The 72,089-nt window shown below is 32.2% G+C and overlaps 4 protein-coding genes across 8 annotated transcripts; 3 read left to right on the top strand and 1 right to left on the bottom strand.

Annotated features, from left to right (window-relative positions):
- Positions 1–15,279: 15,279 nt before the first annotated feature.
- Positions 15,280–16,953, bottom strand: LOC108193249 (probable transcription factor At1g11510). The gene has a single exon (XM_017359828.2). The coding sequence runs from the start codon at positions 16,893–16,895 to the stop codon at positions 15,726–15,728; it is 1,170 nt and encodes a 389-aa protein (XP_017215317.1). The 5' UTR covers positions 16,896–16,953; the 3' UTR covers positions 15,280–15,725.
- A 1,737-nt stretch (positions 16,954–18,690) lies between these two features.
- Positions 18,691–53,194, top strand: LOC108196246 (tRNA ligase 1). 5 transcript variants are annotated; one of them, XM_017363440.2, is made up of 28 exons: positions 18,691–18,861; positions 23,837–24,052; positions 25,215–25,728; positions 27,926–27,976; positions 28,082–28,164; positions 28,851–28,950; positions 29,794–29,872; positions 30,505–30,628; positions 32,670–32,776; positions 34,208–34,336; positions 35,549–35,613; positions 35,732–35,896; positions 36,580–36,740; positions 36,900–36,931; positions 37,994–38,169; positions 39,185–39,264; positions 39,720–39,785; positions 39,875–40,143; positions 42,669–42,776; positions 44,975–45,072; positions 45,936–45,996; positions 48,902–48,978; positions 49,057–49,128; positions 49,206–49,282; positions 50,506–50,586; positions 51,347–51,449; positions 51,952–52,116; positions 52,560–53,194. In XM_017363440.2, exons 1-28 carry the CDS (start codon positions 18,821–18,823, stop codon positions 52,950–52,952), a joined length of 3,693 nt encoding a protein of 1,230 aa, XP_017218929.1. In that variant the 5' UTR covers positions 18,691–18,820; the 3' UTR covers positions 52,953–53,194. The 5 variants fall into 5 exon arrangements, with proteins under 5 accessions (XP_017218929.1, XP_063937149.1, XP_017218930.1 ...); XM_064081079.1 differs by having other exon boundaries at positions 38,105–38,169; XM_017363441.2 differs by lacking the exon at positions 23,837–24,052.
- Positions 53,195–54,132: 938 nt separating this feature from the next.
- Positions 54,133–57,296, top strand: LOC108196696 (uncharacterized). The gene has a single exon (XM_017364099.2). It carries the CDS (start codon positions 54,312–54,314, stop codon positions 57,078–57,080), a length of 2,769 nt encoding a protein of 922 aa, XP_017219588.1. The 5' UTR covers positions 54,133–54,311; the 3' UTR covers positions 57,081–57,296.
- Positions 57,297–65,198: 7,902 nt separating this feature from the next.
- Positions 65,199–68,738, top strand: LOC108194787 (uncharacterized). The gene is made up of 8 exons (XM_017361725.1): positions 65,199–65,420; positions 66,765–66,950; positions 67,023–67,115; positions 67,198–67,380; positions 67,483–67,585; positions 67,695–67,880; positions 68,085–68,351; positions 68,437–68,738. The coding sequence occupies exons 1-8, from the start codon at positions 65,199–65,201 to the stop codon at positions 68,736–68,738; spliced, it is 1,542 nt and encodes a 513-aa protein (XP_017217214.1).
- The last annotated feature ends 3,351 nt before the right edge of the window (positions 68,739–72,089 follow it).

The following is a 72,089-nucleotide window of genomic DNA, read 5'->3' on the forward strand; positions in this document are numbered from 1 at the left end:
CATTGTGTTGAATATATGTATAGAGACGCTTAAACTATACCTCTGAGTTTGGGTAGGGTCTAGAAAGATAAATATTGGTTATATAATACGTTTAACATAGTTCTTACATTGAAAAATTAGTTTATGTACCTCTCCAACACAGTTTTAATCGATGTTCAACAAAATATCTTAAAAAAATGTTGAACTCAACTTATATATGAACAGAAAAAATTTGTAAGTTTGTAAGTTTGTACCAGAACCCACCCCTATCTATATACATATATATATATACATATACATATACATGTACATATATATATATATATATATAATAAGATAAAAATATTATAAATTACCATAAAAGTTTATAAGCTATTGTATATTTTTTAGGAGTTTCATTCTTTAGTTGTGACCTAACTTACAACCTCCGAGGGACAGTTGAATGAGCGACTCATGAATACTGCCGCGGGTCGGATGAGCTAATAACTCGAACGTGTTCGGTCTTGTTTTTAGCGCCAACCTAAGTTATATTTAAATACTTTATTTTATAATAATGTATGATTATTTTGTTTTTATATTCTGACGATATTAAAATAGAATAGAATATAATTATTACTATTCATATTTATAAAATTAATATTATAAATATCAATCTTAATGTATTATTATTCAGAATCAAATATGAAAATTTTATATTATATTTAACAATGAAGTTAAGAACATCACATATATGCGAATCTCACACAAACCCGACCAAATTTTTTATTACATTACATGTTTAATTAGTTGTAAGAAGTCTAATAATGGAAAAATTAGAATAGATATCAGTGTATAGATATCGGTCGACTTAGATCGTGATATAAAAATTACTAATTTTTATGTTCATAAAACAAATTATTGTATTTTTTTTTGTCAGGAAAATTATTGTATTTGTAATATATAAAACTAGTGAATTAGTTTGTGGTTTGTGAAATAGGTGATGGAATGATTGTTGTATCTGCACATTTGAGTTGGTTCCGTGTAATACAAATTTCTTTGTAGTCTTTTAATTGAATAAACTAATTAATTTTAAATTAATTAGAAGAATTATATACGGATTTGCAAGACGCAACTACTATCCTGTATAACCCGTATACATCACTATCCCATACATCTCTCCTCAAAATCTTCAATTATCAAAACATCTCTCTCCACCGTTAGTAGACTTGTAGCACCCTCGCGATTTCCATCCGTGTTCCATCTTTATTTTTAATTTTACAATTAGTTTTTTTAATTTATATCAAATAAATAATAGATAATAAATAAATTTTTTAAAATCTAAATAAATTATCATAAATACTAGAATTTATAGCCATTTGATTATACTAACAGTCAAGAAAAATGTGTAGAAATCAATGAAAAATAAAGTTTACTTCTCGAAAAGATACTATAGGTATCTATTTGATACTTTTTATACTTTAATGATTCAAATAAGATCAAAAATAATAATTCACATTTTCTAGTATAAAAAATGACCTAGTTGATAATTAACCCTTTTTTAGATTGTGATATAAAAATTACTAATTTTTATGTTCATAAAACAAATTATTGTATTTTTTTTTTGTCAGGCAAATTATTGTATTTGTAATATATAAAACTAGTGAATTAGTTTGTGGTTTGTGAAATAGGTGATGGAATGATTGTTGTATCTGCACATTTGAGTTGGTTCCGTGTAATACAAATTTCTTTGTAGTCTTTTAATTGAATAAACTAATTAATTTTAAATTAATTAGAAGAATTATATACGGATTTGCAAGACGCAACTGTTATCCTGTATAACCCGTATACATCACTATCCCATACATCTCTCCTCAAAATCTTCAATTATTAAAACATCTCTCTCCACCGTTAGTAGACTTGTAGCACCGTCGCGATTTCCATCCGTGTTCCATCTTTATTTTTAACTAGTTTTTCTTGCCCGCGCTCTGCGCACTGGTGTCTTGATATTGTAGTTGGTTTTTTGTGGCGTAGTAAAATAATTTTTGTGATTAAGAATAGAAAATTAAATTATCAAATAATCCCAAATGAAGAATAAAATTTTAAAAAAAATATAATTCAAAAAAAAATAGTCCGGATGATAACCTCATAGTCTATAAAGAATTTGAGCATAATCTCAAATACTTATTACATATTATTATTTCATTAAAATCTAAATATTGTAGTACGATTATTCAGCATTCTTGGAGATGTTATAATCACAGATCTAGAAGCTATACATATCCATCACGATCAAGCCTGGAACAATATAAAAAATTTATAAATTATTCATCACGATTCTGTGTGAATAAATGAGCAAATCAAATAAATAACTATGTCATATGCTATATACCGCACATTAATTTAAATTAACATCGACTTTTGATATCGGTGTGTTGATAAAGCTGATATTTCTTGTAGTTGTATAGATTGTCACCAAACATGTTTGAGAAGTAAATGTATTTAGATGTGTATATGATTGTGACGAATGAAAATTATGATCCAACTTTCACACATTTGAACCTTCATACTTGCTAGAACCATGATCACCGCCGTTTCTAAATCGTCTTGATAAATATGAATCAAATATTCTGCGAGTTCTCCACTCAAGTCAACAATGATCTACATACCTGTACATGCATGTAATAAGTTAAAGTATGAAATATTTCTCAATTAATATTTTATAGTATATCTATTTATCATTTTACCTCCCATTACAATACATTACTATACCAAAAAAGTGTAACTGTAAATTTATATATTTCTTCAACGTAGCGGCAAAAATCTTTGTATATATGTTGTTACTGTAGCATATGCAATTTTATAGTTAGAATTGACGTAGGTATTTTATAATTGTAGATGTGCAGTTTTTTTTTTGTGAGAATAGAGATCTGCAATATATACAAAAACAACATTTCAATAAAAAGGAAACTAAATAAATAAGAGTTTTTGATTTATGTAGTTTATGTTAGTGGCAGATTTAATTTAGCGAGTAAAATAGTGAATGAGATTTTGTATTATAATATTTGAATGAGTATTCAAATTCAAAATCTATAATAGATAGAATTTATTTTTCAGAATTATCAATGACTAAAATGCATTTAAAATAGATATTTTTTCTGTTACAGTTTTTTGGTATAGTAATGTATTTAAATTATGTAATATTTTTTGGCATTGTACTGAATTAAGACATTGATTTTTTATAAAAAATTTAACTAAAAAATTTAACTATATTATAATATTTTTATAATGAATTACTTAACTAAACTATGATATTTTGGCATACTAATGAATTGTATCGTTTTGGGAATAGTAATGAATTATTTAACTAAATTTAAATATTTTGAAAGTGATATATATATATATATATATATATATATATATATATATATATATATATATATTATTTTTATACACTTTATTTTATCACAAATTAATAAATTGATAAAAAAATACGTTAGCAAGCTAGCAATTCAGGTCCTTCCGATCGAGTATCATCCATGAAATTTAGGTCTGATGTTCCATGTATTAGTCAGAATACAGGGTTTGTATTTCATCAAGCATTCAGAGATGACAATCAAATAACACCAATTAGTTATGTCAATTAAATACAAATGCTATAATGTATACAGAAATTCAGGGATAGTCAACCTACATATATAATTGATTCACTTCACTTGACATAAATACAATCTTTCTAAAAAAATATATAATATATATGTCTTTTATAAAAAATATAAATAGATTTCGTTTCCACACTTCATTTGATTAACAATTAAATAAAATAAAGACGTCTTTAATATAGAAGTAAACTAATTATATTGTTGCTACTTATATATGTTACCTAAATGGATAAGAGATCAAATTAATAAATTAAAATTATGGATTATAATTTACATACTGATATTTTAAACCGCATTGAAATTTAAAATTTGCAACGACTGCCATGTACTTAATTGAATCTGAATGTTTCCTAAATCTAGGGGATACGCTATACCTAAATTTACATGGTACATCTTAGTTGTTTAGCATTGAATGAGTAACTATATATTTTAATATTATCAAAAGAAATTGATTAATCATACTTGTGAATTATTCCATCTAACTTAAAAATCGAATAAATTAAAGAAGCATAATAGTAGATGCGAATTTTTTTTATGATATTATGATTTACAGTGAGATTAGAGATTTGCAACATATACAAAGACAATATTTTAACAAAAAAAAAAGTAAATAAATAAGAGTTTTTGATTTATGTAGTTAATGTTAGTAACAGATTTAATTTAGCGAGTAAAATTGAGAATGAGATTTTGTATTATGATGTTTGATGAGTATTGAAATTAAAATTTTGTAACCGATAGAATTTATTTTACATAATTATCAATGTCTAAAATGTATTTGTAATAGATATTTTTTGTTACAACCTTTTGACATAGTAATGTATTGTAATCTATGTGATATATTTTGGCAGAGTAATGCATTAAGACATCGAATTTTTAGAAAATATTTAACTAAAAAATTTAACTAAATTATAATATTTTTAAAATGAATTATTTAACTAAATTATAATATTTTGACATACGAATGAATTATATCGTTTTGGGAATATTAATTAATTATTTAACTAAATTTAAATATTTTAAAAATGAATTTTTTTTAAATATATATTATTTTTATACACTTTATTTTATTACAAATAAATAAATAAATAATACATAAAGAAGCCAGCAATTCAGATCCTTCAGATTGATTATCAACCATGGAATTTAGGTCTGTTGTTCCATGTATTAGTCAGAATACAGGGTTTGTATTTCATCAAGCATTGGGAGATGACAATTAAATAACACCAGTTAGAGTATGTCAATTAAATATAAATGTTATAATGTATGCATAAATTAAGGGATAGTCAACATAGATATATAATTGATTCACTTCACTTGACTTAAATATAATCTTTCTAAGAAAATATATAATATATATGTCTTTTATTATAAATATATCTAGATTTAGTTTATACACTTCATTTGATTAAGAGTTAAATAAAATAAAGACGTCTTTAACAGAGAAGTAAACTAATTACATCATTGTTACTTATATATTATACCTTAATGAATAAGAGATTAAATCAATAAATTAAAATCACGGATTATAATGATATTTCCATCCGCATTGAAATTTGAAATTTGCAACGGATACACTATACTTATAATGTTTCCTAAATCTAAGGGATACTGTAACATCTGGGATTATCCGTGTAACTATTTTGATGATTAGTGAATATTATATGAATTTCTGTGAATTAATTGTTTCCTGTCCTATTAATTTGGTTACGTATTTTTGATTAAATGTGAGGAATATCAATTTTTATATGCTCAGAACAAAATATAGTTTATTCATATATTTTCATATCGATTTATGTATTGTTATATGATTTTATGATCGATTTATGGATTTAATGGCGTATATTACATTTAATTATTAATTATTTTAATTTTTCGAAAACCGTCAACCCGTAACGGTACCGCGATTTTTCTTCCCGAAAATTTCGACAAAATTCACCTCTAGCCTAATTTGAGTATTCCGGACACTTTTCATGTTTTGACTTTTTCGATCCGGAGTACGGTTTGTTCCGGAGCCGGTCCGGCGGAGCTTATCGGTATTTTAATTATCGATAATTATCAGGTTGTCTCGATATACGTAAAAACCAGATATTTTGATTATTATATTATTTCTTTTATCGTAATACGTGCAAACGGGACCCGCATGCTAATGATCGATTAAAAAGCCCCGTTTTAATAATTATCTCGAAAACCAGTACCGATTGGACCCGCTTTATTAATATAAAGCTATTAAACATCGTATTTTCGTGTCATATATAATCCAGAGGGGTATTAATTATTCGTAAATATAAATAGTCTTAACCGTACTTTATTTCATTCGGGAAATCATAATACCAGTTAAATACGGGTTTATCGAGAGAGCGTTCTTCGTGTTCTTGGATTTAAACGAAGATTTGAAGGCGTTATCGGACTCGGATTTTGACGTTCAAGTACTCGAATCGAAGGTTTCGAGGCGTAGAATCATAATCTAGCATCAGTTTTAGTGCAGAAACATCAGGTAGGTTCGGATTTGAGGATTTAAATTCGAATTAAATAAGCTTAATTTAGGGCTTTTTGATTTTGATGTCTTTTATGTGTTTTGATGCTTGCATATGGTAGATAATCTCCTCCTGATCATTTTCATATATCATATGCATGATTTGGAGGTCGGTAACACTTTTAATTTTAGGTTTAATTATCGAATATAGAAATTAGGGTTTATAATCGCGATGAATGTTCTTAATTGGAATTGGGAACTTTTGATTTGTTGATTCTGGCCATAAATTGAGGTGTGCAATTGGTAGAGCACGTCGAGAGGAGTCGAATGGTACCTCGAATGCAGGTGTTGGAGGCTGGAATCGTCCCCGCCGGAGTTTGGAAGCTCAACGGCGGCGACGGAAGTTTGGACGGAATTGCCGGCCAAACCGCCGACCTCCTGCGTGATTGAAGGCCAGGGACGGACTCCTGGTGAGGTGGGGAAGCGATCTGCACCTTTTGGTGCAGAACGGAGGTGACCACCGCCGTCTCCGGCGGTCAGGGTCGTCGCCGGTGGTAAATTACCACCTGGTCCCCTGACTTTTGGAGATGGTGACTTTTGACCCCTGAAGTTTCCAAAGTTTGCAAATCAAACCCTGGACTTTTTAAAAGTTTTAAAAATGATTTATTTATTTAAATTAATTTCGGAAATTCTTTTTAATTATTTATTTTAATTTCAAAAATCTGTTTTAAATATTTACTAATTCAAAAATAATTCTGATTTAATTTATTAATTAATTTTAATTAGTAATTAATTATTATAATTAGTCAATTAATTTAAATATTAATTGATTAATTGTTTAATTAATTATTAATTGATTTTAATTGATTTATTAATTAGATTTAATTATTTTAAATGATTTTAAAATTCCAAAAAATAGTTTCGAGCTTTGGAATATTTTTCTAAAATATGTTTGAAGCTCGTTAATTGATTTCAAATGATTTCGGACTCGATTTTGAGTATTCAAAATTGATTATTTATTTATAAAATGATTCTTTGACCCGTTTTAATTCCGAAAAATGTTTTAAAATTCATATCAAATGCCAGAAAACTCCTTTTGACTTCAAACCTTCTTTGAAAGATAAATTTCATTGAATATCTTATGTGATATGTGTTATGTGATATCTGATTGATGTGTTACGTGTCTACATGAACATTATAAGATTGTTTTTGATATATCTTTTAATCCGTAAATCGGATTTGGGTAAAACGAAGGGTAGATAGAAGCTCGTTTCGAATGTGTGATGATGAGAATAGTATGAGATCACATATTAATAGATAATTGTTGTGATTAGCAGAAGAAGCGAGACGTAGAAAGGGAAAGCAAGTGGTGATAGAGTAGTATATCGAGCAAGTGCAATCGAAATTTGAGATCAACTATATAAGGCAAGTTCCCTGAAACTTTCCTTCAATTATACATTATATCTGTTGTGATTATTCAGTGAGCTTTCTGATTAAGCCCTGTGACCTATTGAAGTATAGCATGGATTGTTTATCCTATTGATTCTTGAACCCTCATCCAGATTCTTTGAGTTATAATATGGATTATTACCTTATTGATTCTTGAACCTTTGACCAGATTCATTGATACTTGCTATGAAACCTATTTTAATTGTAAACCTTCAATTCTTGAAACTTCTAAATGATTACCATTTGAACCTCATTTCATTTCAATGACATACCCTCTATACCTAAACCAGTTGATTTGAAAACCAATAATCTCTGCTATGACATATACCCTACAATTAGTTATTTCCTTCCAGTAACCTAAATTTCTTTGATCTTGAAGATATTCATTCATACTTGAATCGTTCTGTAAAACTAGAACCTTGTTTCATGCAAACAATGACCTTTGACATACTCTACAATCCAATCATGCTATATCCAATTCCTTGATAACTCATGAAGTTACTCCTCATTCTCATTATGAAATATCTTGAAGATACTCCTGAATTGCATTCTACTTCTGCTTCAAAGTTAAATCATGATATTAATGATTCTGCTTTATTGAGTTATATTGTTGATCATCTTGAATAATAATAGAATTGGATAGTTTTCTTAAATAGACCAAATGAATGGTCAGACCAGATGAGTGGTCGCATTAGGCCAACGTGTGCCTTGGATCCAGTAATCGAGCATGGCGGGGCCTGCTCGGGGTTTGTGTCTGACTGATCAGCAGCCTAACCTTTTATTTTTTTTAAAATAAAATTAAATATCCAATTCTAATTGATATCTTAGAATGAAGTTGATACCTTGGCTTGGTCCTATTAAACCCTGGTTATCACCAGTTTATCATTCATGTTTAAATTGATATTGTTATACTTGCTGAGCTTGTTAGCTCACTCTTGCGATACTTTATGTTCTTTCCAGTGAAGGCAGAGAAAGTTGGTAACGATGATCCTCAGGCTAGTGGTAAGGTCAGGATTCCAGGCTGAGAGACGGAGGGAGCTATTAGCAGCACTTGGCTTTTTATATATGTACTAGTTTGAGTAACGAGACACAAGTGATGTGTAAGCTTGTAAGAATTAAGTTTATATTTTGGGATTTGGGTTTGTAATAATTAAAGTTATGTTATGGCTTGTTTTATACTTTAACTTGTTGTGATCCATGGACAATTAAGGGTCACTGCTTATATTATATTAATTACAGGTTTATGTTATGTTGTGGACCCCAAACTTCTGACCCGGGTTTGGAGGGCGCCACAGATACGTTATACTTAAATTTACATGGAAACACATATTCTTTTCATTATTGTCATTGTATTTGTACTCAAGTCCTTTATGTTCTTATAAGTTTTTATAAAAATATTATAAAATACAAATTATGAAAATTTTATTATCTCTTTCAAAAACAATAGATAAAAAATCTAAAAACCCGTCAATGGTTAATTTAAATAGATCATGTGATCAAAACTATAACTTACTCCCTAGACAATACATGAGCCAAATGAGAACTTGCAATATAAAATTTATGACTAAAACAACTACTTCTCAATGAACTTGAGTGACTAAAAGTACCAACTTGCGAAATTATATATTCTCAAGATAATAAACAAAGACTACCCCCAATGTAAATAGGGAGACAATTACATTGACATCATTTCGTCAGACTTCTCCATCTCACGTGATGCTTCCTCAATGTTAACTGCATTGCTAGCCTCATCGTCTACATTCCTCACTCCCGTCTGACCATTTCAGATTTCTTTACTACTTCTTTTGTATTGAGAATCTGGCTGATGAGCTTTACCAAAGTTTCACACACCAAATAGTCTCCGCGTCAACTCTTTTGAATACCTGCTGCTCAAATCAATAATTAGTTGTTTGAAAATACTTTGAGATTGTTAAAAGAGCACCCAAACTTCCGTCATTCCTTTCGAGATGCTTGTTGACAACTGACAACTATCTAAGCAATTGTATCATACATACACATAAGTTATACATACATATGTAAATTCTAAAGATTGATATTAAATTCCAATAAATGATTTCATTTGTTATATAATCAATCTAAATAAGTATTAATAAAATTTTACACAAACTTGCACAGAAAAGGCTGAGATTCAATTTACCAAGTTAGACAACAAGATATCATTCTCCTTTTATTGACAACTCTAAAATTTGTATCAGATGAATCTGTATAGCCAGATTTGTGTGTTGCTAATATGATAACACCAAAAATCAGTTGAATGTAGTAGGAAATACGATGCCTTTAGGTTATTTGAGTCTCACGACTTGTCTCAGCCATGCTTTCTTCATTGTAATGTAGTTTCCTCGGTCTTTGATAGCTACAAATTGTAAAAAGAGATTCCATTAACATTCACATCCACATATCTTGTAAATTAAAAACATGTTTGAAATTTTAAAAGAATTGCTTACAGATATAGAAAAAAGAATGAAAATCTCAAACTATAAAGTCAAAAAAGAAAAAGAAAAAGGAAAACAAAGATGAATACAAACAATCAAAGATATGAGCATGAGGTCTTGATAACGGTTATATATATACCCACTCTCTACCAAATATATAGATATATAGACATATACATATAAATAGATATGAAATCAATCAAACAAATTACCATAAATAAAATCATTGTTTTAAATCTTGTCATACTATTGTTCAACGAAAGCTATAATCAAGGAAATTTGTATATCAAATTGAAGAGAGACAACCAATATGTGGACTTCTTGACGTGGCATTTTACGAATTATGTGGACTTCTTGACGTGGCATCATTCAGGAATTATGATATATATAGAAAATAGATAGATTTTACAATTTTTTTTAATTTATATCAAATAAATAATAAATAAATAAATTTTTTTAAATCTAAATATATTATCATAAATACTAGAATTCATAGCCATTTGATTATACTAACAGTCAAGAAAAATGTGTGGAACTCAATGAAAAATAAAGTTTACTTCTCGAAAAGATACTAGAGGTATCTATTTGATACTTTTTATACTTTAATGATTCAAATGAGATCAAAAATTTCCGAATAATTCACATTTTCTAGTATAAAAAATGACCTAGTTGATAATTAACCCTCTCTTAGATCGTGATATAAAAATTACTAATTTTTATGTTCATAAAACAAATTATTGTATTTTTTTTGTCAGACAAATTATTGTATTTGTAATATATAAAACTAGTGAATTAGTTTGTGGTTTGTGAAATAGGTGATGGAATGATTGTTGTATCTGCACATTTGAGTTGGTTCCATGTAATACAAATTTCTTTGTAGTCTTTTAATTGAATAAACTAATTAATATAAAATTAATTAGAAGAATTATATACGGATTTGCAAGACGCAACTGTTATCCTGTATAACCCGTATACATCACTATCCCATACATCTTTCCTCAACATCTTCAATTATCAAAACATCTCTCTCCACCGTTAGTAGACTTGTAGCACCCTCGCGATTTCCATCGGTGTTCCATCTTTATTTTTAATTTTACAATTATTTTTTTTAATTTATATCAAATAAATAATAAATAAATTTTTTAAAATCTAAATATATTATCATAAATACTAGAATTCATAGCCATTTGATTATACTAACAGTCAAGAAAAATGTGTGGAACTCAATGAAAAATAAAGTTTACTTCTCGAAAAGATACTAGAGGTATCTATTTGATACTTTTTATACTTTAATGATTCAAATAAGATCAAAATTTTCCGAATAATTCACATTTTCTAGTATAAAAAATGACCTAGTTGATAATTAACCCTTTCTTAGATTGTGATATAAAAATTACTAATTTTTATGTTCATAAAACAAATTATTGTATTTTTTTTTTGTCAGGCAAATTATTGTATTTGTAATATATAAAACTAGTGAATTAGTTTGTGGTTTGTGAAATATGTGATGGAATGATTGTTGTATCTGCACATTTGAGTTGGTTTTGTGTAATACAAATTTCTTTGTAGTCTTTTAATTGAATAAACTAGTTAATTTTAAATTAATTAGAAAAATTATATACGGATTTGCAAGACGCAACTGTTATCCTCTATAACCCGTATACATCACTATCCCATACATCTCTCCTCAAAATCTTCAATTATCAAAACATCTCTCTCCACCGTTAGTAGACTTGTAGCACCCTCGCGATTTCCATCCGTGTTCCATCTTTATTTTTAATTTTACAATTAGTTTTTTTAATTTATATCAAATAAATAATAAATAATAAATAAATTTTTTAAAATCTAAATAAATTATTATAAATACTAGAATTTATAGCCATTCGATTATACTAACAGTCAAGAAAAATGTGTGGAACTCAATGAAAAATAAAGTTTACTTCTCGAAAAGATACTAGAGGTATTGACAAGGCTGTCGCGTGCCTATCAAATAATAAAATATCTAACAAACCTCCTAATTATGTAGTAGGGTAAGTCAGAGTCGTTCCCACAGAGACAAACGTATCAAACACTAGTTATTCTCGATTTAATCCAACTAACAAGGAACACAATAAAAATATTGAGAGATTATTAAACTAATACAAATAAAATCTATAAAACAATCAACTAAAAATATCTAGAATCAAGTATCCCCACTAGCATGAATTAATGCAATTATGATTTTCTCCCCTAATTAATCAGATAAATTACCCAAGAGGAAAGATGCGCCCTATAAAATACCAATAACCTCTTCCGAGTATTAATGGCTTCTCTAAAATACAATCAAGCCTATTTCCATGGTATCATGCAATTTAGAGACATTAAACACAGCATCCTAACTTCCAAACAATTCCTTCTACCTATTTCCATGGAGAAGTTCATGTCCTTATTGGATAAATCACAACCATCTAAATCCAACTTCCGATGGTAGATAGATATTGGTTCAAACAATATACATAATCACGTCTGGCATGTTATTGTTAATTAGCACAACTCAATAAGCAAGAGCAAATAACATAATCAACCAGCGATCATCGAAAATCATGCATCAACCATAACTAGGGTTCAACTTAATCCCAGAATAAAATCTACTCTAGCATAATAAAAATATTAAAGAAAATAAAGATGGGTTATACAATGGAGTCTTCAATCCCGAAGTCTTGAAGAAGAAGAAGACAAAGTGTTTTTAAACTAACCTAATTATACAATACCCTCCTCTCCTAATGTCTATCCCTATAAATATATATTTGATTTTAATGCTTACAAGGAAAATACAAATCAGTTTCCCAAACGGAATTGGTTTTTTTCCAATGAAAATTCGCAGCAGATTATTCTGTCCTTTTTCTGGGCTGATTCTGTTGGATTTTGGATATTGGACCACCTTTGAATAATAGAAAATTCTCTTAGCTTCGCGTGGGCTGTAAGATCACCCAATTCCGACTTCTAGAACTCAAGATATGGCCCAAACAGTGAGTTAAGTGCAAACAATCCAACAATTCCGAATTTCCTTCAAATAAATCTCCAAATTAAGCTTTTTATTCCAATTTCCTCCAAGTTTAGGAACTCCTTGCTTCCTACAATAAAACATTAAAATCTATTAAATAAAAATCCAATTCAATACAAAATATAATAAATATGAGGAATTTAATCATATAAAATATATGTAAAAATATACTCTATCAGGTATCTATTTGATACTTTTTATACTTTAATGATTCAAATGAGATAAAAAATTTCCGAATAATTCACATTTTCTAGTATAAAAAATGACCTAGTTGATAATTAACCCTTTATAATTATTGACGTGCACCTTTTTGTCATTCTGCAGTACCAAGTACCACCAGCCAACATCAAGAAAGGAGCAGCAACAGTTTACATCTGTACGTAAACTGTTTAATTAAATATCCAGAGAGATATCTTACTTGATTGCACCAATCTCCACACCTGAAACAGGGTAGCTGAAATATTACATTCGTTCAAATCAGGAATCCCCGATCCACCGTCTGATTTATCGAAACAACATTCTCTTCTCGCTACTTTATTTAGACAGCTCCTCCTGTTTAGCACAAACTTTGCAAGGACAAGAATGTAATAGATAGGACGCCTAAACAGGCTCATGGCTCTAGCTCACAAGCAAAACCATGGACTTAGAGCTGTAGCCAGCGATGCATCAGTTCCACATCAAAATGTCCCCGTGGACATGATTGCTCTCTTCTTCTCCGATTGGCTGCGTTGGAAGCCATTCTTGTCCTGTCGATGGTGAGGTAAAGTCGAAGAACGCCAGGCCTCACATCACATTGTGGACCGCTACAGGGGATGCAGCCAAGGAATCTAGCACTTTGCCGCAATTGTTTTCTCAAGGGAAGGCTACTTGATTACTCGAATCAAGACAAATTCACTTGGGACAGTTCCTAAAAGCATCTTTTGAGCTAAAATCTGATGTTCAAAAGGGTTCTTTTAGATTTACCAAACAGTTTTTCTCCTTCTTTTTGTTGTTGCTGTACCAACAATGCCAAGCAGTGCAAAACAGTACAGGGTTCTTTTAGATTTACCAAACAGTTTTTCTCCTTCTTTTTGTTGTTGCTGTACCAACAATGCCAAGCAGTGCAAAACAGTACACAAGAGAAGGCAGCACCAACGATATGCTACGTGACTCCAGCGAATCAATTTTCATTCCATATTTTTAAAAAGGAGAAATAAGTAACATACTCCCTTCATCCCAAATTAGATGACCCCGTTGACGGGCACACAATATAAGGTTCATTGACCGCATAGCTACATGTCTTATTTTTAAAATTTTATTTTTTTCAAATTAAAATTAAAATATGAAATTTTCATTTACAAAAGAAAAAACAAAAAAATAAATTTCGGAAGTAGACGGTCAATGCATCTAAAGTTACGTGCTCAAAGTCAACTAGCTCATCTAATTTGGGATGGAGGTAGTATTTCCGTGCTGTGATCACTTTGAATCACATGCATGGTAAATTGTGGCCACTGGGCACAGTTGCGAATAATTGTAAATCAGAGCAGAGTTAAATATCACCATTCACCACTATTAGTCTTGAAATTCTAAGTGTTTTTTCTTTATCATTCTCATGTAAGAAGCCAACATCTTCGCGCATCAAATGATTAAGTTGATACATCTTACAGATGCAGATGATGTTGAAGTTGGGTTTGGATACCACTATGTTCAGTCCTATGAACAAATTGTAAGGAATATCTCCGCAGTCTCGATACCCATGAATACCTCCACCGCAGAAGTTAGTTTCAGAGAAAATATGAACAGAAAACAATTCCAACGAGTGTGAGAGCTGCCCCAATGAAAATGGGGCCTTGCCTTGATCCAATAGTCACGGGGCCGCAGAGAGCCAGAGAGTTCCAACCCACTGGTCTTATCGATCGGTTAGTCCGATTTACATACCTATGTTGGCTATGGAGCTAGTCGGCACCAGATATCCAGTAGTCATGTGTTATGTTAGTATTTCAGGGAAGGCGTAATCATTTTTATTTGTAGTTACGCGTTATGTAAGTAATTCAGGAAAGGAATAATCATTTTTAATTGTACAGGCAGGCTAGTCCTAGTTCCTGCGATCCCATCATCGTCTCTGAATTTCACCAATTTTCAAGCACCCTAGAATGAATTATATATGGATAAAAAAAAGAGAAGATTAAAATCCTTAGGTTCAGTCTTCTATTTATATGTAATGAGAACTGCCTTTAAAATAAACAAAAATTTGGAATGAAGTACTGCCTTGAAAAGAAACTAAATAATCAATCAAAATGGTTAACTCCACGGAGTTATGAAGCCACAAATACAAACACTATTACAGAACATTCTAAGCTTAAAACAATTATTTGCAGACAAACAAATCCCATTGCAAATTCTTTTGAAGACATTAAAACTAAAATTGAAAGGTAACTGCCACACTAAATGACCATACTCTCTAGTTATATGCTCAGTGATTCATCATCCATAAATCCTGAAACGGTTTTTCTATGGGCACATGCTAAGCAATAAAATTTATGAAATTGGATGGTTTTGATTGGATTACATTCTTTAATAATGGTGCCCCCTCCATTTACAACAACCACACCAATCAAAACCATCCAAATTTATGAATTTTAGTGCTTAGCATGTGCCTACGGACACACACTAGACAAACCATCTTGAAATTACCTCGCTACAGAATGATTTTAAGGTTTCATCACTTTCATCGCAACTTCAGCTTGTTTAGAGATCGTTGTTACCCTCTTGACATACACCTGTTGCTCCATCATAATATAATCATTCCATTCGTGCTCTAGTTCAGTGGCCTTCTCCTTCTCAAGCCTACTGACTACCTTCTTCACGTACTCCTTTGGGCTCATTGGCCCTTTAAAATTCTTGATTGCCTCTGATTCAATCGAAGCGCACAGGAACGGATACAATGACCAACAATCCTCTGTCTCTACCTCATTTCTGTGCATAACTTCCTCATCAATGTCACTCTCCTTCCGGACCACCCTCAATGGAGTTTTACTACCCCCATTATCAACCTTCTTACTATCATCCTTCTTATTCCTTTTTCTGCCATTCCTCCCCTTACTATCACCGTCCACTTCACTCCCTTGAACCTCACTTCCCCAAATCTTCTTCGAAAGCTCAAACGACTTATACTCATGAGGCCTCGAAATAACCGGATCTCCCCCATTCTGCCCTCTCTTCAAATTATTCACAAACTTCTTCCTTAACCTCCTAATCTTATCCACAATCTGATTCTTTGTAGCACTACAAGACAACATATCCTCAATCGACTCATGAAACGCCACAATATCCAAACTCGGATCAGCCCCTTTCTTTTCCCTATAATCAATCATCCCTTCCAGCAACACAATCTCATCTTTCTCCGAAAACAACCTCGCAAAAAGAGCCGTCTTTTTATCCTCACTGCCCTCCCCATTACTCAATTTACTCTTCTCCGGACCCTTATCCACCTTCCCAACACTCTTGGAGCCCTTATCGACTTTCTCAACATTCTTACTCTTCTTGCTCTTCGAAACCTTATCGCCTTGCTCCACCTCAGCTGGGCGCTTGCCATTGGCCTTCAATTGGGCCGGCGTCGAAGTGGGTTTCTTGGGTTGAGGCGATACAACAGAAGGGGGCATCTGGGCCTTGTCAGAACTAGAATCAGATTCAGCATCTGAGCCAGAATCAGCGTCAGAACCAGATGATTCCTGAGAATCTTGATGGGGCTCTTGAGGTCTCGGTTGAGTGAGCTGTTGGGGCTCTGAATCAGAGTCATCACTGCTGCTTGAGTCTTCAGATTCACTCTCAGATGAGTGAATTGGAGGGGGGAGATCGTGAGGTTGCCGCTTTGGTACCATTGTTTACGAGATGAAACACAGAGAAAGAGAGACCGATTAGGGTTGTATCGGGCCTGTCTATTTATTTAATCGTCTTAAATGAAAATCTCCATTACCGTCAGTTGAATTTCAAAATTACCAATTATACACGGTTAGTTAATGGTAATTTTTTTTTTATCGCACGACATCTACATAAAGAATCACGTCGAACAAACAAAATACAGAAACAATCACAGATTAATTCATTTTTCTTGAAGATAAAATCACATGATTTGTTGAGGAGGATATATACACATGATTCGCCACTTTCGCTTCCGCCATAACCAGTTTGAGCTATCGTCTGAGAATGCAATCCCCTAACAATTTTTATTACTGAAACAGACACCATACTCACACAAATGGTGAGAAAATAACAAAACTCACACAATGGTGAGACAACAAAAACCAAAAACACAACCAAGTAATGCTAGATTTGCAAATGCGAAAATGAAATATTAGCTAAATCAATACAATCCTTATACATAGGAACAAGCTCACAAAAACAAGATAACTCGGATTTTTGTCGAGAACAAAATCATCCAGAAGAACGAGAAATCCGTAACTCCGTGGAATTGAGATCTAAGAGAAAAAAGACCAAATCGGAAAAGATTTTGAATCCTTAGATCTGAAAAAACAAACTGATACCAAAACTTAAGAAACAAACAAACTAATCTTACCTGACAACGAAGATTTTTAAGAAAATCATACTTTAAAACACATTTTATTAAAAGAAGTAAGAACAAACAAAGAAAATAAAAGATTTGGGATTTTCCGCCGGTGGATATCCGGTGGAAGTCTCCGGTTGCCAAGCAAGAAAAAGAAAGACACGCCGGAGATAAAATTAGGGTTTGCAGAGAGTTAGTTAATGGTAACTTATCATTCTTGTCATGGATATATAATTATATTTTATTTTATTACAGAAATATATTATATTAAAATATATTCATTTTCTAATAAACACATATTTAAAAATATTTAAAAAATAATTTATTTTATGTTTTTTAATGTAGGAACCCGCAACCGCTACCCTTCAGTTGTGCACTGTGTAAACCCACGAACTCACGCAATAGCTTACAAACCAAGTAAACCACATTTAAGCGACAAGTTCTGATTCAGGAGGCATAATTACAGATTCTCCTCTCTTTGGGAGTCGAACCTGTGACCAAGATGATACAAGTCTCCTCTTTAACCGGCTAAACCAACTTTGAAATTTTTCAAAGACTCTTATTTCATTTCAATTTTCAGTTTAGTTATAATTTTTCTCTCTTTTATGTTATATTACAATCAAGAAGACTTGTGAAATTTTTTAACACATAGTTGCATCGTTAAATAACATACATGTTTATAAAGTCCATTTGATTAAGTTTGAAATTATAATTATGACTTAAACCGACTTAATATGATGTACTAGAAGTTTAAAATATATGTTTCAATAAATTTGATTTATTAATGACTTATGATTTATTAAAAATATAATAATAAAATTGAAAGTAATTTAAGGTTAACTTATGATTTATGAGTAATTTTTATCAAAAAAGTTTAAAAAATAATTGAATTTTGTCTTTTTTCTGACTTTAAGTCAATTTAAACAAAAAATTTTTTGATTTAAAGTTAGGAATAACCCTGAACTCTGATTTAAAAAAAGACATCCATATGTGATAGACTTGTATTTAAAAAAAAGAGTTTTTTAATATTGAATCTTCTAAAAAAATAATAATTCAAGAATGACAAAAAAACATAAAAAAGAAAATATAACCACAGTTTTGTATACCGGGGGAGTTGGTCTTGCCGTGAAAGGGCCTCGAGGTTTAGGGTTTTAAATAGCAAAATCCCATATATACTGTCAGTAAATTAATACCACCACCGCGTCAGAGAAGCAAAAGCACAGCTTAATTACCACGGCCGCGATGACAAACTCGAATGCTCCATCATCATCAGCCAACTACTCGTAAGCCTCACACTTTCTCAGAACATAAGAATTAGAATTTGATTTGGTCACATACTTTACTAAGTTAACTATTAATTGTTGCCTCAAGTGATGATGATCAGGACGATAAGCACAATGAAGCTATATTTAAGTGTTTTGTTATTCTAACAGACAATTTTTTAAGTTAATGGTGTAGTATTAATACATAGTAGCGGGGGACCCACCTGTAAAACTCGAATGACTTTTATTACTAGTTCACTGAATCTGTTGGCTTCATCAGAGAGTCTGAATCTGTTTGGGAACGAAGCGGTGAATTAAGTGATGTGATCGGCAGTTCTAAGACGAATGATTGCGTAGGTAGACGAGACAGGAGTAGTATTTTAGGAAGAATTGGGGGGGGGGGGGTGTTCCACACTTTTAAGGACTCGAGTTAGTATCTAACACTTCTGATGGTTTTCGCTTTTGGTGAACTCGCGCAGGATAAATTACCTTTTATAAGATTAATTGGCTTAAGCAGGGTTACAAACATAGTTACCCGGTTCGCGGGTTGACCCATGGATCCGTGAACTGGATCGTTCGTACCGGAACACGGGTCGAAGTCGATCCGGATCGCCATGGGTTGCGTTCCAGTTCGCCATTTCCGGCGAACCCTTCTGTTTTGTTCCGGCGGCTTTAAAACTGAAAAAAAGGGAAGAAAAAGAATGATGGGTTGGGACCTGCAAATCCGTGAGGAAAAAACGGAGTGTTTCATATGTATATATGATTGTTTGGAGAAAAAATGAAGACGGCGTGGGAAGAAGATGAAGTGGCCGTAGGGCTGAGCAAAAAACCGAAACAGGTTAAAACCGGTGAAAACCGAACTGGAAAAAACCGATCCGAAATTGAAACCGAAAAATAAAAAACCGAATCGATGTTATGGGTTCGGTTCCGGTTATTGGGTAAAACCGAACCGGAAAAAGCCGAACCGAACCGATTATTTCAATAAATAAATATAATATATATTATATGAATTTAAAAATAATTTCAAAAAAATAAATATAGAGTAATATATTTACAATGGCCAGACTCCAGTTTCCCCTGTCCAGATTACATTTTGGAAGTCGTCAAGTCGGGTATGGTTTGCACATAGTAGAATCAAAAGCCTCGTTACAATTAGACATTTTGCAGCAGCAGCTGCTTAAGGCCTCAAGCTCAGTGTCAATTTTTTCTTTGTTATTTTTTTTTGACAAACTTTCTTTGTTATATTTAATCTTGCTGATGATGTATTTAGTAATATAAATTTAGGCATGGGCTTGCTAGACTGGTGCACCTTGTGCCTGTTACTGCAGGTGTTTTTCTTTAACTTTTCTGTTTTGCGGTAATTTAGGTGTTTGATCATTCAAGGCTTTTCTGGTAGTCAGCAAACTCTTTGAGTCCAAGCCAGTAGCTGCTGATTTTCTTGTTTGTTTCATCAGTATGCATCAAATTATGTTCAGACTTAAATTACAAAGGATGTAACACCAGACTTCCTTAGAAGTTTTATTTTTTTTGCCATATTCAAGTTATATTAGTTATTATGAATAGATTACGCGTATCAACTTGCCTCGTTCGTATACTATGTTTCACTTTTATATTTGTCGGTTTTGTAATCGAAACCGAGCCGATTACAACCGAACCGAGATTTTTAAACCGAAACCGAAACCGAATCCGAACCGGTGGTTGCGGTTTTCGATTTAAAAAACCGAAGATATATGGTTGCGGTTCCGGTTTTATCCCGAAACCGAGCCGAACCGGCCCATGCTCTCCCCTAGTAGTGGGAATGTGGGAGAGAAGACGAGGCAATGATGCATATACCAATGTGATATAATAATTATTGGTCAATGACTCTTAGTTGTACTGAAGTGGGAGTAATTCGTTTTACTTTTTTCTTTATTATTATTGTTTTTTATTCGATGTATGTAATGTGGCTTATTCAAATTTTATACTAACAAATTACTCATTTTTCATTTTTTATTATTTAGTAACTGCCATCTTTATACTAATACTAATTTGTATAAAAGGTAAACAAAATTAATGAGAATAATTATTGCTAAAATGAATTTATTAAGGTCAACTTACTATGACGGTGATCCACTATCATTTATCTTACCTATTTTTGTTTCAGTTGATCTTTATCCAATTTAAATTAATTTCAAATTTTAATACTTATAAAAATATTAGTTTTGGTTAATTATCATATCTTTGTAAAATGGTTATTATCTTATTGATAATCTAGTAATATTATTATATCTAGTAATATTAGTTTTGGTTAATTATCATATCTTTGTAAAATAATTATGATTAAAATGGGATCGTCCTTTTGATCCGCCAACCCAGGGGTGACAATTTCGGGTAATGGATCGTGTTCGTGTCAGCAATCGGGTCGATTTCGGGTCAAGCTAAAATCACTTAAAATTGAATAAAACCACAAATTGAAGTTATTACAAATGAAATTCTCATTTCGGGTCATTTCGGGTCCATTTCGGGTCCGTCGGGTGATTTTCGGGTCACTTTCGGGTCACTTTCGGGTTTCTATCTCAGTAAATCGAGTTTCGGGTTGGGTCGGGTTCGTGTCGGGTTTCGAGTCGTGTTTGATATTGCCACCCCTGCGGCAACCCGATTCACGGCTCGTCGTACCCGATTCACTCGAGGTAACGTCTCACGTACCCGTACTCGAACCACGTTCCCGATCGACCCGCGATCCGTGCAACTTTGGTTACAAATCAATCTGGTTGAGAAATTTAAGAGTCTTAAGAAATAAGAATCCAATTAGTTGAAAAACTTGTAGTGTGTAAATAAGCGGAAAATTTAGTGATGTCAATTTAAGTTTGAGTTTTAAGAATAGTGTTTACAACGCACTCAATATAATTTTATTGGAGGAGACAAGAGTAGCACTACCAGTAGGGCTGCACATGGGCTGGGTTGGGTTGGGTTTAACCATTAAGGTAACCCAACCCATTTAGTTCGGGTCACAAAAAAATAACCCATTAATATCAAAAAAATCCTATAACCCAACCCTACTACTTATGTGATGGGTTGGGTCGGGTTGGTTTGGGTTGAATGGGTTGACAAAGCAAAAAAGTTTCCATAACAATTATATCTTCACAAGCTAAGTAGCTAACATTGACTCTAGGTGAAATAAAGTCCAACAAGTTAAAGAAAAGAGAAAGTCCATACTGCAAGTTAAAAGAAAGAAGTGTTGCTAATGACCGGCATTAGTAGTTTGTTAATCAAATGTCTCAATATGAAAAATTTATCTGAATGTATAATACCGGAAGAGTGACCATATTATTTATATGGACTGTTTATCACAGTTAATAACGAACCTTATTAACTTCCTAACTAGATTGGAGTTTAACAAACCTAATAGATGCAAAATTTAATACTACTACTATATCTTAATTTACTCTTTTATAATAGTTAGATTGGGTTGGGTTGGGTTAGGGTTTTAAAAGGGTAAATTTTGACCCAACCCAATGTAAACGGGTCAATTGAAAATTAACCCAACTAACCCATGGGTTTGGATGGTTCGGTTTGAACGGCCTAATTAAGGGTTGGGTTGGGTCGGTTTATGCGGGTTCGCTGACCCATGAGCAGCCCTAACTACCAGTGTATTCCTACAGCTCTTATGCACAATATAGATGAATTACAGAAACTTAGCGGATTTGGAATCATAATGTTTGACGATAGAAGGCACATTTTAACGCCCTCATAATGCAAAAGAAATAGGATATTACTAGAGGTCTCAAATAGCACTTTTTCCTGTTTTTTGGCCGGCAGATCTATTAATGCGGGGCGCCACTTTAATTTATATATGGGCATCTAATTATAATATGCCTCCAATGCATATGACATATACTTTGATCCACTTTTAGTAGAGCTGTAAATGAGTTGATACGCTCGATAACCGCTCGGTGTTCGGTTCGAAAAAAGCTCGGTTCGACCTCGGTTCGATTTATAAACGAGTCGATCTTGAGCACAATTTTAAGGTTCGTTTTATAAATGAGCTGAACTTGAGCACAGTAGAGTTCGACTCGATAGTTCGCGAACAAGTTCGAATTATGAGTTCGTGAACATGGTTCGTGAACTTGGCTCGTGAACATGGCTCGTGGACGTGGGAGTTTTATTAATGGATGATTTATTATGAATTTATGATTCTTTAGAGCATAAATTAAAATATTGTTAGAATTTTTATTTATTTATTTTAATTAAATTAAATAACAAACAAGCTTGTAAATAAATTAATGAGCATAAGCTAGCGCGTTGGCAAAGTTTATTAAACAAGCTCTTGAACAAAATTAATGAGCCGTTGGTGAGCAAAAATTTGTGAGACATGTTCGTGAGAATAAGTTAATGAGCGGTTCGTGAGCAAAAGCTCGCGACACACCTCGTGAGACATGTTCGTGAACAGTTCGCGAGCCGTTCGTGAACAGAGTTATTACTTAATGAGTCGATACGCAAACAGTATTTTTGGCTCGATCGAAGCTCGAGCTCGAGTTCGAATTCGCTAATTTTTTAACAAACGATACACGAGCACTCTAGAGTTCGGCTCGGCTCGACTCATTTACACCCCTAACTTTTAGTACCCCTAGGATCCGCATTAAGTATCTCTGGTATTTAGTCTGCAGAAAAAAGGGAAATGCATTTTTCTAATGCAGCACATTCCCTTATAGTGTCAGAATTAAGAAAACAAAGAAAAAAAGACTACTCTTTTTTGTGTTGTGTGGGAACTAATGGGCCAACTTTTAGTGGGTGTCATTTTTGGTTTATGCTCTTTAAATTGTACAAGAAAAGGGCCAATACCCTCTAATGATAGATGATGTATTATGTAATCCTATTTTTTTTTGTTCGGTGGCATTGTCATATCTTCAAATTTTTGTTTGTGTTTGTTTTCAGTTGCCTTTTACTCATAGGTATCCGAATTTTTATGTCTTTCGACATTTTTTTAGCAAGTATTGTTAATGTTTTGTTTTTTTAGAAAGAAGAGAAAAGCTGCTCAGCAGAAGGGTAGGATGAGTAAGAGGCGAGAGGCTATAAAGGGTACATCAACAATAGCTGTAGCGGATGTCAGCAACAAACTGAGTGAGATGAATGTTGGTGAAAACATCTGGCAGTCACATGCTCCAGTCTCATCTGTACGATATAAGAATTGTGGTACAACAAAAAGCCTAATGGCACATGGTAAAAAATCCTTGTAAGTACTCGAGTTACTATCTAGCACTTTTGATGGTTTTTGCTTTTGGTGTAGAACTGGCGGATGATAAATTGCCTTTTATAAGATTTATTGGCTTAAGCAGGGTTACAAATCAATCTGGTTGAGAAATTCAGGTAGTCCCAAAAAATAAGAATCAAATCAGTTGAAAGACTTGTAGTCTGTAAATAAGCGGAAAATTTAGTGATGTCAATTTAAATTTGAATTTTAAGAGTTGGAGGAGACAAGACTAGCACTACCAGGGCATTCCTACTGCTCTTATGCACAATAGAGATGAATTACAAAAACTTAGCGGACTTAAAATCATAATGTTTGACGACAGAAGGCACATTTTAGCACTCTCATAATGGAAACGATATATGATATTACTAGAGGTCTCAAATAGAACTTTTTTCCATTTTTGGTCTGCATTTCTACTAAAGGGGGGGGGGGGGCACTTTGATTTATATATGGGCATCTAATTATAATATGCCTCCAATGCATATGGCATATATCTTGGACCCACTTTTAGTAACCTAGGTTCCGTATTAGGTACCCTTACGATTTAGTCGGCGCAAAAAAAAGGAAGTGCATTTTTCTAATGCAACACATTCCCTTAAAGTGTCGCACGTAAGAAAACAAAGAAAAAGAGACTAATCTTTTTTGTGTTGTGTGGGTACTAATGGGCCAACTTTTAGTGGAGTGTCATTTTCGGCTTCTCATCTATAAATTGTACAAGAAAAGGGCTATAATGATAGATGATGTATTATGTCGTCTTATTTATTTTCGTTCAGTGGCATTGTCATTTTCTTCAAATTTTTGTTTGTGTTTGTTTTCAGTTGCCTTTTAATTATAGGCAAGGTTGTAAAAACCGGAAATTAGATCGACTCGGTTTTGTTTAGAAAAAATGAGTACTCGGAAATGAGTACTCGGACAGCTACTCAAATATTAATATATTTTCATGTTCTAAATTTGTTTTCAATCACATTTATGTATATAAATTAAAATTATTTAAACTTGAAACTTAAGTATAACAATTTTTTGTTATTAATATATTAGAATATGCTATATATTAATAATGATTATCTAATATTATCAAGATATAAGAATATATATGTCTTTTGACATTTTTTTAGCAAGTAGTGTTAATGTTTTGTTTTTTCAGAAAGGGAAAAGCTGCTCAGGAGAAGGGTATGATGAGTAAGAGGCGAGAGGCTACAAAGGACACTTCAACAATAGCTGTAGCAGATGTCAGCAATAAACTGAGTGAGATGAATGTTGGTGAAAATATCTGGCAGTCGCACGCTTCAGTCTCATCCGTACGATATAAGAATTGTGGTACTACAAAAAGCGTAATGGCAGGTAAAAAATCTGCCCGCATGATGGCACATGATAAAATATCCGCTGGCGCAATGGCACGGGGTGAAAAATCCATCAAGAAATCAAAGTCGTATGGGATAGTTAGTGGGGTAATGCCAGTTGAAGCTGAAAAATCACCACTTAATGGAGGCACTTTTACAAAAGAAGACAATAGCACCAAACCATTACAAAATAAGAAAAACAAGAGTGCAATAAGTAAATTGTTGGAGAATTTTCCAGTCGAGAACTCTACATGCTCACTTGCCCAAATAAGGGCGACCTTCTATCCTAAATTCGAAAATGAAAAGTCTGATCAAGAGGTAATTTATCTCTCCATGTCTCATGCTTTCTTGTTTTGCAAATGATATTTGTGTGAAATTACATACACAAAAAGACTTGATTGCACCATTGGTGTACTTCTTCGTTTTTTTAAGATTACATATTTGCATGTGATCTATGAAAAAGAGAGTGTTATTTAGGAAATTGCTTATCCTTCTCGAGAATAGGTTTGCCACAAGTCACTAAATCGCACTTGTCGGTAGTGGGAGACAATATACATAAAAGGTGAATTTGTGAAGCAAGAAAAGAAATGTGGAAAGATCAGTTTTAGCTTATCACGTTCTTTTGTCTTTGATGTGAAGTTCATTTTACATTTGCGTTTCATCTGGTGCTTTTAGTATTTATTCACACCATATATGGTCAAGTTCTATGGAGTATACAAAAACATTGGAGTATTGGAGTACTATATTAGATAAAATATAAACATCCGACAACCTGCAGATTATTTTCTACAACATAAACAGTGTAATCAAAAGGTAGAACAATTACTTTTGTAAATCGTAGGACACTATGTTCTACAATATAACTCGTAAGCAGAATAATAAATCTTAATGCTTGTTAAAATTGAAAGATATTAATGATTAATTGATAATCATGTGTAAGATTACTTATAAATGATAAATAATATATAAATTTGGATAATCAAAGATATTATTTTTAATTAAACTAAAAAATTATGACTGAACTCCAATACTCCAATGTTTTTGTGGACTCCATAGAACTTGAACATATATATATATATATATATATATATATATATATATATATATAGGGTCGCGCTCAAGAGAGAACCAGTCCTTAAAATAGAACCATAGAACCACTAAGGTTCTGCTGCGGAACCCTAAATTTTAAATAGATTTTTAGGATCTAAATCTAAGTACGTGTTTTTTTCATATTTTTTCATCGTTGTGTGTGTTCAAAAATAATTTTAAAATCTGATACATATATATTGACATTTTTTGCATGTGAAGTTCTGCTGCAGAACCCTAACTCATACTTAAGTTCTACTGCAGAACCCTGCTTTATAAGGTAAGGGTTCTATGGTTCTCTCTAATGGTTCTCTCTGGAACATGACCCATATATATATATATATATATATATATATATATGCAAGTGATCAAATACAAACCAACTCTCAAATACAAACTAAAAACCAGTTTCCCAACCACTATTTATAACTACAAGAATCACTAATTTATACTGCAGTAATCACTGTTTATGCAACATATAAACAGTGATTTTTATTATTTAAAATTGAGAAAATCTACTTACCTAAACTATTGGTAATCGATTATAGATGATCAATTTCAGTCATAGGAAGGTTCTTGACGGTAAGAAACCGTAAGAGAAGGTGTATGATGGTGGTAAGTAATCTCTAGTTTTGGTAAGTTATGAAGGAAAGTATATGTGACTATTGGTGATGGTAGGCGATGGTGGCAACTCATAGAAACGATTAGTAATGGTGGTATGAGGTCCATTATTACGGTTCAGGTGAAGATGATGGTCATATACGTTGCATATATATGGATGCATATATTTATATTTGAGAGATGTGTTATATACAATATAGTGATCTGTGATGTACAAAATAGTGGTTTATGTTGTTAAAAATAGTGATTAAAAATTGGGTTTTTAGTTTGTAGGCTAATTTGGCTTGTATTGGAGTATGACTCTATGTATATATATAGATTTATATATGTTGCTCGCTCCGCAAGTCTTCTTCTCTATATTTAATTGACTTTGACTATACTTTCAGTATAATATATCATACAAAAGTTGTAATTATATTAAATTTTATTTACTCATGTTTTATTATCTGAAGAATGTTTGTATAATTAATTTTTAATAGGCTGATATCATAATTCCCCGAGAACAACTTTTAATTATAATAGAAGTAAAAGTTACAGAAAACGAGGATTAATTATTAGTGCATCGCTTAATAATTAGGTGATTAAATATTCTAAAATTTTGTTTGACTGGGTTAAATATTTGCGACTTTTAAAGACACTGAGGTAGGTTTTCTGGTAACTTTTTGTAAGTCTTGTGTGTTAAAGAAAATCCTGAATTTTTTTCCCTGCAAATACCGATGTACCTAGTAATTAGTGATATCAGTGTATCCCATTTGTGTTATATAGGTTTTCATAATGCTTAATTATTATGTTAATTTGTTTGTTTCAGATTAGAACAAGAATGATTGACATGGTCTCCAAAGGGCTGGCTACTTTGGAGGTATATGGTTCATCCAGATACTACTTTAAGTATGACCTCTTCATTTATTTATTACCATAGTATAAACTTATGTCTAATGTTACATTAATGATGTTGGCTCTTCAGGTTTCTGTTAAACATTCTGGATCACTTTTTATGTATGCTGGTTGTGAAGGTGGTGCATATGCTAAAAACAGTTTCGGCAATATGTATGTAATTTACTCTTATATACGTAATCATTTTAAGGCAAATGAAGATATAAGATTTTAGCTGAAATATCTGAATAAGATCGTTTACCTTACTATAGTCATTGAATTTTAAAATTACATATATTGCTTCCAGTCTGCTGGTATGATAATATGCAAATCACCTGTAGAACAAATTACCATTTTAGCTTCAGTTGCACAGTAGCCGTTAATACCTACCTATTGAAAGCAAAGTTATGCATATAATATACCCAATTCATTGACGAGTAATGCTTGGCGTCTCACACTAAACTATGTACCAAATGACTAATGGTATCAGTATGTAGTTTAGTAGATACTAGATACTAACATGAATGACTTCTTATATGATCCACAATTTTTGAGACCTTAATTATTTATTTGTATTGAATATAATATGGTGTCTATCATTTTGATTTTATATATGTATATATCTATTCTTGCCGTTAACTTCTCTTCTTACTACATTGGGTTATGGTTGACATTGTAATTTCAAGTTGGCACTGATGGCGATGAAAATGGTTAATTATAACTTTGTAGACTACACTGATCTAGTGACTAGTAGGCCAAAGAACTTCTGGTTACAAGTCCAGTATATATATCCTAAATGTTTATAATTTTGATGATCATATGTACATTGTAGCTTGCTAATTTATACTCTGAAACTGCAGTTACACTGCTGTTGGCGTATTTGTTCTTGGGCGAACATTTCAAGAGGCATGGGGCAGCCGAGCAAGCAAGAAGCAATCAAAATTCAATTCCTACCTTGAGGTAATTTACATATATATATTTTTCACCGTAATGCAAAATTTTAAATAGAACAGCATCTTGTTAATCTTTTTTATGTCGGCGGCTCCACTTATTTTGCTGGAAGAGGTATTGTATGCTTCACAAGTCAGTATATACTTTGTATTTACTGGTTCAGAATCTTAAATCAGCATTGGAAGCTATACGAATTCATGATAATGACGTGGATAATATTTGTAATGGTCTATAGAGAACATGCTGGGAGCTGTTCTGTTCATTGAATTGCAGAGATAGTTATGGTAAAATTGATACATTGTAATGAATAGATTTTGATTTGGGACATATTAGGTTCCAGCAAGGTTTCTTTTGATGGACAGTATTTTAGGTGAAGTGTCTTCCATGGAGGTTGCATAAATTCTGTTTTTGTATTATTCTGTTGACAATGTAGGACAAGATTGCGACATCCTATTTTAAATGAATATAAACCCTTTAGCAACCTGAAATTATGGTGATTCAGTGGTAAATTTATCACTTGCTTTAAGATTTGTGTAACATATTATAGTAGTAAACTATCACAATAAGCATATCGAATCAATATTGATGTATTTATCAACTTTAGGCTTATTTTTGAATTATATAAAAGATGTACTAGGAGAGAGCATGGTTACCCTTTAGGGTGCCTAACGTTTAGTTTCATAGAATCAACGTATCTTTCTTTGTTGCCAACTTTTAGTTTTTTCTTATCTATTAATTTGTTATGTATTGTTCTTTTTCCCTAGTACTATAGGCTTTATTTACCTTTTATTGTATATGAAGCATTTTTTGTTTTGCTTTGATTTTTTATGCGGAAACAATGTCGCTTTTCAGAGGAAACGCATGTGCATATCTATGGAGCTAGTGACTGCTGTTCTAGGAGATCATGGACAACGTCCTCAGGAAGATTATGGTAAGGGAGGTGGTAGGGGTGGAAGGAGATAGATTATTGATGTTGTGGAAGTTAAATTAATCTGAAATGTATAACATGCTTGCTGCAACATATTAATCTGTCTATACTCTTTTTTTTTTTATGTAAACTGCGTCATCGGTCATTCTATAAAATGTATTTTCCATTCACCTAAGAATTTTAATAAAAATAGTTATTTAAAAAGATTTATAATTCCAAACTATATCCTTGGAGCAATTGAGTTTGTCATACATTTCTCTTTTAATTGTCTTCTTGGGTGACATCTGAATCATTTCCAGATCCAGTGAACTGCCGCATCCCTCAATAAATTCCTTATAGCTAAGTTTTCTACGACCGTATATAACTGAGGATGAATCGCCTCTGCACTATTCTGTATCAACTCCTCTACTTTATTTTCCCTTTCTTTAAATATTTGTGTAAACATACAGTGTTTATTCTCCTGTTAAACTAGCAGAGCCCTAACGTCTGAAGAAGTTGATGCCCCTTTTCATATTTGCATGAACGTGTTCGACCTGTGAAAATTATTTTGAATTACTTGTGATTTCTGCTGTTTCAATATTTCATTATCTGTGTGTTTCTCTTCGTCAATGTTCTTTTCTTTCTTGCTGAAACAGTGGTAGTGACGGCAGTTACAAAATTGGGAAAGGGCAAACCAGAGTTCTACTCGACGCCCGAAATAATTTGTTTTTGCAGGAAATGGCGTCTACCGACAAATCATTTTTGGCTGTTCTCAACAAGGTGATTAGTAATTATTGTGCACTGAATGTGCATTTTAGATTGTTATTAATTTCTATTGTTTAAGTATTGTTTCGGTGCGGTGTAACCACAGTTGAATATAACAGCTCAACAAAATGTTATTATATACATGTAATTAATCTGTACCTATCTTTCAGCGATGTGTTATTTTTGCAAAAGAGTTTCAATCATGTGTTTCATCGGTTAAAAAAAATTACTGGCGAAAATCTTTTAACTATTGGACTAAATGCTATAGTACTGGATAAGTAGTTTTTAGAAGTGTATATTATATGGTTCACAAGCTCCATAAAGTACCATTTTATAACCAAATACCTTTTTTATTAATATAATTTGCTTAAGTACCCATGCATGGCATAGTGGTAAAGGCTTATCTTTCGTCATCCCAAATCCTGGGTTCGATTCTCACTCACCCTGAATTTTAGAACTCTATCTTATTATTTTGTATTGGGGAAATCTAGCACTACCTATATTAGATGAATGAACCTATTATAGGTTAAACTTCAGTACTTAATTTTTTTTAAACTTTGGAAATCTGGGGTATGTAATCACTCTTGTCTGACTATGTTTTTTAAATGTTATCTTTGTCAATGAGAAATTTAAAACTGATTTATATTATTTTTGTTGTCAAATGCTTTACTTGTAATTACAATTTGAAATGTAAGATATATGAAATGTAATTTTTATTATTTTTTATACAAAGGAATACTATACTTAGTCCAATATTGATTCACTTCACCTAATATATTATTTTTATTCATGTTTTATAAAATATACCTTTGGATGTTATTTATTATCTCGCAAATGCTTACAGCAACATGTATGCCTGGTACCTATTTGTTCACAATGATAAATCATGTATATTAGTACGGAAATGAAAGTTATGATTCCAAAAGCTTTAGCTTCTCTGGAGTAGAATATGAATTTGGCTGAAACATCAGATTATCTTGTATTAGTTGTTCGAGTAAAACATATAAGAATTTAGATATTGTGTAAATCTGTCTTAGTTCTAAAATTAACAAACATGGTGATAGTACTCGTATGTAGAAAAATAGTCAGGGTACTACAGTTACGTTTTTTTGTAGTTAAAGCTAAAAGGTTATGGTTTAGCTTATAATTATAAACTTCCACTGTTATGTCTAGAAAGTTAAATTATTTTGGATTACTGAATTGGAGGTAAGATTTATAATAATATACTGTATAAAATTAGAGTCTAAACAAATAAAACATGATTTTGTTTGATTCATGGGCATTCAAGTGAAGTGCTGAATAACATACGAAATATGTGCTTCGAGGTCAAACTGCATTTTTTTTTTGTCAATTCCTGGTATTTGCTTGTGTGTCTATATGTTTTATACATGTATATATTATTGTCTTCAGAGTGGGCTGTGCCTTTCTTAGGACTATACACCACTTACAACTCGAAGCCTCATTTAATTCTATTTTACCTTTGGATACAGAATGTTCAATATTGCTATCTCCAAATTTTCCGATGCTTATGTGTCAGTTTATGTTACGTTTTTTTGTAGTTAAAGCTAAAAGGTTATGGTTTAGCTTATAATTATAAACTTCCACTGTTATGTCTAGAAAGTTAAATTATTTTGGACTACTGAATTGGAGGTAAGATTTATAATAATATACTGTATAAAATTAGAGTCTAAACAAATAAAACATGATTTTGTTTGATTCACGGGCATTCAAGTGAAGTGCTGAATAACATACGAAATATGTGCTTCGAGGTCAAACTGCATTTTTTTTTTGTCAATTCCTGGTATTTGCTTGTGTGTCTATATGTTTTATACATGTATATATTATTGTCTTCAGAGTGGGCTGTGCCTTTCTTACTACTATACACCACTTACAACTCGAAGCCTCATTTAATTCTATTTTACCTTTGGATACAGAATGTTCAATATTGCTATCTCCAAATTTTCCGATGCTTATGTGTCAGTTTATCTGCTTTTCATAGTTTTCTTCATTTGGTTGAAATTTAGTCGCTTTCATAATTGACCTTTTGTTTTTAAAGGAAATCAGTGACCTCATTTTTTGCCGCATATGACGCACTGTATGAAGAAGGAACTGCAACAACTGTATGCAAGGCTCTTGATGAACTTGCAAATTTATCTATACCAGGTAAGATTAATATATTTTCCATCGGAGGGTCTTGATTTCGGCATCTGCAGCTATATTTGTGATTTTTTCTTTGGCATTTACAATATTATGAGATTTATAATGTCTTGTTTCACAGAAGTAGGTTAGCACCTGTACCTACCAACAATACTGCTGCTGCTATCACAATCACCACAAATTATGACTGTTTTTTTTGGTCCTGGTCTCAGTTAGCGTATGGTGTAATTGTAATTATTTTGAAATACAGCTCAATCATTCAAAACTAAGAGTGTGGTTATGAGTTTGTCATAAATCATGTCAACTCTTGCAAACAATTAAACGCTGATTGCTCTGCACCAGGTGATACCATCATCATGGTCATTGGGCTAGATCCCTCTGCACTCCACAATGGCAAAATATTCTTAAGCTGAAGTTATTGTTGCTGCTTATTACCATCACCCCCTTTTTAATTTTTCACTGCCCGATCTTCTCATGTTAGCATACCTTTATTCTACAATGACTTCATCTACTGTGGTAGTTTGATCCATGATTGTTGTGATTAAGATGAAAGTGAAACATGTATATGTGTGTGTGTGTATTTATTACTCATAGTGCTTCATTTCCATAAACCAAAAGTGTGTCATCAAGTCTAAAACTCAGAGTATCTTGGCATGAGTTGTATGTATATTTTTTTGTTATCCTTTATTGAGCAAGAAAAGAAACCTGTTAAATTTTCATGTTCTGTCCAAGGCGTTGAGCACTTGTTTCATAAAACTGAATGGGCAAACTCTATTCCCTCTTAAGCAAGTCAGCAAATTGTTTTTCCCTTGTTAACTTATATCATTTTATTGTTGTCATTATTGTTATAAATCCATTGAAAAACGAGATCCCTGTTTAACTGAAAGCAGAAGCAGAGATTAATTGCTAAAAATTGACTAGAGATTAAACTACATTATATGTGTTACACTTGTATTTCTATTGCTGTATCAGATTATGAAAAACACAGTAGTGTAACAGAATATTTACCAATATATTAGTCAGACATCAAAGACTTATTAAGGGAAAGCCTAAATAAGGATAAACAATTCACCATAATTGCAACCTGATAGTTACCCAGTAAAGAAACCAAGGGCCAAAATTAGCTAATTATAATGGCATATAAAAAGCCGGGTTAACCCCAAAGAACTGAATCAATGAACAATATTAAGACAGTACTGTGGTCGTGTGGCTATGGTTCCCACTCAAACAACCGACACATAATTTTAGTCATATTTCTCCTACTTATAAGATGCGCAGTACTGTCTTAATTTTGTGTTTGATGTCCCTTATAATTTATTTTTGCATCCATATATTGAGCTGTCTTCTCAATGTAATTCGGAGAATAGGAGTATGCCTATATAACATTTATGATTGAGTAGAGGTATTTGTATGCTTATGTAAATAGGCTTTTTGCAGGGTCAAAAGATCATATAAAGATGCAAGGTGAAATTTTAGAAGGTCTCGTGGCCCGCGTTGTGACCCGTGATAGCTCAAAACGTATGAAGAAAGTTCTAAAATATTCAACTCCTCATCTACCGGTGGGAGGTAAGTTACACTATGCTAGTGCTGTCTTTTTATAAATTCGCCATATGCACTTTTTCCCTCTCTAGTTAATGGTATTTATAGTTATTAGCTTATGAAGGAGGAATGTACTTACTATGCTCTATGCTGTATGTTGCAACCTTCAGGTTCCTTGCTGTTACTCCCTCCGTCCCACCTAATTCTTTATAATGGGGTTGGGCACGGAGATTAAGAAAAATTTATATAGTGTGAAAGAGGAAGAAAAACGGGTGAAGTGATGGGACCCATTTATATTTAATTGATAATTGATAGAAGGGGAGAAGTTGATGAAAGTAGTGGGTGAGATTAGTTTTTATATCAAAAATTTACTACTTTTATAAAGTTTTGAAATGTGAAGAATTGATAGGGACATTCCGAAAGGGAAGTGTAAAGAAATGGATGAGACGGAGGGAGTATATAATAGTGCCATAGTATAGGCAACTATAGTCCAATTATGGGACTTTAGTCGGCAAAATTAACGCTCTTCTCATAGGCCTCTGCTATGTTCCTCATCCTTAAGGGGTGTAGAAATTAAATAAAGGCTTGATCCATACAAGAGCTTCCTGAAAAGGCGGCTAATGCAGATTGACGGGTCTTGTTTGATTTGTGCAGTTATGCAAATGCCTCCCTTTTGAGGAAGCCATTTGAAAGGTGTCCTTTTTTTTAATAGTATGTATAAAAACATAAAGTTCTTTTATGAGATAACTTTAAATCTAGAATTGAAAGTTATTGGGATATGGATGATACCAGTCTTGTTTCTGATTAAAATTTTCAAGCGTAAACTATCATTAGCAAGTTTGGGTTTTTGTTTTAGAGTTCCATCCTTCGTCTATATTGTAATTTTTAGAAACCTTGTGCACGAGTTCTGATTTTTATATGTGATGTGATCAGGTTTCTTATTGCCTTATATAGTTACTAGCCGATTGTCTCTATATGAACCTAGTGCGTCTCAAAAACGTCTTTTCAGGAATTACTAGCCTACAAATAATGAAGTTTAATTGTAAACAAGGTTAGAAATTAAATTATTACCTTAAACAGTCATCTAATTACAAGACTCCCTCAACATTTTCACCTTTCTTGTGCGTTGACAGCAAAGTAGCTTCAGTGTCTGATTTGGTTGATCTTGTTTCTGTTATAGAGTTCCTGATTTTTTTAAAGATCGTTTATGTTGTAATTTGAGATTGCGTTGCATTTCAGTTGGCCTTGATCTGGGGCCTAGCCTGCGGGAAATATGTGCTGCAAACAGATCAGATGAAAAGCAGGTAATATTGAGTTTTTTTGTTGTTTATGAAACATATGCAGATATTCTTCTTAATAAGGTTAGAATGTAGACTTACAATACAAACCTGAATACTTGTGTTAAATAATATACTACTCCAGCAAATAAAAACACTCCTTCAGAATGTCGGCACCTCATTTTGCCCCAGCTTTGTTGACTGGTTTGGAAATGGAAGCACAGATGCACACTCTGCAGATGCTGATGAATCATTTATTTCAAAATTCTTACAAGCTAATCCTTCCGATCTTTCCACGACCAAGTTTCAGGTCTGCCTCTAAACTTAATGTCAGTGGTCAAACTATATATAAGTTTTGCGATTTCTTAATGTTTCTGGTCTGCCTCGATTGTTTTGATAGTTTCCATTAAAGATATGTTTCGAACTTCTCTGTCTGGACCTCATCTGCTAAAACTATACTCACCATTAAAAATATGTTTCCAACTCCTCTGCTTGGACTTCAGCTGCTAAAACTTCAACAACTTATGCAGTTGTACCAGAGCTAAAGTCTGGAAAAAGAACATACATTTTATTTTCCTTTTTATTCAACCTTTTGAGCTTTTCGTCTTTATCGGTCTGATGCTAAACTTTCCTGTTATTCAACATTTTTAAGCTTTTCGTCTTTAGTTTGCTCTTCCTAATTAATCTTTGGTGTCTCCTGGCATATTCTTTTTTAGCACAACTTAGTTATATACATGCTCATAAAAATCCACGCGTACCCGAGAACCGTTTCTTATGAACATATTAGTAAACTTGGATCAAGGGACTTGAGGCAAGTACTTGTCCAATTTTGTTGTCATAGTTAAATTGAGTTAACTGCATTTTATGTGCTTTATTGCATTATTAGTACACACAGCCTTTAAAAATTGTTTGATGTAGGCTGTGCAACGGATCTTTCTTTGTCCGGCAATGATAATATAATGCATGTTATATAACTGTTTGCACTTGAACCAGGACATTATTCGTTTAATGAGAGAGAAGCATATTCCTGCTGCTTTCAAATGTTACTATAATTTTCACAAAGCTGAGTCCATGTCCAGTGACAACCTTCATTTTAAAATGGTTATCCACGTACGAAATGACTCAGCTTTTCAGCGTTATCAGAAACAAATGAGGTTGGCTACATGCTTTCAGATATATTGATTTGTCTGCCATCTTACTAGAAAAAATTTGAACACACTTATTCGCCAACTAAAAATACGGATCCAATTATAAATTTTTCCTTTCATGTCCCTTCGATTTGCTGAGTTATCTAACTCTTCCTTTCGCCTCAGGCACAAACCAGGACTGTGGCCACTATATAGAGGTGATGTTTAAATAAAATTTAAGATTGATTCTTCTCTAGTTTTACTGATAATAATTGTGTTTTCATATACGTTGTTAAATCTATGTTCGTATGGTTTCTTCAACAATGTCCCTGAGTATTGAAAACAAATATTTTGACCTGTTTACATCACACTTTTCAAATTGAAAGTTAGGGATAAAAGGACAAATTTCTCACTTCTTTCAATTAGGAAAAGTTGTTACAAAGCTGGTGAAAGATTAAAAGCTTCTTTAGAGGTTTTATGCTAAGCCGGATGTTGATCATGGTTTTCATTATGATGGTTCAGTAGGGCAATTGGAGTTGCACGAAACCCAGATATTGTTCATGGTTTTCATTTTAGAGGTTCAGTAGGACAATTGGTGTTAAATATTAACAAGACAAAATTGGACAGGTCTTCATGTCTGGTGATGTGAAATATAACGGAAAATGCACAATGTTTCTTTATATCTGGTGATGTGATATATAAATCGGAACTGCACAGTGTTTATATAAGGGGTTTAACTTTTATTCACGTTCTCGTTTTGCTTTTTCTATGGTTCTATATGGTGGTCTTTGTGAGGGTGTGTATAGACTACCGAAATTGTGAGACTCTGAAATATGGTATTTTTGATGATAAAGTATAAGTAACAGAAAAGTTAATTTTTTTCTTTTTGTGGAGGATTAGTATTTTCTTTGGTAAATTCTATAAGTTTGTATAACGAGACGGGTAGTGAGAATTTGAACCTATGACCTTTATCACGATGGAGAGTTGCCTTACCATTAGGATAAAGCCTCAACATCAAGGGTTGATATATTTTTCCATGATGAACTAGGAATCCGTAAATATAAGTTTATACTGTTTTTAATTTTCTTTTGACTATTGCATGCTGCATAAGTATTAGCTAAAGACTAGCAAGCAAAAAGTAAATACTATTGTCACCTACTTATGTTGAGTGCCTGATTTATCATACATGGATAATGGCATATCCTCGAAAGCAATTGTTATGTACTGCTATACCGCTTTAATTAATTTGTTACAGCATCTGACATATTTTTGCTTTCCAGGTTTCTTTGCCGACATAAATTTATTCAATTCAAGTAAAGAGAGAGCTTCTCAAATTGCCATAAACAGTGTTGATATGATTGACAATGTCCCTGATAGTAATGACATATCAGGAAAAGGCGGTTTAGCTGATGAAGATGCAAATCTTATGATCAAGTTGAAGTTTCTTACATACAAGGTACATGTGCTTTGATTTTTTTTTTTTTTTTTTAATCTGTTTGTTATTTCCAATTCTTATATTGATTGCAGTCAATAGGGAATATTTCGATTTCCACATGCACTTGGAATAACAAATAAAATGGACAATAAGTGGACCCAAGAAGACAATTAACCTGCCCCGGAAACATCTGCAGCAGGTTTTATAAAAATGCCCGTGCAGGCCTTGAAACACATTTGGTAGATGAATAGGCATGGGAAATGGGTTAGATATGGGCTGAAAATAAGTCCAGTCTCACTTCGGGGATTGTCCTAAATATATCGAATCTCTCCAGCCCGGGATACATAAATATATAACTTAGTACATAACTACATATAGTTAAATATTAAATATTTACTAACTGCTCATACTTATTATGTATTAATCTAAGTATGCAATAACAATTAAGACTATGCATGATACTTTTCTTTTGGGATATACTATTTTTTGGCTCAATAAGTGCCTTTGCCTAATATCTTGTAACACATTACCAGGATAGTAGGTCCAAGCTATCATGTCCAACTGGGTACCCATTTGGTGCCAGAGTTCGAGTAATGTGTTCAATACAAGTCTGTCTTGTTACAATCCCAGTGGGCACAAGCCTACCCTTGCTCAAAGGTGGCAAAGCCCTTGTCTATCAGTGTTGGCTGTTTTTCTAGGATTCCTTTGACGGTCATCTTTGTGTTGTGTAGAATAACCAAATATGAAATAGTTTAAGTTCGTAAATCTGTGTTGAAGATGGAACTTGAAATAGATATGTTATGGAAGGAAAATATTTACCGAGTAATGGAGACAAGTACTTTTTCCATAGAGAGTCTTTTGTTGTAATTAGGACTATGAACACACATATGGATGGCTAGTAGATTGCAATTTAACCCAACATTATATGCGCTTCTTCCTTTCATATTTTAATTTGGCACTTTTCTATTAAGAGTATATTTTTTACTGGTACTGTGATGCAAATACTGATTGCAGATCTTCCTTTTTTAATCCACAGTTGCGAACCTTTCTTATTCGGAATGGTTTGTCAATTCTGTTTAAAGAAGGTCCAGATGCTTACAAGACCTACTACATGCGGTATATTTTTACTTTCTTTATTGCTCTTTGATATGATTGTTATTAGCTGCTGTTGTGCACACTTTTAATGCTGAAAAATGAGTGATCTGTCCTAAGTATGTATTCCAGTTCCCCAAAGTTTATCATGTGTGTTCTGGTTTTACATAAAATATTTTAAAGCCTGGTTGAGCAGGTACTTTGATCAGGGAAATGTGTCACCTTGATTTTTGTTTGTTTTCCTGCACAAAGTATCAACAGTTAATTGGTCTTCGCAATTAATTTTAGTAGAAACATCTTTAATTTTGTTTCAGCCATGTTACAAAGCATTGCCGGTCCTTTTAATTACTCACATCATACACCTATTCGTCCTGGATACATATTTATATTACATAATTACTATTGTACCTTTTTTTGTGAAAGGGGTATATATGATAGATGATTTACATTATCTTGTTGATGGCTATGTGACATTCTAGGCAAATGAGAAAGTGGAATACTTCAGAAGCAAAGCGAGGGGAACTAAGCACGATGCTAGAAGAGTGGTATACCTTAACTTTCAGTTTTTACTCTTACTTTTTACTATATAATACTATTTTATGCCTTCTATCTCTGTTCTGCATGTGATTCATAGGGCATGCTATGCACGAAGGAAGTATGGAAACGAAACGCTATCAGGACCCATGTATCTTACTGAAGTTGAGCCTTTTCTCGAAAATTACGCAAAGCGCAGTAGAAAGAACCGAGCTCTAATAGGTTCCGCCGGAAACTTGGTTAAAGCTGAAGATTTTTTGGCCATAGTTGATAGTGGGGAAAATGAAGTAGGAGAAGTTGAAACAGCCAATCCATCTGTGGTGAAGGACTCTGTTGGAAAAGGCGAGGGTCTGATTGTATTTTTCCCAGGTACCACATTTTAGAAAGCCGGAATTGTGCTAATTATGTATGATCAGTCAAATTTTGTTAAGCAGATTTTAGCTTGGACATATTTCATACTGAAAATACTAGGATCAATATTAATACTGAAAAATACCAGGATTCGTTAAGTTGTGTGGAGTTTGGGGTTGCTCCATTCTAATTTCCTGCGGTAAAATACAGTTATATATAACCTTTTTTACTACTGGCAGGTCTAATCTATTATGAACATGGACTGAATATAAAATTATTCACTCTAGTTGAGGGTCAAGGAAATAAATACCACAGTTTGGGAATGTTTTGACCAAAATCCAACAATTCGAAAACTGGTCCTAAAATTCACATGTAATACTCGTCTGGTTAATAACGTGTCACACCTTCCAGACAGACATAATGTTATTATGACATCGCTAGTGATGTAGTGTCCTGGCCTAGAGAGAGATTTTTGACTAGAGGTCTATTTTGAGTGACCCGGATATATTTTGTTCAGACCCATTCTGGAAGTGTTTAGTTATCAAGTCTTCAGTTTGTAATTTTGCAAATTCCTAAGCTACTTCACTTCTCTCTTCCTAACTTTCTTCTCTTTTTTTCTGACTCTGACATATGTTCGTACTATATGTATGTAGTCTTTTTAATGCTCTTTCTGGTCTCTATTTCATCTTTTTTCTTCTCATAATAGTTGGCTGCCATGCCTTTATAGTCTGTTATTATTAAATTAGAGCATAATATTATGATGTAATTTGTTGATCACATAATTTCTGATTGTAGTTTATATTTTAGGGTGGTGATATATGCAAACCCTAAAGTTAATTGTGCACACCCTGGAGTTATTTTGGACTTAATTACCCTTATCCTATTTCCATCAAATTATTTTTTTAATCACATAATTTCTTGTGCTAAAGTTCTGTTCTGTTGTTGGTTTAACAAACTGGATATCTACAAAGTTCTGTGTAAGTTGCACAAATCATCTTATTTAGCTATATTTCAATCTACATTTCCTAAATTTACGAGTCATGTTTCGATTTTGCCATTTTTAAAGACCAAAATTATAAAGCCTAATATCTCTTGTCAACAAATTTCTAAAGAATTAATTAACATACAAACTCTTATAAATTTATAAGCTAATATTGATAATTAATCTCTGAAAAGAATACTCTTTCTTCTATTATTTTACTGCTTTATATAAAGTTAAATAGTTATTATTTCTTCTTCTACAGTATGTAGTATTTATAGTTGGAGGATTGATTTTGTACTCTATTGATGTTGGCCTCAACTGGACAACTGAAAGAAAACAAAAGCGATACTAACATATATAACTATAATATTGATGTATAATTAATATTTATAAAAAAATTAAGTGAACAACGGTAACAGAAGAGGGTAATAATTTAGTCTAAAACAAAATCAAGATGTGCATATATAAATTTAGGGTCTACATATATCACTGTCCTAATTACGTGTTGTCATTTTCATTATATTATATAATCGTGCCAGTCATCATACTTTTGGATAATACAGATTAGTCCCTTTATTCCAATGTTCAAATCAATCAGTCCACCACTGTAGGGGCAACTCAGTCAATTCACCATAAGAACAGTTAGCGGAAACACGTGGAACTTGTGTTGAAAAAGAAAATTAAAAAGAAGGAAAGGAAAAGGATTAGGCAGGCAACTGGTGGTTGTTATTGTTCTTCTCATGAAAAAAATTTACAAAACAAAAAACACTAAAGAAAATGTTATATACAACACAGTTTCATTACTAAATCTGGAATTGGCACGGAAGCACTATGTACAAGTAATGCACATAATTCCATTACTTGAGAAGAGCCATTTTATACTATCACTAAGGACGTATAATCAGAAAGTTTGGTAATTGGGTCGGGTTAGTCTGTGCGTAAATGGGCTGGGTTAATTAGATAAGTTAAAATAGTAACATCTCATATCAGTTTATAAGCTTTATTATATATCTGCAATATACATAATAGGATGGTAAATGCCCATATTTTCACATGGTCCTTATCGACATGGCGTCCTCAATTTGTTAAGAAGTATCTAGCACTATGACACTGTAACAATAATGGACAGAAGTGACTCGTAGATATGGATTTAGTAGCCAGCACAAGGCATGAGGTCTATACAAGTCTGTCATGAATACAAAAATCGCACATGCTTTTCTGGGTCAAGAGCAGCAGCACTCTATTCATTGGGGTGACTCTTACGCATAAGTGGATTAGTGTAATGCACATGACACCCGTAAAATATTTTATGTAGACCACGCAATGCACAATTTTTTCCTTTATAAATAAGATTCATTAAAATATAAAATACTAATTATCAAGTTACTATAGAATATTATATGTAATTATGTGCCGATATGCTGCATTTGGAGTAGTCGTGAGGTGTAGTCTCTTTGGGATTTACACTGACATATTATGCTTTCAATTTTAGCTTGATAAGAGTTTGAGTTGGATTGGTTTGATGCAGATTTTTTGTAACACATTATAGATTTTCCTACAGGAATACCGGGTTGTGGGAAATCTGCTCTTTGTAAGGAAATTTTATGTTCCACAGGGAAACTTTGGGATGGGCTTCCAGTGCATAGCTTAATGGGTGATCTTACTAAAGGTAAACAATTTCTGTCAAAGTCAAATATGATATGTTTGCCTGCAGTGAATTTTTAAATTAAAGTCTACTGATGTTGTTACTGAGTTTTGTCATCAAATAGCAAGTGGGTAGGGTTTGGTGGGTGTGTAGTTATAGTACGACGAGAAACAAATGATAAAATCGTCTTCATTTTATTGAGGTTTTTAGGCATATTCTAGGAAGTATTACCAGAGTACTATTATTCCAATAAATAGCAAGTGGGTAGGGTTTGGTGGGTGTGTAGTTATAGTACGACGAGAAACAAATGATAAAATTGTCTTCATTTTATTGAGGTTTTTAGGCATATTCTAGGAAGTATTACCAGAGTACTATTATTTTTGTAGACTCACTTAGTTTTCGACTTATACTGAATTTTTAATTGACTACTTAAAACCAATGGTTTCGAATTCTTAAATTCATCTAAAAATTCATCAGGCATCGTATTAGTGCCCAAGTACCTAAGTAATATATGTTTGGGATTTGATTTTGTTTTTACAAAAGAAATTGGATCTTAAAACTGTTGAGTTTCTCTTGCTTTTCTCTTTTGGAGCTACTAGGATTGGATTCTAGAGTTAGTTTTATTCTTTTAGTTGGAGTTTTGGCTATTTAATTGATCAGAGTTTGCGTGTAGTATAGTAATTGATATTCTGAAGGCTTGTTAATATCGAGTATTGGTGCAAAGGTCTGGAATACTGACCCTGACATGGAATTTTGTACTAAACTCTGATGGTGTATGATACAGAACTTGATCATGCTGTTGGTAGATAACTGCAAATAAGACACTAAAGTTTAGCTAAATTATTTTTAGTTTAGTAGCTCTGCAATATAGTGAAACCTTTGTTAGCCAGACTGTTCAGATTCACCTTGAAAACATTTAGCAGTCCAGGGGAAAGGAGTTAATGGCCTTTGGTTGATATTTTTGTCAGGAGAAGGCCCCAGGCTGTTTTTCCGTATTTGATTTATTGGTAATTGGAAATTCCAAAAAAAATCAGATACTGTAAATGGCATCTAAATGGAACACTTATCAATCCAAAAATATGGATATTCAAGGGAGGTGTGTTCAATTATAAAATCACTTTATCTGCTTCCCTCCTACCCTTATGGTGCAGGGAGATGGTCGTCTAATTAATATAATGCTTCAAAATGGATTTTATGACAGATAATCCAAATTTAAATCATGATAACAAGTTCTGAATTTTGATCATATATAAATCCCGATGGTCACTTCTGATATCCCATTTTATTCATCGCTCAGTTTTTCTCATGAACCTTCTTTGTGCATGTTGAATGTACTTGTAATAAAAGACCTATTATAAGGATTTTTTTCAAAAAAATTGTACTCTTTTGTTTGTAGTTTAAAGACTTCAGAAAAGCCTAACAACAAATTAAATGTGACAAAGAGAGATCAACTATCATAATTCAAGAATATTCTAATTAAGTCATCATTGTTATTATCACCACCACCACCATCTAAATTTAAGTGTATTTGTATAATTAATTTTGAATATTCTAGTTTTAAATATAGGATCCTATTTATTTATTTATTAGTAACCTAGATAATTGTTAGAATTAGTTTCTTATTGTCTGAGATAAGGTACACTTCTTTTGTAAGGAAATGTAAGCATATTATATATCAGATTATACATTGAAGAATGTTTGATATATCTATGTATTAATTTGAGTTCTTAGAGATATGCATAGAATTTAAATTCCATCCCCTGTTGCTTACCCTTTCTTAATCTTGTCTTGCAACAGCATTAGATTCATGTTTCTTTAAATAGAACCTCTATAAATAGTCAAATTGTTAGGTGGTCGAACTGCAAAAATGTTCTCTTTTTAAATAAGGTTATGCTGATTATTTTGTATTTTTATGGTTCCACATTTGCATGGGTAAATTTGTACGTTTGTCTAATATTGAAAATTATGGTTCTTCCGGAAGTAGAAATTTTTAGCTTCTACTAAAATACTAAAAGTTCTTTTAGTTGGAATTATCAGTCACTAGATTTTTTTTTTTGAAACTATAGGAACAACTCTCTCTCAAAAAATTGCTTGCCCAAATGGGTTTCAAATAAAATTATGCTTTATTGTTCCATTAGTAGATCTGGTGGTACATTCTCTTAAATATCATTTTTAATTATTGCCTATATGTCCTTTGTTTTTAACCGTATAAATTACATCAGGAAACTATTGGAAGAAGGTTGCTGAAGAGCGCAACAGGAACCCTTCTTCTGTTATGCTTGCTGACAAGAATGCACCAACTGTGGAAGTCTGGAGAAGGGTATTATATCTTACCAATATAACTGTAATACGATTTTTGGAAGAATGAGCGATGATGAAACATGAAGGGCTGGTAAAATAAAATCTCACAATAAGTTCATATCCTATCCCGATTTCTCCATGCCAGTTTGGCTGGAATTGTATTAAGCCCCTATGACTTTTAATTGCATATAACACATTAACATGTAATTGCATACATAAAAGCCACAGAAATCCATTGGTACGACCATCCTTAACTTAATATTAGTAATATCGATTGCAATACAAATTAATAGTGGAGCTGGTTTAAGTATTTAGATGTATGCAAAACGTGTGTTCAACTCTTGTTAATATTAATCAAGTCCTTTTTTGTTGAAGTTGAAGTATGTCTTTGTTTTTTATTTGTAATAGGAAGCGCAAATATTTATAGTCCCATATCACACCATTGAGCACATAATAGTCCCATATTTCTTGTCAAAGCACTTAAAATTTATGTTCAGCATATACTAAAAGGCACACTATAAATTGGGATATCTAGATTTTAACACGATCTCAGTGCTCATAGATGAGCTAGGATACGAACTTAAAAAATGTAGCTATTTGAAGGACGTCATTATATGTTGATGATGACAAGAATTTTAAATTGTTAGGCATGAAAATAAGATATGTAGTTATCGAAGGACTTCAATCTCATTTATTACCTTATCCTTATGTTACAACTTGAAACCGCAAGCTGCAGGATAAGATACAAAATATATCTTGTTTTCTCATTTTGTTAAATTATTATCAGTAGAACATATATCATGTTAAACTATAATAATAGTTTACAACATAAAATCTTAAAAGATCTTGCAAGCTTGATGGTGGTTTCTTACTATCTTGTAGATTGAGGGAATATGCTCAAGCACTAAAGCATTTGCTGTTCCAGTTGTGCCTGATTGTGAAGGTTCATCATGATATTTTGGTCACCTTAAATCTTAACTTGTTCGCTTTCTTTTGTTACAACTAATATGACATCACTCTGTACTTTGTTCCACTTTCATCTTCTCTATCATATTTATGTTATAGCTGCTTATGTCTTGTCAAAACACTGGCCCATTGGCCCGCTCAACACACCCTTGGCCTCCATTAAAACCATGATATTTTGAAAACAACCCAATTAATCTTTAGATACTATTAATATTTGGACTGTCGACCTTCTAGTTATGATCGCTATAACAAAATATTAAACATCAAATCATTTTTTAAATCCCCAACTCAAATCTTCTTATATCTTTACAATTATTATAACGATGGTCTGGGTTTGCTTATTAAACGAAGATAATTGCATTAAAGTCAAATTATGACTTGTCACGAGTCACCAGTATCGTGATAAATTAAGCAAGACTCATTTTATACAGGAAAAGTTGAGCAAACACTTGGTCACGAGTATCGTTGTAAATAAAAATAAATTTTATTGTAATTAGTTTCCATTAGAGGGAGCTAAGCCTCTTGTTCACACACATCTTTTGTAGATTAGTATAGAACTACTTTTGTACATTTTTCATTCTCTCTCTAGCATAGTTTGTTACTTCCACGATGCATTCGAAGTTTATTATTTAATAAAAATTAAAGTTTGTATCCAAGGTTTGAATGTTTCTATCACTTTATTATGATTGTCTCGATGATACTCACCTAAAAGCTCTTTATAATCGGCGGGGTTCTTTTTATTCGGTGGGTATGTATTTTGTCTGATACATATATTTTGTGAATTATTTACAATATTATATCTATATCTATGTGAGCACTTTCACCCATCCACACAAGTAGCACAAGAGTTTGTACAGTTAGAATCAGTACAGTTTCCTGTGAGTTAATTTAATTAGTAAATATACACAAAGTATTTTTGTGGTTTTCATATGCAACTTAGTTTGGAAAAATTGGGTATGTTTACTCTGAATAACTATAATTTTATTTGGAAGTAAAATATATGGTTACAAAATAATATGATTTTCGTACTAAATCAATAAAGTTTGTCCTTTAGATATTTTTATCACTTTTATTCAATATATTTAGTTTAATGTATTTTTTTGGATGATTAAAAAAACTATAAATTTGATTCGCCTTTTGTGTGATTTGGCATGTACTTGCTTTTTTACTTGCTTTTGTATTTACGTATGTTCATCCATCTGCCGTTTTCACTAAAGATAATTTTCCTTGAAAGGTTTTCCTGCCAAAAACATGTAAAACTTGTTGAGTAAGAAACACATAAAGTGAGAAAACCACACGAATCTGGAGTGAAGACACCTAGTGACTCAACATCATACTGCATTTAGAAGCCATTAAAATCCTTCACATATATTGATAATAAATCAACTCCCAGAATCATATGGATCCTAACAATATGAACTCTGCTTACATGAAATTGCTTGCATAGACATGTTGTTCTAAATAATTAATAAACAACGTGCACATTATAGATCCCATAAGGTAAAATTCATATTTGTTCGGTCGACTACATCTTTCATTAAAAATTGTTTTTGGCTGAGCGTCACTCCATCATTGAGAAAACATTATATTATATATATAAACACTACCTTAAAACCCATGTCATGCACGGGTGTTCTTTATTATAATTTTTTAATAATTTATATAATTTTAATAAGTGCCATGTCAATAACATTAAAATAAAATATGATAATACATTATGCTTGTATTTTTAGATCTAAATAATATATACAAATATATAATGTATATGTTTACAGGATTTTAATCTTATTTATTAGTATTCTTATAAATATTATAATATAAATATTCTAATATGCTCTTGATGGGATTCGAACCTTAAATCTTTAATAGCATCGTAGATACTGATATATAAAAAATTCAATGCAATGGTTCCAGTCAATTTGAGTAAGTGTACTAACGGTTATAATATATTGTACCGGACTACAAACCAACAACCAAACTTTTGTATGTTTTGCTTTAATAATATAGTCTGTGTGTATATATGTAAGTAATGTATGTATGTGTGTGTGTGTGTATAAATATAAAGAGGTGAAGACAAACTTTAACCTTTATTAAACACTCCCTTCGTCCCATTTTATATGACCCTTTCACTTCACACATTTTTAGGCATGTAAAAGGCATTTTTACATTATTTTTTTTCGTGATTTTTGTTCTATATAAAAATTTGAACTTTAAACTTTCACGCTTGACTGGCTCAGGGTCTCCCAACAAAGTACAATATAAAAATTATGAAAAACAATATTATGTATAAGTATCTCTGTTGTGCGCATTGAAGTACGAGTAAAGATGTCAAATAAATGTATATTGGGATGGAGGTAGTAATAAACTTTGGATAAATGTGGGATAAAATTACACACATATCCATATTTTGTTACCAACTCATCCAAAACCATATTGTACAAAAAAATTACCAAATTGATCTTCTATGTTAATTTATACTTCGCTCCCTCTTTCTCTGATTTATTGTGAGGTTGTGTGTGTTTGCCATATTATTGGCATTTCAACACATGCATAATATAATCGGAAGCAAGTATAGAGTGTGTGATACTGTAATGTGTCGTCTTCATTTACCAATGTGCTATTAAAGTTGGTATTGTTCATCTTTGTTGTCGTTGAAATTAAATCTCACGTGCAATGTATACCATTGCACACCACTCATCGTATAGTAGTTTCCATTTACTGATTTTTTGAATTTTTATTATCTGTTTTATAGATATTTCTGACATTTTCTTAACACCAACTTGTACCTGCATCTATCATTAGAGTTTCCCCCCACAATTTATACTGTTTGAGTGTGTTATACTTCTAGCATCAACCTTAAAGTAAATATTATGGCATTGCAGGAACTGACACAAATCCATACTCCCTTGACGCTTTAGCAGTTTTTATACTTCGTGTGCTTCTCCGTTCTAATCATCCAGTTTGTTCCTACTTCTTTGTTCTGCTAGTCAATGGTTCTCTTAGTTTATATATCTTACTGTTTTGATCTGGTTCACAGGGGAGTCTTGACAAGGCATGTCCAACTGCTGGCTATGTCTTGCTAAAATTTTACCACTTTTATGACGGCCAGGTTAGATGCATCTAAAAAGGAATTCTATGAATTGCTCTAACAAGTGTGATTACCTAATTTTCTATTCAAGTTTGCAGGATCGCAAAGTGTTTGAGGCTGAGCTTATAGAATGTTTCGGCTCTATTGTGAAGATGCCTCTATTGAAGCCTAATAGGTCAGAATATTTTTCATTTTAGATTTATATGTCAAAGTTGCACATGCCTAATCTATTTGGGTGCGTTAGTTTTCCTTTTAATTTGGAAGACGCCAAAGTGAGCCCGATCTTTTGATGTTTGGGCCTTCAGGGATGGGGGTCAATCTTTAGTGGAAGTATTGATAATTCTTTCAGAGCCCATTATTCTATCATGTTTTCTTCTTATTTGGTCCCCTAAGCTTCTTGTTACTTTATCCGTAAACCCTCTATCCATATCTCATCTACTGCTGCAAATATTTATGTCTATTAGTACTTCATAAAATTATTTGATGCAAACTGTTTCTGGATGAAATTTTAAAACTGTATAACATTGGGAAAGGGAGAAAATCTTCAAATCATGTTTATGCATCGAAATCATGGACTTAATATTTTTAGACATGTAAAAACTAAAAGAGTGTATGTTGGGACGACTTTGCACGAAAGAATAATTCAAAAAATTTATTGTTTTTTTATTATTCTCTCTGAAAGATTGTTGTGCTTATATGGTGTGTACAAGAACTGTCTTACTCTATATACATATAATATACCTGGTAGTGAAAAATAAGATACAAAAATATATAGGACAACAATCAATTATATACAAGAGAGGCTGTTGCAAAAATTGTATTGCTATGAGGATAGGTTGCAATATCTCACAAGTCATCTAAAAAATAGAAAGATGCTCAAATCTTAAAAGAAACTAATAAATGTGAAGCATCGGACAAGAAGAGGGATGAAAAATAAGTTGTGATTATGTTCTGTAAAAAAAATATTAATAGCAGTCTGGAGGTAGGAAAAATGAGCTATCTTCTAAAATGATATACGAGGATGATAAAGTAGGCTACTAATGACATAAAGTACTGGATATAGTGTTTGGATGAGTTGAGGCTCCAACATGTAAGAGTAAGTGGCAACATGTGAAATCCTTATTGAATTGCAACCGTATCTGTTTCACCAAGCAGATAGTTTACAGAACAAAACTTCAAGCTCTATTTGTTGCATTCTTTTACCTTCTTCTAGGATCAAGAAGTCCGTGTTCCTGTATATTTTGAGATTTCTGAATTTGTAGTTAAGGCATGGTTACCTGTATGAGTTGCCTTGTCTTGGAAGCTATTCATATTAAATTCTCCCTGGACAAGGTACATATATTCGTATAGTTGTGCTTAAAGCTTTACTTTTTTCCATTTTATTTTCTCCACATGAAGGAGTCCTTTACCTGAATCTGTGACGTCCATTCTGGAGGAGGGGATAGACCTGTTCAGGCTTCATTCTATCAAACATAGAAGGTTGGTACTAGCCTGCTTGTCAAGTTTCGATTAAAATTTACCCCAGAAAAGGTAGTCACAGTGTCATGTGTAGACTATATGAATGTTTTATCTTATGTAGCGAACCTTCCATTTTTCTTTGCATAAAGAAGCTTACTGAAAGCGTACTTTACCTGGGGCCATTTTGCGTTATATTATATAACTTATCACGTAGAATAAGCTAAGACATTTTTTGGTCATTTGTGTAAAAAGTATAAGTAGCTTCATAGTGACTTCTAGAATTGTGATAAAATGGAAGTAGTTGATTATTTCAGATGCTTATTTAAAATTTGTAATTTGACTTAATAAAATAAGTATATCCTTTTTGAATGAAATTTATGGTAATTCTTTTTTGTTTTGTTATATACTACACTATTTAAGTTATGTTATTAATAAAATTGTCCGAATAGGTATATAACTTGCAAGTTTGAAAATTACTTCTGCTTATAAGTTATGTCGTAATTTCAAGTAATTTTTTTACATACATGAAATACAAGACTCGTTTTTTCAAGATTGTAGGCTCTATTTTTCCTGCTATATATGATCTTGATCCAATTAATGCCAATGTAATGGGTATGGTTGTGGTCAGCCGAGAAGTTGAATCAATAACATTCAAATTACTAGATTAACCTGAAGATTTATCAGGGATTGTAATAATTTATGACATCAAATGATTACAAAATCAACAACAAATATTTTGGAATGTGAAGTTATTTTCTGAGGCTTTCTATCTGTCCTGCAGATTGGATTCCAGCAAAGGAACATACGCACAACAATGGGCTAAATGGGAGAAGAAGTTGCGGGATATTATATATATAAATGCTGAGTATCTCAATTCAGTTCAGGTCTTCCATTCTTCTCATAAGTCTTAAGATTCTTTAAACTAATAAACCATTTTATCCACGATTTTGTATTCATGGATCAACAAAGGTCAGTATTTGGAGTATAGCCAATAGTTTCTAGGTAATTGAGATATATATTTTTAAATGAATGTTTGCTGGAAAAGTATGAATATTAAATACCTTCAACTGGATAACCAACTTGGCTTCACGTGAAAAACAGCCTTAATGTATGCTGACATTTTTACTTGTAGAGCCAACTACTCATTCTTCTGGTTTCAATAATAAAACGAACAGGAAACAGAAAAAACACAACTTCCCTTCCACCCAACAAAATTTTGGTAACTCGGGCACCCATAGTCTTATTATCACCTCCTCCCGCTGGAGCATCCTGCTCTATTACTTATCCCATAACAGAAACTTATAATAAACTTGTTTTACTGCTCTATTATGAGCTGTTACGCATCGTGCTGAAATTTCAAACATGAGTATCTACTCTGTTTTCCAGGTTCCAATTGATTGCGCAGTAAAACAAGTATTGAAACAATTAGGAACTCTTGCAAAGGGAGATTACTCTAGGCCAAGACCTATTACAGCAAAAAGAAAAGCAGGAAGCATCATATTTGCAGCAGTTAATATCCCTGTCACTGAATTACAAGGTCTTCTTCATAAAGTAAGTAATGGTTTGCTACATACTATAAATGATGTTTTGCCAACTTGCTAAATAATTGCCTTCTATATAATATTATGAAGCTCCATATATATATATATGTATACATATATTATGTACATTACCAAACTCGTGGAAGCAGTTTATAAAATTAAACGTTTTTCTTAAATCTTTTAACTTGAAGAATAAACATCATGGTAATAACTATGCAGATAGTTAGGGTACTGAATCTTAGAGATCAAGCTACTTGGTTAATTGTTTGTATTTTTACCTTGGTTTCTTGGTGGAGAATATTTCTGTTTTTAGATTATTAGAGAGGAAATTTTATCTGTTTTAGTTTTCGTAATGCGGAGCAGCAGTTTTATATGCTTTTAAGGACAATTATTTCTAGGATTATATGCTAATACATTGATCTAGACTTTGATGGGTGCATAATATTTGTATAGCTGGCTGAGAAGAATTCTGAATTTGATGCCTTTTTAAAAGACAAGAATGTAGATAGGACCCTTAAACAGGCTCATTTGACTCTTGCTCACAAGCAAAATCATGGAGTTACAGCTGTAGCCAGCTATGCATCCGTTTTGCATCAAAATGTCCCGGTGGAGATGACTGCTCTTTTCTTCTCGGATAGATGGGCTGCTATGGAAGCTCATCCTGGTTCTGTTGATGGTGAGGAGGTAAAGTCGAAGAATATGTGGCCTCACATCACATTGTGGACTGCTAAAGGGGCTGCAGCAAAGGAATCCAGCACTTTGCCGCAATTGTTTTTTAAAGGGAGGGCTACTCTAATCGAGATCGATCCACCTGTGACTGTAGTTGGCACAATAGAGTTTCACTAAATTAAACTATATATTTTAGTAACACATTAACACACTGAACTCTTTTTGTCATGGTTTCCATAGTAATCATGGTAAGTACATTTTTCCCCATGTTAGTCAAGTACAGTTCTCCTTACGAAAGTATTGACCATAAGTTTATATTTTCTTATGGACAACGAAGATACTTCTGCCGTACCAAAGCAATGAGAAGTTTAATAACGAATGTATATCTACTTAGATATATAAGTTTATATTTAGATGTATACATGCATGGTTTATTTTTTGTTATGTATTGGACTAGAATGCCTCCTTTGCTCTTCATTTTTGTTCCAATAGATATTAGGCTTAAATAATTTCAGGCGCTTCTGGAAATCTTTTTATCTTCACCACCGAGAAAAAGAAAATGTCAACGACTTGATATTAAACTACTAGAGGAAGGTACCAGTACCACTAACAATGCTATATAGCTCCCGCAAATCACTTTTTACTTATAACATATTTCCGTGCTGTGATTACTTTGAATCTCATACATGGTAAATTGTGGCCATTGGGCACAGCTGTGCATAAATTTGTGAATCAGAGCAGAGTTAAATATGATCACTATCGGTCTTGAAATTTCTAAGGGGTGTTTGGATGGTTGGTGGGAACAAAAATCGAGAATGAGAATGATGGATATAGGAATGGGGGTTACGGGAATTGGTAACCACGTGGAAGGAATAATTTATCTCAAAGAAGGAACGAGATTCCCATTCCACAAAAATAAATTTTGCTAATCCAAACACAATATATGGATATGATGTTCTGATTCTCGTTAAGCGGACTCATTAACCATGAACCATACGCTCCCAAGTGTTGTATTCTTCATCTTTCCCGTGGGAGGGGTTAAGGGAGACCGTCTTTTAATTCCCAGATAACCTTCTTCATATCAGATAATTAGGTGGATGAATTTTCCAAATGGTAGATTATGTTGAAGTTGGGTTTGAATACCTCTATGTTCAGTACTTCAGTCCTATGAATGCCTATGAATTAAATGTATTATAAAAAGAAAATGTCAAAGATATCAAATTTGGTTTAAAAATGGATAAAAATAATACGTATTGTATGGTTATCAGTTAAATTCAAATAATTATAATAATGACCCTGTTTATATATTAATCTTTTCAATTAAATTATTTCAAACTGTTAAGTCATTGATCTCAATCATTTTATGATAGATTTTGTACCAAATTGATATGAGCATCATTTCTCTTGAGAAAACAATTTGTTTATAGTATTTTTTCTGTAAAGCAAAGCAAAGGGTTGAACTTGAATATTGTACTTAAGTTTGTAGCGGTATAAGATCTAAACTTAAGCTGGGGACTACTGGGAGCTCTTTCAGCTATGAAGATTTCTCGATTTCCCCCAAATTTTGGGGCTAATCATCTTCTTACAAAATCTCTAAAATCCCTTAATCTCTGTTTAACCCATCTCCTCATCTTCCTAATCTTCACACTCAGTGTCAATTCCTACAAAATTTCACCTAATTTTCGCCAAATCCCATATTCTAAGCACTGCAACGACGTCGTTGCAGAGACCCCTTCTCTTCACCTCACCAACCTCACTCTTGATTTACCCACCGCCATTTTCGCCGGCGGGGCCGAAATTTTCGGCCACCGGAATGGCTTTTTGGCGGGAAAGGGGGCGAGCGGGTCGGCTTGGTTTCGAACTCATTTTGTGTATGATACAACAAATGATCATGTATTTATGTTTGAGGGGCGATTGGGGTTGAAGGGTATGCGTGATCATGGTGCTTTTAGGAGGCAATTGAGGATGGTTAGTTATCGGGCTCCGAAAATCCCGGTTAGGCGTAGTCAAGCTGTGTTTCAGCTACATGGGTTTTGGAATGCTGATTCTGGGAAGGTGTGTATGGTTGGTTCTGGTGTTGGTTATTTACGCAATGTTAATGTTGTTTTGAATCTTGATTATCTGAATGTTTCGAGTATTTTTAATAGTTTTGTTAATGGCACGTTGCGGAATTTGGGTAATGTGGGTGATAAGAATTATTTTAAAGGGATTGAGATATTGGGTGTTTCGATGAGGGGGTATGATTTTATGTTGGTTGAGAGGGAGAAAGTAAGTGCGGTTTTTAGTGAATATGATGATTTGGGAAATGTTTCTCTTGGTTTCGAGACTAGTAGGGAGGTGTGTTCACTGGTTTCTGGTAGTAGAGTTGAATTGGTTTATTCGGATGATTGTGGTGCTGGTAACTGTAATGTTCTTGGTGGCGGTAGTGGGGTTGTACCGGTTTTTATGGTCTTTGATGAGGTTGAGTGTATGGAGGATGGGAGAGTTAGGTATTTGTTAAGGTTGTTGAACTCTAGTCGCAGTACTTTTAACTCACCATTTGATCCTAGTACGACACTCGTTGCTGAAGGTGTGTGGGATGGGGTTAAAAAACGAATGGACTTGGTTGCTTGTCGGATTATTAATGCTACAGGGTCTTTAAGTATGGGTTCAGTTGGGGACTGTTCCATAAGGTTGATCTTGAGAGTGCCTGCTACATTTTCATTGAGAGAAAGGAGTGTCATTGTTGGCCAGATGTGGACTAACAAAATGGTGAATGAGTCAGGTTATTTTGGTAGAGTCTCCTTTAGGAGCCAAGAGAATCGACAGCCAAGACTTGGTGCTTTAAAATATAAGTATGGTGAATATCAAAATCTCGCCTGTCTAAAGAAGATCAAAACAAGAAGAAAAAGAAAGACTTACCCTGATGGGTATTCGTCTGATATGAGATTTGACATGACAGTGAGAAATAAGGAGGGTCATACAGCATGGGGTTATTCATCTCCATTATCTGTTGGTGACAAATTTTATGAGCAACATCAACTTGTCAGTGACCAAACAAAATATGTGGTTGATGGGAATGGGAGTAGTTTGATGAATATTAGTTATGTGCTAAACTTCAAGAATAGTCCCAACTTTATGTTGGGTGCTGAAGCTCCTTTGACACCTTCTGTAGTCATCTCGGCTGAAGGAGTATATGATGCGAATACTGGAATGTTATGTATGATAGGCTGTAGGCATCTTTACTCATACAATGGGATAAAGACTAATAATTCTTTAGATTGTCAAATTGTCGTTACCGCTGCATACCCTCCGTTGAATGCAAGGAATGGTGGCAACGTGAAGGGAATTATTAAAAGCACTAGGAGCAAGGCAGACCCTCTACACTTTAATAGTCTTGAGTTTCACTCGAGTTCTGTTTACACTTACGGAGCTAAACAATCATTATGGAGAATGGATCTGGAGATCACGATGGTTCTATTTTCCAATACACTTGCTTGTATTTTTGTTGGTTTGCAGTTGTTTCATGTGTATAAGCATCCGGATGTGCTTCCTTTTATTTCAATCGTGATGCTTGTTATTCTCACATTGGCACACATGATTCCACTTTTGTTGAATTTTGAAGCCATGTTCGTGTCGAATCATATGCGGCAGACTCTTTTTAGGGGAAGTGATGGATGGCTTGAGGTAAATGAGGTGTTAGTGAGGGTGATAACAATGGTAGCTTTCCTGATGGAGTTCCGTCTTCTCCAACTAACCTGGTCTGCTAGAATTGAGGAAGAAAGCCTAAAGAATTTATGGGTTTCTGATAAAAAAGTTCTTTATTTATCTATACCACTGTACATTGGTGGTGGATTAATTGCTTGGTTTGTCCATCTGTTGACAAAGCCTTCCATAAACAACATGTTTCTGGTGCTTGAACCTGCCAACAGCACACAAATATCTCTACTGGGAGAACTGAAGTCATTTGCTGGCTTGGTTCGGGATGTTGTTTTGCTTCCCCAAATAATTTTCAACTTATTCTGCGACTCTAGTGTAAAAGCTCTCGCCCCTTCCTTCTACGTGGGGATGCCACTACTTCGTCTGTTACCTCATGCATATGATCTTTACAGGACTCAAAGTTCTTCCTGGTCCTTCACTTATATATACGCCAATCCTAGAATGGATTATTTTTCAACAGTTTGGGATATTAGTATATGTTGCTTGGGTGTGGTCTTTGTTTTCATCATTTTCTTGCAGCAGCAGTTTGGTGGCCGTTTCTTCCTTCCCCGGAGCTACAGAGAGAATTATTTGTATGAAAAAGTCCCTGCAACTGGAACTAAGTAGATCAAGAGGAGGAAGTATATGAAATTTCTCACTTGCATACTCTTCCTTCTCCTTGTAGCTCTTCTTTAAGATCTTTTTAAGCATACGAGGGGCTTTATTTGGATGTCATCAGGGAGGTTTTGTGAGGAAATGTTCTTCTTTTGCCGGTGCCTTGTATAAATATAAATATAAAAAATATATATGATAATTATATGCATGCTATTGGTTTCTTGTCTACCCAATTGTCTAATTCTCTGATGTAGAAATTCTTAGAGCTGTTCACGAACCGAGCCGAGCCGAGTTTTGACCGAACCGAGCCGAGCTTTAATTTTTTTTCTGACGAGCCGAGCCGAGCTTTTTAATCGAACAAAAATTGTGTTCAAGCTCGGTTCGTTAACTAACGAGCCGAACACGAGCTTGTTCGCGAACAAATACGAGCCGAGCCGAGTCGAGTCGAGTCGAGCCGAGCCAGAAAAAAAATAAGGACAAACCGCTAGTTGACTCTTAAAATAGCTAACCTAATAATTTCAATTTTTTTGAAACTTTGTTTATATCACTAAAATGTATATATGTTAACATCCATACAGTTGGATCGGTAAAAAATATTTTTTAAAATATTGAAACACTAAATTAGGATTAAACACTAGTTAGCGGTACTAGTCAAACTTCTACTTGCCTGTTAAAAACCAAATAAAATTATTATTTCCTAAAATTTTGTTTACATCACTAAAATATATATATATATTATGTTGAATTCTGAGTCCAATAACATATATAAATTATAAAAAAACCCCGAAAATATTACATTTTTTCGAGCTTTAACGAGCCGAACTCGAGCCGAACGAGCTCGAGCCGAGCTCGAGCCGAACATACTAAAAGCTCGGCTCGAGCTCGTTTACTTAACGAACAATTTTTTGTGTTCGAGCTCGAGCTCGTTAACTTAACGAGCCGAGCCGAACGAGCTCTTAACGAGCCGAGCTCGAGCTTGTTCGCGAACAGCTCGGTTCGTTAAACAGCCCTAGAAATTCTCGTACCTCTGCAGTACTCAGAAATATACTTAATACATCTCAATAGATATAATTACTGGTATTTGTGCCCGCTACGCATGGGCGTTAACTTTCAATATTTTTCATCGTATAATATTTAATAAATATTCAATATATAAGTTTTAGCTCTGATCAATTTTATTTATACTTCGATTTGGTCATGTTGCAATTGTTGCTTTTTGTTTAGTAATTTCACTGATTTTTTTCAAATTTTTTTTGAAATTAAGATTAATGGATATGAACTTTTTTTTTTATTGGATAAGGGAATCAAATACTTGCAAGTTGACCCTTTTACCGAAGATTTTAATTTTGATGGGAGAAATGCTAGTTTTTAGTACATTGAGGGTCGTCATTTTAAAGTTGGGTAAGGCTAGAAACCCAAAATCTATCCCCAACTCACGTGGCATGCAAACATACGGCTGATTTTGGTTGAATGGTTTACGTGAATACGTAGTCTTATTACTTATTAGCATGAGTGTAACTAATTATTTGAAAATAAATTTTAGAGTACTTGACATTTTCTTTCAAAATTTACTGAAGTCAAATCATGTCTTTAGTTTTACTTGAATTGATTACTTTGTCATTATTATTTCTAAAATTGGTTATATTTTTTTTTTCCTACTATCAATCCTTTTAGATTCTTTTTTAACTATTTAATTAAGTTTATAGACTTCTCATGCATAGGGCAAATGGATAATAATATAAAAAATAGCATTATGAAAGTTTCACTCATATACTCTTAACTATATTTTAGTTCAATCATAAATTCTTTCACTCTCCTATTCTTTCGCTCTCCTAGGTGTCTTTTAGTTGTATCATAAGTCTTTAGAGCCTGCAAAGAACTATCTCTTCTGATATATATTTCATAATTTAATTTGGTTCCAATATCTTTTTGCTTATTAAATATTCCATAAAAATATTATAAAGTGCATTAATTAAACTAATTTCTATAATGCTTTGTTATCTTTAAAAACCTCATATTGAGATATTAGTGTTTGTTTCTGATTCAAAATAACCTCCTCTATTCCTTCACACAAAATTTAATTATCTCATTTGTTTGTTTTGTTGTTTGAGGATCAACAATTTTATTGCACATAATGGAATCTAGAGACTTGATGGTCACCACAATTCAAACACAACTTCTCCTTCTTTGTATCTATATGTTGTGATGAATCTTTTTGCTAAACGTGTGGTGGCACAGCTTCATCACCTTGGTTGTTGCATGTGCCAACACAAGTGTTATAAATGGACCATTCAACACAAGTGTTATAAATGGACCATTCTTGAAAATCTCATCATACATAAGGTTTGCCATCTTGATAAAGTGACTTCTTATTCTTTCATAGAGTGTAGTTAGATTCTGTTTAGATTTTGTGAACTCATCTTACAAGGATTCCAGCTCTGTTTGTTCATCCTTTGCTCCAATACAACTTGTTAGATATAGGTCACAATACATATAAAATGAGTATATAGTTTTATTTTTGGTTTATACGGGCTTTAATAATACAGACTTTTACAGTCATGTAGAATTTATAATTAGCACGCAGATATCAACTCAAACTTAATATTTTATTAAGCCTGAAATGCTACATCTGCAGACACAAAGTGTATTCACAACATCTCTTTAACACACAGATGTTCTTGAGAGGAGTTGTAATGAAAAAGCTTAATTGATAAAATAGAGAGAGTGTGCAGCTATATAGTTATAATGCAGCACTCTACTTTTCTTACAAATTTCCTAAAACATCCTTGTGTAGCTTTATAATTATAATGCAACACTCTACTCTGTTACAAATTTTCTAAATCATCCTTGACAAAGTGTACAGCTTGATTCGGAAACGTACAAGAATAGACCACAATAAATTTATGTTATTTTGTTCCGTCCTTATGTATCTTATTCATTAATCCTTTGTGTTTCTCCAAATTAATATTGTACACTTCAAACTTGTTCATTTATAGAAAATAATGATGCACAAATTTTATAAATGTTTGTCTTCACAATCTTTGGAGTAAATCCATCCAAATAATTTGGCTCAGTGCATTATCTTGAAATGATTAGTACATTTTAATGCTTGACTTATTGACATGTCGAATCTCTGATATTGCAGAAGGCTCATCAAACTTGTCAACATCTCCGCTTTACTACAAGCTATTTTGAGTTTTATGTGGCACACTTCATAATAGACTTTTTTGATGAGCTACCTACCCTAGACTTTGTGGTAGACTTGTTTGATATTGTTGTGACGGGCTTCATGGTAAACATATGCACTAATCGACTCCTCTTCACTCTATAATATCTTTTTTATTTCGGTAGAATATTTTAAGTGACTTTATGACACAATATGTTTCTTGACATTGCGATATAGTTTATTTGGAGATTTTGTTGTTAGTCTTCTGACTTATCAATATGTAGCAAACTCTGCACTTCATGTTGATATAATACTTAGAATATCTTTAACTTGACAATTTTACTTTTTCCAAGTTTTAATATATTCACAATTTGAGGACCGCAAACTTGAACTTCTTCCGGAAAGGTTATCATAGCTTGTTGTTGATATTGTAGAGAGAAAATAATCCAGTATTCTCTTTTCAAGGCTTTGCAACCTCTATATTTGGGCTTTACTTCAATTCGACAAAAACAGAAATTAATTAGGTAACAAACTGACCACACTTAGAATTTGTTATAATGCAAAGATGACTAGTCCAACAAATTACACCCACATTTGCAATACAAATCGATCATAGTTTCTTAAGGTCGGTTTTATAATAGGACTATTTTCAAACAAAAGACTGTCTATTTTTTCTGGTTGCTACCTCTTGTTTACTGATTAGAAGCTGTTATGAACAAATATCATAAATTTACCATAATCTTAAACTTAAAACTATTAACCAAATATCACATAATCCGACATTCTTATTACATTTATACTATAAAAAACTGCAAGTCCTATAAATAATTCGGAAACAAAGTATCATGCACACAAAAATCAGAAATAACTGGGTACATTATGGCAAACAACCTCAAATAATTTTACACCTGAACTGTACGAGCCTTTGCACTTCGTACCAATGTTTGTGACAATTATTGTTCTAATATTTTAAAGGGATTTTCTATGGTGTGCCCAAGGGCATACAATAATCCCTAACTCGAATAGAAATAGCTTCTTTTGATTGGTGGATGAATAATAAATGATAATGACCCCCTGGATTCACATCAACTCCACCAATCAAAATAGATCATTTTTATAGAATTTAGTGTTTATTGTGTGCCCTTGGGCACACATTCGAAAGACCGTATTTAAAAAAGTCTATTTTCCACTGATGGCCTGAAATCCTACACATTATTCTCATAAATATCACATATGCATGTCATCTGATTACTCAATAAGATTAAATCAACTCAACTACAAATCCGTAGCGTAAAGTATGTATATCTCATGGACTTATATTCTTTTTTTTTTTATCTAATATAAGAAATATGACATTGAAATAAAGCATATATGTTGGAAAACAACATATGATATATGTTTGATTCTAGTCTCATTCATCCATACAACCCAAACTATGTGTTATTAATATTCAGTTTTATTAGCGGTGAACATCAAACCGCAAATACCATAAAAATCAACCATCCCGCACAGCATCCGCGATTATTAAATTTCTTGATGTCGTTGCAGTTCAAATTTTTAAAAAATTTCGTGATACGGGTTGCGATTTTAGATTAAACCACGCCGTAATATTTAATATATACTATTAAAATTATATATATATATATGTATATATATTATAATCTATTATTCTCACCCTATTACAATTTATATAATAACGCGTACTACAGTCCAAGGATTGAAATCTCAATTAGGTTAATACCAGACTTTACCGTCATCTCTTACCCTAACTAGTAGCCACATAAAAGAAAATTACAAACCCTAATATACTATATGCGATAAATACTTTCAATTTGGAAATTCACATCTTCATATCAAGCCTATGGAACATATTAAGGTAAATTATTTTCTCAAATAATCATTTTTTTTATTGTTAGATTTTAATTTAATTATTTACTTATTTTAGATGGAGATGGAGCAAGCTCAAGCATGTCAATGCACCAATCATCTCTTCATCACAAGCAACATAAGGTACAGAAGATGAAACCATTAAGAAGACACCTACATCACAAAAACGAAAAGCAACGACATCTTCAAAAAAGTAAACGATATTTGGGACCATTTTACGAAAGATGATTTGATCTAAATAATGTAAGAGCTATTAATTTATAACTATTGTAATAAATATAATACTGGGGTACTAGGAGATATGGAACTAGTACCATTGGGTATCATTTGATGAATCAATGTCCGAAATATCCATAAAGAATAGAGGATAAAAAACCTAGTTTGCTTCTTAGTTAATTTGAAACATATTCTTTTACAACTTATTGCCTACCGCTTAAATTAACCATTAAGTGAACAGAATATTAAAAGAAGAAAGAATATATTAGCATACTACATAGAGTAACTGCAACATTCCTTTAATCTCATTTTTATTGACTGCATTTGACTACAATGGTCAAATTGGCCTGAATATGAATACATCATACTCTTCTTCAAAATATTAGCGCAAAGAAAGATTAATATATTAGCATACTACAAAGAATTTCATATTAATATAAACGAGCAAACTTTTTTATATATGTGCATGCATCCACAAGTACAATTAATGATATTAAAAAAAAAAAAAAGGAAATGTGATTATCCATGAAAGTGAATCTTTTTGAAATCCATTTTCTTATGTTTGGCAAAAAAGTTAAAAAAAAAAAAACCATATATTTGGTAAATAATCATTCATAACAGGATTATTTATTTTAAAGCAGTTGTTTAACAACCTTGACTATTATAAAAAAATACAAATAAATCTTTTTTTTTTGCGCATCACTAAAATCAACTCATATGAACATCCATATGATTTTTCATCTTAAATGGGCCTATTTGTGTTAGCGAGATGCAAATATATGATTTTAATGATAAACACGAGCTTGACTAATATTATTATTAACTATTCCTCAATCGCAAATTAGTGTTTGAAATATTTTTAAAATATTTTTAGATAATCACAGGGTATAGATACACACACGTATATATATATATATATATATATATATATATATATATATATAGACACATATACACACACACATACATATTTTAGTTGGTTTGGTTAGTGGTTTGACAGTGTGGAAGAAAACCAACGGTGATGTATAGAGATTGAGATCATTCTTCCAAACAATAGAGATCGAGTACAAAAAGACGGTCTCTTTTTTATATTCCACAAACTATGATCGTTTTTATTTATTATATATACCGAAAAGAGTTGCTTTCATTTTGATATTTTTTATTGTATAGTTAATAGTTTTGAGAATTTTCCTAAGCACACAAAAGTTAAAAGTGACTGTAACAAGAAACTAGTTGTTTTTATATTTAAAAGCAACCAAGCATAAGTAACCCCGGTTACAAAAGCTAATAAACAAAAGCTATCACCCATCAAATTATTTACCAATGGTGATGAGCTTATGTTCGTCAATCAACTCGAATTTCTATTCACTAAAAAGAGCGATAATTCTCATGACTTATATATATATATATATATATATATATATATATATATATATATATATATATATATGATTATTATTTTTTTGTGGCATTTAGCCTTTCTTTTGTAATCGGCTTTGAAACATGTATCCTAATACTAAACCAAATGATTGGTATAAAATTCTTATTTTTCTATCGGTAGAAAATATAGCACCTCAACAACTAATACACTATTAAAAAAAAAAAGAAAATAATATTATTTCTGGTTTGAAGCACTATATGTAAGAAAAAAATTCCAATTTTGTTATATTTTATGGTCTATATCAAAAAGAGAGTATATTTTGGGCTGTAAAAATTGATAGTTGGTTTACTACAATATTCTACAAAATACAAATCGGTTCTAAAGTGACCGGATAATATTGCTAAATGGATGTTTAAGCGGAATTCAAACTGATCATTAATTAAAATAATTAATAATATATATTATAAATTTAGATATGATATTATGAAATTTAAATTTAAAATTATGTAGTAATAATAATTTAAACTTAAAATATTCTCCATAAAACATATTTAAATTTTTGTATAATAGTTATCATATTATATTAAAATTAATGTTTTGAAAATAAAAATTAGCACGTCAAAATTATTTTAATCATTTATTGAGTTCGATGACCATTCAATTCCTCGATATCTCATTTAATTTTAATTTATATCTCCCAAAAGTGGTTGAGAGAGATGTAGATAATAATTCAACAACTAACTATATGCAATTAGTAATATTATCTATTAAGATACAAATCTATGAAGATGGAATGGACTAGAACACTAAAGATATTGAGAGGGACACTCTTTTCTTTATTTTGTCCTTTTGTTTCTTTGCGTTCCCTTAAGCTAATAGTTTTTGGAAGAAAATAACATCATAATTAATTTAATAATAAAATCGTTGCTAACAAATTTTAACTTACTCAAGTGATTTGTTTTCAATATTATTAGGGGTAACTTAGGGGTTTTAAAACATGGAATTTATAATTGTTCAAAATAGGCTTATATTAATAGTTGAAATTCTAATGAGGTTGAGTCGATTTAATTTATAATTGAATCATTGAAATTTGGATTACATTGAAATTTTAATAGCTAATCATTCTGATATTAGTTGAAGCATTGAGTTAACAAGAATGATGAAATAAATATTTTGTTTTTAATAATTTCACATTGCAACTTATTAGACTACAAATAGTGAAGAGTATATTGGAGATATCAAGGAGTATTTATAACTATATAATATCTTCTGGATTTCCAGCATCCACATTAAATGTGATAAGGAAATGTTTTGTTTATAAATATCCCCATACACAATGTTAAAAAAATCCAAAGCAAGAGTGGAAGTATTAAGTAGCTTCTTTACTACATGTTCAACATTCATGCTCTTCAACACAAATACATAATTTTTTTCATAAATCAAGAAAATTGTATTGAATATATTTCTATTATAAATTGATATGAAATCACAAAATGCTACCAACATAAATAAAATTCGACAAGAGCTTGAAAGCGGGCGTGATCCATCAATGATAAGTGCAGAAAGTATGGAAGCAGGAGAAAAAGCAGCTTGGAAGGAGGTTTTGTTAAAAATATCTCCTACATTGGACGCAGATGAAAAAAGGGCGGATATCATTGTATTTCTTCAGACAATTATTTCCCAATATTTTAAGGGAATTCAGGTAAATATCTGTTCAATTAAACATTTTCACAAGTTGTTTAATCGCTTTTTTTCATGCCAAGCAATAGGAATAACTGATTTTTTAGATTTCGTTTGCTTTGGTTCTTCACTGAAAATGGTCCTCATATAAAACAATGCTGGTATGAATGTGTTATTTCTTAGATTTTTTGCTCGGATTTCATAAATCTCATTGATCAGTAAAGTTAAAAAAAAATATTTTTCAGTCTTAGATATAAATATATATGTTAAATATACATTTCATTTGCCTATATATTAAAACATTAATTATAATAATAAATAATATATTTCAAAAATTATTTAGTAATATTTATTTGTTCATTGACATGTGTAAATAATAATAATAATAATGTTAATAATATAAATTATATATATATATATATATATATATATATATATATATATATATATATATTATGACATAATAGTGGAGGACCAATATTTGCACTGCCATTTGAAAATGTTAAATGATGAGATTGGGATATAGGAGTACAACACCGTCTGGTTTGAATCCTCTTAAAAGATTTTGAATGTATTTTTGCTGGGATAGAAAACAAATGAATCACTTCCACTCCCAAACAATTACTTAGAGTTCCAGGGTCCTTTAGAGAACAAACAGAAAATCAATGAGACAAATCTGCTAAGAACTTGTGATTATTGTCGATCATCACGAGATCATCCACATTGACAAGAATATAGGCAATAACTCCGTATTAATTGTAGATAAATAAAGAGGCATTAGATATAGAGTTGATGAATCCATTTGCCAAAAGAGTGAATTAATTCCTTGTACCAGTCTTGAGGAGCTTGTCACAAGCCATAGATTGGTCTTTCAAGCTTGCAAATGTGATTTGAAAATGACTTATGAATGAAGTCCTGACTCGTGTCTGCTAGACATTAAAATTGGCCGTAGTTAACTTTGTAGATATGTGAGGGGAGCATTTACCTGAATGATAGTTGTTTCATAAGTGATTTCAATGGAAAGAGTCATGTTTTTGGGAAGGCAGAAAATATTGGTTGAGAACTTGTAATTAGAAAAAGAAGGATCGAAAGAGATGTTTTTTTATAGCATATTTTTTCATATGAGTTCAAAGCTAGGAAATGGGGTTTGAGTATTGGTTTCTTTTTAGGTTTTGTTGTCTTTTAGATATCGAAATTAATATAGGTCTAGCAAATGATTTCCCGAAGAACGAAGACAAGAAACATTTGTACCAGCGGGGAAATCTCATTTATGTTCTCAAAGCTATTTCCTATTATTTGATCCTAAAAGGAAAATATTGTTTAGTATATACTGTCGCTAAATTACCTGTTGTATATTGTTTTATAGGTTTTTCCATATGGTTCGGTGCCATTAAAGACATATCTTGCGGATGGAGATATAGATATGACTGTCATATGCTATCCTAATATGAAAGATTATATAGCAAACGACATTTACAAACTTCTTAAGTATGAAGAGCAGAATATGTCTGCCGAATACACAATAAAAGAAACAAGGATGATCGGTGCTGAGGTTGTACTATCTCTTAACTTGAAAACTTAAACTTTGTTTTCAATTATATTAACTTGTCACATGATCATTCAGGTGAAACTTGTAAAATGCAAAGTTGAAAATATTCCGATCGACATATCTTTTAATCAACTAGGTGGACTTTCTACCCTATGTTTTCTGGAACAGGTATTGAGCTAGCATATTATATTAATAATTTATAAGCTTCTTCTTCATACAGAAGATAAGACACCATTTGATTGTAATGCAGGTTGATCATCTAGTTCAAAAGAATCATCTTTTTAAGCGGAGTGTTATGCTCCTCAAAGCTTGGTGCCACTATGAATGTCATATCCTTGGCGCATTTCATGGTTTACTGGCTACCTATGCTTTGGAAGTTCTGATTCTATATATATTCCAGCGGTTCAATTCATCTTTAAATGGACCTTTGGCGGTAAATTTAGCATGGCTGCACGTGTGTGATATTGTATTTATTTATGCATTCAATGAGCATGTTTGTTTACTAATGTATTTTACTATTTCTCTACCCGTGTAGGTACTTTATCGATTTTTGGACTATTATGCAAACTTCGATTGGAATAACTATTGTATCAGTTTGGAGGGTCCAATTCTCACATCATCTCTTCCCAACCTTGTTGGTAAACATATATTTTCAACTAATGTGTCTATCTTTATTGTATAACCACTAAGATAGCGGTAGAAACAATGAAATTCTTTGATCACATATGTCTGTGTACGTACATGCAGTTACTGATCAAGGGAATGACGGAGCAGATCTATTGCTGTCAAAAGAAGATATGAGATCCTATACCGAAATGTTTTCATCTTCAACTTTTTGCGTTAATCAGGATATGCAGATTTTTGGTGCCAAGTATCTGAACATCATGGATCCACTGAAAGAAAAAAATAACCTAGGCCGTAGTGTGAGCAAAGGTAAAAAACATGTTTCTTGTCTCTTTACTATTAGTACGAACCCCCCTCTCCTTTTATTTTAGTATTGTTGTACCCCCATTCAAGTTATAACTTATAAGCCATATGCATGTTTTCAAAGTATCAATGCTCCCTTCCTCAGGACTTCTTTATTTGTGACCCTGTTTCTAAATGAAAAATTCTCGTGTGTTTTCTCTTTTTATATAGCAAACGCTGCCAGAATAATTTCAGCATTCAAATATGGGGCTCGCAACCTTGGTCGCATTCTTCAGTTGCCAAGAGAAAGCATCTCGGATGAGATTAAAAAGTTCTTTGGGAGCACTTTGATGAACCATGGATCCAGTTTTGCTGAACTTGAAAGGTTGTCGCCCCTACCTGTATCTGAGGAAGACTTTCCTTTGGAGTCGGTAGAAATTGATGATATTTATGATGACGGCGATGACAATGACGATTGCAATGATAATAATGTGGAAGGTAAAGTGACTTTTGTTAAAAACATGATTCTTGAAAATTGCAATTCGTTTGCAATTCTGTTTGAAACTTAGCTTGTTTGTTTCAGGAACTCGGCCTGCAAGTAACGTGAGTAGCCTTCTCAAAGCTTGGCCTCTTGATAAACCCATGGACACGGAAACTGTGAAAGAGTCAGAATTGCTAGATCTCAGAGGAGATTATGCAAGTTCAGCTAGAAACTTAGCCTACAGTCTGTGTACTCTTGGGTATTCTTCAACTATTCCAGCATTAAGTACTCGTCCCCCAACCACTGGCCAGTTTCAGGAAATGCCGTCGACTAGTGCACAATGGAATTTGAATGAAAATGCTGCAGTTGCTCGACGGCGTTTCAACACTGGAAACAATCATTAACGGGGAACAGGCAGTTTCATCCTGAACAGGGTAAAAAAACATCAAATACTCTGGCATTGTGCTTAATTTGAGCGTGATTTAAGCCTCTACTTTTTATTGTGCAGCATTCCACCTCATTCAGGAGAGATTCTCCCGTCGAAGAAACATTAATACATTGTGGGGGCCTTCTAGAGTTCTAGTGTGTCCCAGAGAAACAGACAACCACATCCATGTTGAAAAATGAACTTGAAATATATTTATTATATATGTTATACATATAAATAGTGTGAGTTGTGTGAGTGAGTTACTTTTAAAACTAGAGTTACAGTGAAATCTGTAATTATGCTTTTATTGTGTGATTTATTATTCTGTCAAGAATACTCTTTCCAGTACTATATATAATTCATGTATTATAGCCATGCAAGTTAATATATAAAGATAATAAGATTTGTTTTTCTATATATATTCTCCATTTTCGAGCTGAGCCTAATCCAATAATGTAGCCCTGATGAAGAACATGAGGATAGCTCTTTATCTGGTTCAGTCAAGTATAATTACTGTAGGGGTCATTTGGGAGATGGAATGACTGTTGTGAAGGGAGAGATGAAATGCATTACAATCTGAATGTGGGTGGTAGGAGAAACTGAGCATATGAAGGTGACACCGAATATTCAAGTGCTCGTGGAGGAAGGTTAGGTAAATCATAATGTCAACCATATATGACTATTATTGATATATGCTTACTAGGAATTTTCTTGACACGGTAAATGGTAAATTGAAAGCTTACCAAACAAAGAAAATTCCTGGTAAGCTCTAGCAAAAGGAGTCATCTCTAGTTAACATTTTGCCTTCACCACCTGCCAATAACAATTTATCAGCATGGAACACTTAAATATTTCACGTGACCTTCATATCCTGGTTGCTCCTATCACATTCAAATTATAGTACAGTTCTTGAAAGGTACTTCCAAGACCTCTCCTATAACCATTCATTTCATCTCCCAAATGATCCCTATATATAGTTATTATTCATATCACTGCACTAGACAAAGAGCTCCAATGTTCTTTATTAGGGCCACATTATTAGAACTAGCATAAAAGTCCGTGAGAGGCACGGCCCTCTAGTTTGTATTGTGTTTTAAATAATATCCATGTGTCATCATATTATTTCGAACATAATTTTTATGTTTTATTTTTTGACAAAATATGTAAATATGAAATGTAATATTTGCAACCTAATAGCATTAATAGTAATAATGAGTACTATATTTCTTAAAAATTTATAGATCAACAACTATATTTGGCCTGATTTTTCAATATTCAAATTCGTTAGGATATAGAGGGTACTACTATATCTACATGTTTAAAATTATATTCGAAATTAATAATGAAACTTTTAGATTTTAATTATACCTCATTAAAAGTATCTATAATTTATTGTTAAAAATTATTAAATTATTTCATCTAATATAACCATGATTTTGATGAAAACTTGATTTTGATATGTGAATTACGATATGCTAAATAATGATTAGATAAAAATGTGTGGTCCGCGTTGTTTTACATTTATTTCTTCTTTTTTAAACTTACGTTTGTGTAATAGTTAAGTGATTCATGATGGGCGGATCATCAACACATTCTTTTTTAGCATACGTTGCACACACTTTGTATAAATAGAACTGTAAAAAGACTCCTACCTTATTTTATTACAAAAGCATCAATCGAACCACTAACCTTATAATTTTACCCAAAAAAATTCTGACACATTTGATGTAGCTTACCTTTTTAATTTTTATATCAATTATATAATACTTCAGTGTCTTAGATTTTTATTGTTAATTTAAAATATTAGAAGATTACTTTGATACAGTATGTTATAGTATTGTCTCGTTATAAAATATTAATTTTTTTATCATTAGTTGTTTGAGCTTGTTGATTAAGACTTTTTATAATTTGTCATGTAATTATTATAAACCAGAAATATTTAGTTTAATATGAGTTAGGCCCCGTGAAGTTCATAAAAACATGAAATATTTAGTTTAATTAGTCGTGTAGTTACTTTTCAGTTTTGTGCAAACTCACATTTTTAAATATTTTTGATACTCGTATTTTTTAGGGGTGAGTAATATAGCATATCATGTTCAATTGTTAAAAATCAAATCAGGTGTTCGATATTCTGGATTATGAAAAAACTATTCTTGTTCTAGTCCCGTTTAATCAGATATTAGTTATCACCGTATCGCGTCGGATTATCCGCTTCAAAATTAATTACATTTTATTAGTTTAATTAGTAAATGATTAATTAAATATTATATTGTAGTTGAAATCATTTTATTTAACTGGTATGTTATATATTGATGGATGAGATATTAAAATTATAGTTAACTTATTTCTCTGTGTTATTTTATTTTAACCAAGTAAAATTTATAACTCAATTCTTTTTAGCAGGTCATGTAAACGCGTTTTATTATTATTAGATTGGTACTTTTGATTAACAATATAGAATTTTTCGAAAACTATCTTCATATCACAAGTTATAATATTTCAGATTTATACATCACCAAAATTACATTATTTAGATATATTTTCTAACATCAAATTTGATGTCTTTCTCAATATTCTTATATCTATAATTTTTTAAAAAAAGATTTAGTTGCACGTGAAATTCTGAATTCATAAGTTTAAAATAAAAAGTAATCTAAAAAAAAAATCTTCTTTCAGTTACCATATTTCATGTTCTACAAAATATTGTAATCTCTTTATAAATCACCTTTTATAATTAAAAAAAATTAATATGACATAGTCCATGTTGAAAGTCCATCAATTTTTTACTTTCAAAAATGCTAACTGAAATCTCAGTTTTTGTGCTTATATATTACATTCATGACTTAAATTTTTATAATATTATATTAGTACTCTTTTAAACTATTAAGTTAGATTTGAATTCGTTCATTTTTATTCGAATGTGAATTATATATATTTTTAGAAACCTGAATCAAGGTTCGAGCCCGATTGTCCATATTCTTTTTCAATTTTAAATTCATTTACGCAAATAATTAATTTATAGATATAAATCTATCATGTAAACTATATATGAGACTTCGTTGAAACAATAATTTATCTCAAATAAATAAGATACTGAAAAGAATATAAATAAAATAGTTTTAATGTATGTAGTTAATGCTTTTGAATAAAAAATTAGTTGATTGTGTAGCTCAAGTGGTTTGAGTGATCTATTTGTATTCGAGAGGTCTTGCAGGAGGGAGATTTGACGTAGGGCTATTATATATATAAGTACAAGTAGATCGGATGCCTTCTTTACAAAACCCAAGTGAAGACATGTGTAAGCTTTATTAAACTTCCACTACAACAA

Source organism: Daucus carota, chromosome 7, assembly GCF_001625215.2.
Source record: "Daucus carota subsp. sativus chromosome 7, DH1 v3.0, whole genome shotgun sequence".
NCBI classification, from domain to species: Eukaryota; Viridiplantae; Streptophyta; class Magnoliopsida; order Apiales; family Apiaceae; genus Daucus; species Daucus carota.

Bases quoted from the DNA above. Each gene is read 5' to 3' on its own strand.
- LOC108193249 (XM_017359828.2), bottom strand. From the start codon at position 16,895: ATGGTACCAAAGCGGCAACCTCACGATCTCCCCCCTCCAATTCACTCA.
- LOC108196246 (XM_017363440.2), top strand. From the start codon at position 18,821: ATGACAAACTCGAATGCTCCATCATCATCAGCCAACTACTC. The intron at 29,873-30,504 runs GTAAGGGAGGTG...TTGCTGAAACAG, and splicing joins ACGTCCTCAGGAAGATTATG to TGGTAGTGACGGCAGTTACA. The intron at 39,265-39,719 runs GTATATTTTTAC...GTGACATTCTAG, and splicing joins TACAAGACCTACTACATGCG to GCAAATGAGAAAGTGGAATA.
- LOC108196696 (XM_017364099.2), top strand. From the start codon at position 54,312: ATGAAGATTTCTCGATTTCCCCCAAATTTTGGGGCTAATCATCTTCTT.
- LOC108194787 (XM_017361725.1), top strand. From the start codon at position 65,199: ATGAAATCACAAAATGCTACCAACATAAATAAAATTCGACAAGAGCTT. The intron at 66,951-67,022 runs GTTGTACTATCT...ATGATCATTCAG, and splicing joins CAAGGATGATCGGTGCTGAG to GTGAAACTTGTAAAATGCAA. The intron at 67,381-67,482 runs GTAAATTTAGCA...CTACCCGTGTAG, and splicing joins CTTTAAATGGACCTTTGGCG to GTACTTTATCGATTTTTGGA.